Genomic DNA, 72,089 nt, shown 5'->3' on the forward strand with positions numbered 1-72,089 from the left:
CCATCTAGGGGGAAGGTGAAGGAAGAATAAGAAGAAGGGGGGCTCTCTCCCCCTCTCTCCCGGTGGCGCCGGAACGCCGCTGGGGCCATCATCATAACCACAATCTACACCAACAACTTCACCACCATCATCACCAACTCTTCTACCCTCTATGCAGTGGTGTAACCCCTCTTTTACCCATTGTAATCTATACTTAAACATAGTGCTCAATGCTATATATTATTTTCCAATGATGTATGGCTATCCTATGATGTTTGAGTAGATCCGTTTTGTCCTATAGGTTAATTGATGATCATGATTGGTTTGAGTTGCATGTTTTATTATTGGTGTTGTCCTATGGTGCTCTCCATGTCACGTAAGTGTGAGGGATCCCTGCTGTAGGGTTTGCAATATGTTCATGATTTTCTTATGGTGGGTGGCGTGAGTGATAGAAACACAGACCCGAGTAAGTAGGTTGTTTGCGTATGGGAATAAAGAGGACTTGATGCCTTATAATGCTATTGTTGGGTTTTACCTTAATGATATTTAGTAGTTGCGGATGCTTGATAGAGTTCCAATCATAAGTGCATATGATACAAGAAGAGAAAGTATGTTAGCTTACGCCTCTCCCTCAAATAAAATTGCAATAATGATTACTGGTCTAGTTATCGATTGCCTAGGGATAAATAATTTTCTCGTGACAACAAGCTCTCCACTAAAACTAACTTAGTTGTGTCTTCATGTAAACAACCCCTACTTTTTATTTACGTGCTCTTTATTATCTTGCAAACCTATCCAACAACACCTACAAAGTATTCCTAGTTTCATACTTGTTCTAGGTAAAGCGAACGTTAAGCGTGCGTAGAGTTGTATCGGCGGTCGATAGAACTTGAGGGAATATTTGTTCTACCTTTAGCTCCTCGTTGGGTTCGACACTCTTACTTACAGAAAGAGGCTACAATTGATCCCCTGTACTTGTGGGTTATCAAGGCTGCTACCGCCGTGCATGAGGACTCGCGTGAGGTGGAATCCATCAATAATTGGGTCAAGGACCAGTGTGGCTGAACCGCCATGACGGATACTGGTCAGATGATCCCTGCGATCGAAGGTGATCGGATAGGACGACCATGGGTTGAATTTTGGGGCGACTGGCTCTATTGCATAGACGTCCCTGAGCGCACATTTGCGCTCCCTTTTGGGTATATGAGTAGCGTATATCATGCTCATCGTTTTAACCTGGGGGGAAACTTCTTCTGTCCCCCTATGTTCGGCGGACGGGGCTCGTCGTTGTCATTCTCGCTTTGCAATCCCTTCTCCTTGTCTTCGACATTCAACTTGCCAGCCTATTTGAAGACCCAACAACTCCGGTGGGTATGATTGGCTGGTTTATCAGGGGTGCCGTGGATCTGACATGGATGATCGAGTATGCGGTCCAGGCTGGAAGAGCCCGAATTGTTTCTTTTACATGGCTTCTTCCGCTAACCGGACTTGGAGCCAGTAAATCCGGCGTTGATCGCTGTGTCATCAGTATTTTCACCATTGTTTTGACGCTTATGCCTGTTGCGTCGGGGCTTGCCGTTGCTATTCTTGGCTACGGAGGTGCTAGGTTCGCTTGCATTATGATTGCTACGGGCTAGCCAACTATCTTCGCCCGCACAAAAGCAGGTCATAAGTGCCGTGGGGGCCGCCATGGACTTCGGATTTTCTTGGCCGAGGTGTCGGGTAAGCCATTCATCACGGATGCTGTGCTTAAAGGCCGCTAGGGCTTCAGCATCCGGGTAGTCAACAATCCGGTTCTTTTTAGTTAAGAACCTTGTCCAGAATTTCCTGGCTGACTCTCCGGGCTATTGAACCATGTGACATAAGTCGTCGGCATCCAAGGGTCGGACATATGTGCCTTGGAAGTTGTCGCGGAAGGCGTCTTCCAAGTCCTCCCAACTGCCAATGGAGTTTTCGGGCACACAGTTCAACCAGTGCCGAGCTGGTCCCTTGAGTTTTAGCGGGAGGTATTTGATGGCATGAAGATCATCACCGCGGGCCATATGAATATGGAGAAGAAAGTCCTCAATCCATACTGCGGGATCTGTTGTTCCATCATATGATTCAATATTATTGGGTTTAAACCCTTCTGGGAATTCATGCTCCATTACTTCATCAGTGAAGCATAGGGGGTGTGTGGCGCCTCTATATCGGGCCAGGTCGCGACGTAGTTCGGATGGAGTCCGCCTGCGGCTTTCGGCCCGGGCATAATTATGCTTGTCATGTTTGGCTTGATAGTCATCGTCGCACGTCGAGGCACACCCACACGATCTGTAGATCGACCTGGACGGACCTGCTTTATTCTTTAGGTCCTGCCGTAGTTCATATGTGTGTCCCCGAGCCGTTGTGTGTCTACCTTTACGGCGAGATAGTATAGGCCGGTGATCGGCTTGAGTCGCCGTTTTGTCCCGGCCACGTGGTGGTCGGTCAGCCGCATTACGTGTTGCTGGTACAGTCTCAAGTGCCTCGTCGTCGAATTGAGATAGCAGTTTACGCTTCTGGTAACTTTTGGTTGGGCGCACGAGGCCGTATTACTCGGTTGACAGGACATTAGTCCATCCGTCGTTGAGTAGATCTTGATCAGCTTGAAGTTGCTGCTGTTTCTTTTTCAGACTCCTTGCAGTGGCTATTATCCATTGCTCAAAGCGCTCCTTCTCAAGAGGTTCCTCTGGCATGATAAAGTCTTCTTCGCCAAGGCTCACCTCATCCTCAGAGAGAGGAAGATAATTGCTGTCCTCCGAGTCTTCGTTTTTAGCCTGTTCATCAGGGCTAACTTGCCAATCTTCTCGGTCATCCTGTTCAGAGGTCGGCTCAACGAGGTTTTCTTGGTCTTCGGCATCGTCCGGAGTATTGTTGTCTCTCGTGCCGGTATTGCTGTCTTTGCTGCGGCGCGATTTAGAGCGGCGCCATCGTTGTTTTGGTTGTATCTCGGGAGGTTTATCCTCTACTGGATGTTTCTCGTTATCGCCGTCACCCTCCTTGGGTGTATCCATCATGTACATGTCATAAGAAGAGGTGGCCGTCCAGCGTCCGGTAAACGGTGGGTTTTGGACCTGCTCTTCTAAAGCATCATCGTCCATACTGTCGATGTCTTTGGAGCCGTAATCGAGCATGTCAGTTAAGTCCTCGACAGTGGCTATGAAGTGGGTGGTGGGTGGGACGTAAAATTCCCTGCTCTCAGCCCCTAGTCTGGGCTAGGCGTAGTTCGGACATTGCTCCTCTGTAATGATGAGGGATCGCATCAAGTCCAGTGCCTCACTTAAAGGCGCGATTTGGCCAGGGAGAAGAGAATCCGTGGAGTACGGCGGGAAGGGTATTCCTCGGCCGAGCCCACACGATGCTGACTCCGAGAGTTCGGGGCCAGTGTCCAAGGAAGAGTCCGGCTTTGTGATGGTTGCCAGAGACACGGCTTCCTTCGGCTCTCCGTACTGGGCCTAGTGGCCATAGACAGTCCGGCGGGTTTAGAAACCCCGTCTTCGGACCTGGCAACGGGCTCAGGCTCTAATGCCAGAGCGGAGGTTGGGGTCGTTAATCCTTGGAAGATCAAGTCTCCTCGGATTTCAGGGACATAATCCAGGTTTCCAAAACTAATCTGGTGACCTGGGGGTAGCTGTCGATCTGCTCTAGATGGCCAAGCGAGTTGGCCCGCGGTGCGAAGCCGCCAAACACAAAGATCTGACCAGGGAGGAAAACCTCCCCCAGGGAAGCATTATGGTAGATGATTGATGGAGCCATCGAACCTTCTGGTGACGACGCAGCGAAACTCTCAATGAAAGACCAATGTCGGTGTCAAAACTGGCGGATCTCGGGTAGGGGGTCCCGAACTGTGTGTCTAGGATCGGGTAGGGGGTCCCGAACCAATGTCGGTGTTAAAACCTGAGTAAACATCGTGTCTCCTGCCTCCTATTACCATCGATCCTAGAGGCACAGTTCGGGACCCCCTACCCGAGATCCGCCGGTTTTAACACCGACATTGGTGCTTTCATTGAGAGTTTCGTTGTGTGATCAGCAAAAGGATCAATGGCTCACCCGCAGGTCGACTGCGACGCCGGCATCTTCGTCGCCGGCTCGACTTGTCACCTTGGCTCGACCGAGGACCGCGCTCTATCTCCGATCGTCATGTTCGGATGGGGTCCTTCAACATCAATTCCGATCTCTATCATGATCATAGAGGAGTCATCCATGGAGCTCGAGGGCTCAACGTCAACATTGCCCTCGGGCGGCCGTGCTGTTTTTATGGACAGCGAACTTGTATTCGCCGTCACCACCTCCTCCAGCGTCGGTTTGACGATTGCTTTGGAGGAATAGTGTGGAATTACGTCTACAACAGCCATGCAAAATTTCGTCGAGTTCCGATGGAGAAATCTCCGACAATCTATGATATACCGGAGCCCTGTCAAATCTGGACGGGAATCTGGACGAGTTTAGGGTGTGGTCTCCAGAGCCCAGCTCGGAGGTCCTTTGGAAGATCCAACTGTTCATCTACTACGGAATTCCCATATCTACCACCCCTCCAATTTTAGCTCGATCCAACGGTTCAAACTTCGGGAACCTTCCAATGAGTGGACCAATTTTTGGATCTGTTTTTTGCGCGAATACGGATCCGACCCGAATTCATGTTTCTTTATGAACGTGATATTGGACAACCTTTTTAGAGGAATTCTCTTCTAGGGTATTGTGCGTCGTTTTTAAACATGTGCCCGTAAATTTTTAAGCCTCCCCTGAGGTCATCTTCATCATCATGCTGGTGTCAAACCAGTCCGGAAATATTGCTCCAAGGCTGTCGACCTGCGCTAGACACGTCATCACTTTGTTGAGCCGAGCTCAACTTCTTCGGATCATCATCTTGGCAAGCCGAACAAGAGTCCGGCATCATGAAGGATAAATCATCACCAACATCGCCGCCCCACGGATTACACGGAGCGGGCATACCGGCATCGCCGCAGGGTCACTTCATCAAGCCGGCATCGACCACATCACAACCTGCATCGGCAGGGCCGCACTATTGCTTCTTCAAGCTTGTGTCCATCACGCCGACCTACTTTGACTCATCGGCTGACATCGAGGCTTCGCCATCTCTTCATGAACCTACTCCGGAGACTTCGGCGTCACTAGCCGACCAACTCCGTCACGTTAGCTGGACCGAGGGCTTTGCCTCGGCGAGCCAACCTTTGCCAGCATCGCCATACCGTCGCTTTATCGCCCATCAGGCAATGGATGTGCGGATCGAGTCCCAATTTTCGGAATCACCTTTATTCGGATTGCTATAACAAATAAACCAGGTGTTATTAATCCTAGTATTTTTTGCTTGTTCGGGTTCATTTTTCCCAAGGAATTATTACTCTGGTTTGTTCATCATATGTACACAGGTCTATCAAATGATGGCCGCATTAACGAGGGTCGCATGGTGGTTCAGTCAGTTTTCATACATGGTCCGGCGAACGCCGCATCCGGAACTCGGACCGACCTATGAATTCAGGCTTTGCCACGCCTTTACCGCATCACGCCGACGCCCGGCATCGACATTGACTTCGACGCCCGCATCACGCCGATTTTTTTAATTATTATTATTACTATTATCTCTGGTTTGCACTATTTTTTGTGCACATGAAAATGATCTGGGTTGGGCAGTATCATCAACTCGGCGTACTGACATACCACGTCACCTCGGCTGGACGGGGGGCTTTGTCAACACTTCATTACCCCATGCCAGGGACTTCGGCATCACTCTGCCGGCCCGCATTGACCGTGCTATGTCACCACTTCGGAGTGCCGAGCTCTTTGCTCCGCCACCTTGGGACCGGCTTGGGGGATGGAACCTTGTCCCGCATTAAGCTCGGGTCGCGTCATCAATACCGAACACATTAACCAGCTAAGTTGCCTTCATGCTCAAAGTTTTAAAATTTTAACTTGTGTTCGGTTCGACCAAGCATTATACCTTTTTGAAAAAAAAGTTTCTTGTAGAGAATCTCCTTGTCAAAACTTTGTTTGTGACACACAAATTCAAATACCCTATTTACTTGGGGGCTCCCTTGATGGAGCTTTTCCTTTTGCATATGATTATACTTGTACGGCTTCGTTCCTTGTTCGTGTATTATGCCACAATATGCACCATATTGACCTAAGCGATTTGCAAGTTGGGTTGCCTGGCTCCTGTGCTTACCCCTACGTTCCCGATTGTTCGGCTAGGGAGTAAAGGGAGCACCTCTGCGATTGTCATGACCGGTTCATCCGAGCTCTGACCTCAGACTGGGTGAAGCCGAAAGCTAGCGCTCTTATTATTTTCAATCATGGTCGGCACACAACGGAACTCATGAGTACAAAAACTCTATTACACAAGTCTCATAGTAATAATGAGCACCGAAGAAAGGTATCGACGGGGGTACTATTTTCTTTGAAGATGCTTCTTACACTTCGTTAGTAATATAGCATAAGTTCCCTGAGCGCGCTTTGTCTGTTACAACCTTATGGCCTGATTGCCTGGTCATCGGAAACACCGTCGATACTCTCGACAGGCAGAGTACATGACACTCTTCGGCCCTTGGCCGAAGAGGGAGAAGCCAACGGTCGTTTAAGATGCGTTTTAAGTTTGGGTGGACACAAATATGATATAAGTACTTCGGTACATACAATCATTATACATAAAATTCTTACCCAAGTCACTTGGGGGCTCTTAAAATTTATATATGAGCTGTAAATGTGTTTTCTTCTTAGTCGTTGTCAAAACACGACAGAAGCACAATTTTTTCTTTCTCTTCCAATTTTCGGATTGGCACCGAACACTTGATCTTGTTCGGACATCATGTTTTTACTGACGTTTTTTTGTTTTCCAAGCTTTTTGGCACTTTTAAACTATTTGTGTGTTTCCAGCACAAGTCTCACAGTGCAATGCCGGACACCTTTATAGATTCGGCAAAAACATTCTCGGATCACACTATATATGCATTGGTTTCGAATTGTGTCTTTGGTCAATAGTTGGGTTGCCCGGCTACTGTGCTTGCCTCCTTCGTTCCGCTTTGTTCGGCTAGGTGTGCAAAGGGAGAACCACTGCGATTGTGCTTCCAGCTCACATGGTTAAGCACCTCAGTGGAGAAAGCCGAAAACTGACTGTCACAATAAGCATAAAATGGTCAGCCATCTGATGACGGTGTTAAATGACGGACCATCCATAACAATGGCCGAAGTGTTTACGGCTTGACCTCTACTGTCGCCGAACACTACTGGGGGCTATTAACTGGCCTCCCAAACTAAATCCTCGATATTTTGCTCTTACATTAGAGCTGAGGTTTCATGATCATGCTTAGCATGACAACCCAAAGAAAGGAATCGATAGCGGGACTATTTTCTTTGGAAGACATTTCTTATGTTAAACAATAATATAACATATCTCTCTGCGTACCTTCGCTTATAAAATTGTATGGCCAGATTGCCTTGTTTGTCGTAAATCTTTGCCCTCATAAAGGCTTTATCAAGTAGGATAAACACTCCTCGGCTACTAGCCGAGGAGGTGGAAGCCGATGGTTGGTCAACAAAGTTTTGTACAATGCGGATTCGAGCATTAAGGATGTAAAGTACTTGGATACATAGAGTCATTACACATAATTTGTGAATTTACTATGGATATCGATCCTTAATTCGGCCACCCGTGCCCGCATTAAGGCTCGGGGGCTACTGGGCTTCGGGCTTATTATTTACAAATATTAAAGGGGCACATCGATCCCCTGATCTGGTGTTGCCACCCGACCAGTGTCTCGGGGGCTACTGCATTGCCTGTCCAATGCAGAAAATTTTAAGTGCAATACAGTTTCCGAGGAGATTATGATCCTCACGTTGGTCGGCCGCACCTAACCTGAGTCTCGAGGACTAAGCACTCCGCTTTTTGTATCCCGAAGTATTCTGCCGAGCTAGGAATTGATCCTCAGGCCGACTTTGCAAATCAACCTGAGTCTCAGCAGCTACTGGGATCAGTGGTCTTACATCATCCTTCAAGTGCATCTTGGGTTTTAAACCGATACACACGTTGAGGGTTACTGGCTATATATCTCGGCAGAAAATAAATTGCACCAATCAAAAATATTGACAAAAAATTGGCCCATAGTCGGGGTGGTGCACCACCTCAGAAGCAGTCCGGCATAAAGCTCGGGCGCTAGTGGCTGGCTCCATAGAGGGCATTTCCAGCATTAAGCTCGGCTAAACTCCTTTAACTTTTTTGGACCAAGATGATCTATGACAACTTGGATATAGTCCAGCGTTGGAGCTTGGACACAGTCCGGCATTGGAGCTCGGAAGCAGTCCGACATTGGTGATCGACTGCAAAAGATGCCTCGAATGCAGTCCGGCATTAGAGCTCGGACGCAAGAGGACACTGCCTCCCAGGAACAACTTCAAAGCCGAGGTGTGGCATAAAAATAACAAGGCATTGATTAAGGCCGGAAACTTAAAGGGGATCCTCGGATACCGACGTGTAAACTCGTCGAATGCATTTCGGCGATCCTCAAGATCGAAGATGAGAAGATTTGTTGAACCAGTTTTCATGACCGACAATCGAAGATGAAGAACAATTCGGAAGAATCGAGGAGCGTCCCTAACTTGAAGACCGGTTCAGGGGGCTACTAACGGTGTCCTGGACTAGGGGGTACTCACCACGACGTCTCCCGATCTGTTAGATTGGGCCGAGGACCCCCATGGCCGTATACTCATGGGCCAGTTCAGACAACTGCTGCATACATGGAAGATTCCACAAGACTTGTTGATCAAGACAAGGACTCCTCCCCATCGGCGTATTCGGTTAGGACTCTTGTTATCCTAGGCCTCTGGTGCATTATATAAACCGAGGCCAGGCTAGTCGATAGATCATATACAACAATCATACCATAGGCTAGCTTCTAGGGTTTTAGCCTCTACGATCTCGTGGTAGATCAACTCTTGTAATACTCATATCATCAATTCAATCAAGCAGGACGTAGGGTATTACCTCCATCAAGAGGGCCCGAACCTGGGTAAACATCGTGTCTCCTGCCTCCTGTTACCATCGATCCTAGACGCACACTTCGGGACCCCCTACCCGAGATCCGCCGATTTTGACACCGACACCTAGGGTTGTACAGAGTCGGTTTACAAAGGAAGGAATCTACATATCCGAACGCCAAGCTTGCCATCCACGCAAAGGCACTACAAAAAAGACACATCCGTGACATTTTGGGCCGAACGAAAATCTTTTCTGTCATACTTATGACACTTCTATGACGTTAATTGTGAGAAAACCCGATATCATCATAGATGTGGTGGGGTCCTACTTCTATGACAAAAAATCATGACAGAAAATGGGCTTTTCGTCCTGGGCAGGCCGGAGACGCAGCTGCATGACATTCTTTGGGTCGTCCATGACGGAAAAAACCGTGGTAGAAGCGAGGGCGAGGAAAATATCGGGGTGTTCCCGGTTAAGGTGGGTGGTCGGGGCCGAGCAATGCACATTTCCCTCGTACACGCACGCGCGTGGGTGCGAGGCATTGGGCTCTAACTGAACCTGAGTGATGCGTTGGGCTCTAACTGAACCCGAGCAATTGCACTGCAGGCTACGCGTTACTGAACCCAAGCGATCGATCCATGGCTGTTAACTGAACCCGATCGAGCGATTCCTTCGCTACTGCTGCTAACTGAAGCCGATCGATGCTGCCTCTGGATGAACAATGAGCATTGCTAGGGGGTCTGGATGAACAGTTCCCAGCGGGGGTGGATGAACAGGACCCCGTGGTGTTGCCTCTGGATGAACGGGACCCCGAGCGATCGAGCCTGTTGGGGCTGGATGAACAGGACCCCGTGGAGGGCAGGATGAATAGGACCACCCCGTGGAGGGTTGGATGAACAGTAGATGGTGGAGGGTTGGATTAACAGTAGCCCGTGGAGGGGTGTTTGAACAGGAGCCCATGGAGAGGGCTGGTTGAACAGTAGCCGGTGGAGTAGCGTGCGGTGGAGGCTGGATGAATAGTCACAGGTGGAGGCTGGAGGAGGTCGACGTTGGATGAACAGTAGCCCGTGGAGGCTGGAGGGGGTCAACGGTGGAGATGAACAGTATCCCATGGACACCCATTTTGCGGTATGCCACACCCCTCCCGATGAACAGGACCCCCGTTTCGACCGTAGCGCTCCAACACAAGTCTGTTTCCTCCGTTTTGCGGTACGCCACACCCCTCCCGATCTACAGGACCCCCAATTTCGAGTGTAGGAGATATGTTTCCTCCGTTTTGCGGTACACCAGACCCCTCCCGAAGAACAAGATCCCGTTTCGAACGTGGCCGGTCAAACACAAGGCCATTTCCTCCGTTCTGCGGTACGCCAGGCCTCGTTTCCATTGACTGTTCCATCCAAGCCCTCTCGATGAACACGATGACACATTCTGTTCTGACCCAGCCGGTTGGCTCCCCATGAACACGATGACAATGATGTTTCTCCATTCCGACCCAGCCATGTACACGATCCCTGGCCGTACGTATGCGCGAGTAGGCATTCGAGACCCTGCCCGTATGTACCTACATGGCCGTATTTTCTTTCTTGCACACTGGCCGTTGTACGTACGTGTACATGCTACGTGCGCGCCTCTACATCGACCAGTATGTACGTACACGTTCGCGACAAGAATGACAACGCTACGTACGCTTCGACCAGGTGGGTCCCGACTGTCAGGCACTTCCTTGCATGCGAAGATGTAGCTGGTGGGTCCCAACAGTGAGGGGCGAATTGGTTTTTTTTCCCAGATGCACTTCCTTGCGTGCAAAGATGTAGCTGGTGGGTCCCCGCGGTCAGGGGGAAACATTTTTTTGTGAAATATGGTGGCCCGTCCGGTGGGCCCCCGCTGTTAAGTGGAGAATAATTATTTTGCGCGTAATAAGGAGACACTTCCTTGCTGCAGCCATGGACCCAGCTGTTAGCCTCTCTAGGTATAGTCCATGTCCGATGGAAGCCATTCCTTGACCACGCTGCACCGAGAGCACCAGGGCAGTGGACGACGGCGAGGCCTAGGAAGGGGACAGCGCGAAGCTGGGGAAGACGCAGCAGTGGATGCCCATGCGTAGAGGAGTAGAAGGGTTCACTGGTTCGCTGCGGTGTGAGGCTGCCGTCGCTGCAGAATAACAGGGGTGTGGGTGATAGAGGGATGGCCTGGCCAATGGTGGGAATAGTAGGGGCGGTGAGTCCTCGGCGGCAGCACAGCCGTCCACGGGATGCAGGAGCATGTGGCACGACCGACGCTGCTTTGGGAGGCTCGAGCAACAAGACCAGAGGTTGAAGAAGCACTACGGCCGTTGGATGGACATCGTACAGTCACTGGAGCTAGAATCGTTCATATTGACTAAGTTGGCAAAGTACTCTATCCCCGTCAACTTAGTAGGCCCACAAGTCAGGCTCCCACCAAGGTGGGTTCCAACTAGCAGGGGGAGTATTCATTTTTTTGTGCGTAATAAGGAGGCACTTCCTTGCGTGCGAAGATATAGCTGGTGGGTCTGACCTGTCAGTGGTGGGAATGTTTTTTTGTGAAATACAGAGGCCCTTACGGTGGGTCCCACCTGTCAGGTGGAGGAATCACTATTTTGCGCATAATAAGGAGGCATTTCCTTGCGTGTGGCCGTGGACCCAGTGAAGGAAATATGCCCTAGAGGCAATAATAAAGTTATTATTTATTTCCTTATAATCATGATAAATGTTTATTATTCATGCTAGAATTGTATTAACCGGAAACATAATACATGTGTGAATACATAGACAAACAAAGTGTCACTAGTATGCCTCTACTTGACTAGCTTGTTAATCAAAGATGGTTATGTTTCCTAACCATGAACAATGAGTTGTTATTTGATTAATGAGGTCACATCATTAGTTGAATGATCTGATTGACATGACCCATTCCATTAGCTTAGCACCCGATCGTTTAATATGTTGCTATTGCTATCTTCATGACTTATACATGTTCCTATGACTATGAGATTATGCAACTCCCGTTTACCGGAGGAACACTTTGGGTGCTACCAAACGTCACAATGTAACTGGGTGATTATAAAGGAGCATTACAGGTGTCTCCAAAGGTAGATGTTGGGTTGGCGTATTTCGAGATTAGGATTTGTCACTCCGATTGTCGGAGAGGTATCTCTGGGCCCTCTCGGTAATACACATCACATAAGCCTTGCAAGCATTACAACTAATATGTTAGTTGTGAGATGATGTATTACGGAACGAGTAAAGAGACTTGCCGGTAACGAGATTGAACTAGGTACTGGATACCGACGATCGAATCTCGGGCAAGTAACATACCGATGACAAAGGGAACAACGTATGTTGTTATGCGGTCTGACCGATAAAGATCTTCGTAGAATATGTAGGAGCCAATATGGGCATCCAGGTCCCGCTATTGGTTATTGACCACAGACGTGTCTCGGTCATGTCTACATTGTTCTCGAACCCGTAGGGTCCGCACGCTTAAGGTTATGATGACAGTTTCATTATGAGTTTATGCATTTTGATGTACCGAAGGTTGTTCGGAGTCCCGGATGTGATCAAGGACATGACGAGGAGTCTCGAAATGGTCGAGACGTAAAGATTGATATATTGGAAGCCTATGTTTGGACATCGGAAGTGTTCCGGGTGAAATCGGGATTTTACCGGGTTACCGGGAGGTTACCGGAACCCCCCGGGAGCCATATGGGCCTTCATGGGCCTTAGTGGAAAGGTGAAAGGGCTGCCCACAAGGGCTGCGCGCCTCCCCCCTTCCCCTAGTCCTATTAGGACTAGGAGAGGTGGCCGGCCACCCTTCTCCCTCTTTCCCCCTCGGGGAATCCTAGTTGGAATAGGATTGGGGGGAGTCCTACTCCCGGAAGGAGTAGGACTCCTCCTGCGCCTCTCTCCCTGGCCGGCGCCCCTCTCCCCCCTTGGCTCCTTTATATACTGAGGTAGAGGCACCCTAGAACACACAAGTTGATCCACGTGATCTATTCCTTAGCCGTGTGCGGTGCCCCCTGCCACCATATACCTCGATAATACTGTAGCGGAGTTTAGGTGAAGCCCTGCTGCTGTAGTTCATCAAGATCGTCACCACGCCGTCGTGCTGACGGAACTCTTCCCCGACACTCTGCTGGATCGGAGTCCGGGGATCGTCATCGAGCTGAACGTGTGATCGAACTCGGAGGTGCCGTAGTTTCGGTGCTTGATCGGTTGGATCGTGAAGACGTACGACTACTTCCTCTACGTCGTGTCATCGCTTCTGCAGTCGGTCTGCGTTGGGTACGTAGACAACACTCTCCCCTCGTTTCTATGCATCACATGATCTTGCGTGAGCGTAGGAAATTTTTTGAAATTACTACGAAACCCAACAGTGGTATCCGAGCCTAGGTTATTTATGTTGATGTTATATGCACGAGTAGAACACAAGTGAGTTGTGGACGATACAAGTCATACTGCCTACCAGCATGTCATACTTTGATTCGGCGGTATTGTTGGACAAGACGACCCAGACCAACCTTACGCGTACGCTTACGCGAGACCGGTTCCCTCGACGTGCTTTGCACATAGATGGCCTGCGGGCGACTGTCTCTCCAACTTTAGTTGAACCAAGTATGGCTACGCCCGGTCCTTGCGAAGGTTAAAACGGAGTCTATTTGACAAACTATCGTTGTGGTTTTGATGCGTAGGTGAGATTGGTTCTTACTTAAGCCCGTAGCAGCCACGTAAAACATGCAACAACAAAGTAGAGGACGTCTAACTTGTTTTTGCAAGGCATGTTGTGATGTGATATGGTCAAGGCATGATGCTGAATTTTATTGTATGAGATGATCATGTTTTGTAACCGAGTTAGCGGCAACTGGAAGGAGCCATATGGTTGTCGCTTTATTGTATGCAATGCAATCGCGATGTAATGCTTTACTTTATTACTAAACGGTAGTGATAGTCGTGGAAGCATAATATTGGTGAGACAACAACGATGCTACGATGGAGATCAAGGTGTCGCGCCGGTGGCGATGGTGATCATGACGGTGCTTCGGAGATGGAGATCACAAGCACAAGATGATGATGGCCATATCATATCACTTATATTGATTGCATGTGATGTTTATCTTTTTATGCATCTTATCTTTCTTTGATTGACGGTAGCATTATAAGATGATCTCTCACTAAATTATCAAGAAGTGTTCTCCCTGAGTATGCACCGTTGCCAAAGTTCGTCGTGCCCAGACACCACACGATGATCGGGTGTGATAAGCTCTACGTCCATCTACAACGGGTGCAAGCCAGTTTTGCACACGCAGAATACTCAGGTTAAACTTGACGAGCCTAGCATATGCAGATATGGCCTCGGAACACGGAGACCGAAAGGTCGAGCGTGAATCATATAGTAGATATGATCAACATAAACGATGTTCACCATTGAAAACTACTCCTTCTCACGTGATGATCGGTTATGGTTTAGTTGATTTGGATCACGTAATCACTTAGAAGATTAGAGGGATGTCTATCTAAGTGGGAGTTCTTAAGTAATATGATTAATTGAACTTAAATTTATCATGAACTTAGTACCTGATAGTATCTTGCTTGTTTATGTTGATTGTAGATAGATGGCTCGTGCTATTGTTCCATTGAATTTTAATGCGTTCCTTGAGAAAGCAAAGTTGAAAGATGATGGTAGCAATTACACGGACTGGGTCCGTAATTTGAGGATTATCCTCATTGCTGCACAGAAGAATTACGTCCTGGAAGCACCGCTGGGTGCCAGGCCTGCTGCTGGAGCAACACCAGACGTTATGAACGTCTGGCAGAGCAAAGCTGATGACTACTCGATAGTTCAGTGTGCCATGCTTTACGGCTTAGAATCGGGACTTCAACGACGTTTTGAACGTCATGGAGCATATGAGATGTTCCAAGAGTTGAAGTTAATATTTCAAGCAAATGCCCGGATTGAGAGATATGAAGTCTCCAATAAGTTCTATAGCTGCAAGATGGAGGAGAACAGTTCTGTCAGTGAGCATATACTCAAAATGTCTGGGTATAATAATCACTTGATTCAATTGGGAGTTAATCTTCCGGATGATTTCGTCATTGACAGAATTCTCCAATCACTGCCACCAAGCTACAAGAGCTTCGTGATGAACTATAATATGCAAGGGATGAACAAGTCTATTCCCGAGCTCTTCGCAATGCTGAAAGCTATGGAGGTAGTAATCAAAAAGGAGCATCAAGTGTTGATGGTTAACAAAACCACTAGTTTCAAGAAAAAGGGCAAAGGGAAGAAGAAGGGGAACTTCAAGAAGAACGGCAAACAAGTTGCTGCTCAGGAGAAGAAACCCAAGTCTGGACCTAAGCCTGAAACTGAGTGCTTCTACTGCAAGCAGACTGGTCACTGGAAGCGGAACTGCCCCAAGTATTTGGCGGATAAGAAGGATGGCAAGGTGAACAAAGGTATATGTGATATACATGTTATTGATGTGTACCTTACTAGAGCTCGTAGTAGCACCTGGGTATTTGATACTGGTTCTGTTGCTAATATTTGCAACTCGAAACAGGGACTACGGAATAAGCGGGCACTGGCAAAGGACGAGGTGACGATGCGCGTGGGAAACGGTTCCAAAGTCGATGTGATCGCGGTCGGCACGCCACCTCTACATCTACCTTCGGGATTAATATTAGACCTAAATAATTGTTATTTGGTGCCAGCGTTGAGCATGAACATTATATCTGGATCTTGTTTAATGCGAGACGGTTATTCATTTAAATCAGAGAATAATGGTTGTTCTATTTATATGAGTAATATCTTTTATGGTCATGCACCCTTGAAGAGTGGTCTATTCTTATTGAATCTCGATAGTAGTAATACACATATTCATAATGTTGAAGCCAAAAGATGCAGAGTTGATAATGAAAGTGCAACTTATTTGTGGCACTGTCGTTTAGGTCATATCGGTATAAAGCGCATGAAGAAACTCCATACTGATGGACTTTTGGAACCACTTGATTATGAATCACTTGGTACTTGCGAACCATGCCTCATGGGCAAGATGACTAAAACACCGTTCTCCGGTACTATGGAGAGAGAAACAGATTTGTTGGAAATCATACATACCGATGTATGTGGTCCGATGAATATTGAGGCTCGTGGCGGATATCGTTATTTTCTCACCTTCACAGATGATTTAAGCAGATATGGGTATATCTACTTAATGAAACATAAATCTGAAACATTTGAAAAGTTCAAAGAATTTCAGAGTGAAGTTGAAAATCATCGTAACAAGAAAATAAAATTTCTACGATCTGATCGTGGAGGAGAATATTTGAGTTACGAGTTTGGTGTACATTTGAAAAATTGTGGAATAGTTTCGCAACTCACGCCACCCGGAACACCACAGCGTAATGGTGTGTCCGAACGTCGTAATCGTACTTTACTAGATATGGTGCGATCTATGATGTCTCTTACTGATTTACCGCTATCGTTTTGGGGTTATGCTTTAGAGACGGCCGCATTCACGTTAAATAGGGCACCATCAAAATCCGTTGAGACGACGCCTTATGAACTGTGGTTTGGCAAGAAACCAAAGTTGTCGTTTCTTAAAGTTTGGGGCTGCGATGCTTATGTGAAAAAGCTTCAACCTGATAAGCTCGAACCCAAATCGGAGAAATGTGTCTTCATAGGATACCCAAAGGAAACTGTTGGGTACACCTTCTATCACAGATCCGAAGGTAAGACATTCGTTGCTAAGAATGGATCCTTTCTAGAGAAGGAGTTTCTCTCGAAAGAAGTGAGTGGGAGGAAAGTAGAACTTAACGAGGTAACTATACCTCCTCCCTTACTGGAAAGTAGTTCATCACAGAAAACTATTTCAGTGACACCTACACCAGTTAGTGAGGAAGCCAATGATAATGATCATGAAACTTCAGATCAAGATACTATTGAACCTCGTAGATCAACCAGAGTAAGATCCGCACCAGAGTGGTACGGTAATCCTGTTCTGGAAGTCATGATACTAGATCATGATGAACCTACGAACTATGAAGAAGCGATGGTGAGCCCAGATTCCGCAAAGTGGCTTGAAGCCATGAAATCTGAGATGGGATCCATGTATGAGAACAAAGTATGGACTTTGGTTGACTTGCCCGATGATCGGCAAGCAATTGAAAATAAATGGATCTTTAAGAAGAAGACTGATGCTGATGGTAATGTTACTGTCTACAAAGCTCAACTTGTCGCAAAAGGTTTTTGGCAAGTTCAAGGGATTGACTACGATGAGACCTTCTCACCTGTAGGGATGCTTAAGTCCGTCCGAATCTTGTTAGCGATTGCCGCATTTTATGATTATGAAATTTGGCAGATGGATGTCAAAACTGCATTCCTGAATGGATTTCTGGAAGAAGAGTTGTATATGATACAACCGGAAGGTTTTGTCGATCCAAAGGGAGCTAACAAAGTGTGCAAGCTCCAGCGATCCATTTATGGACTGGTGCAAGCCTCTCGGAGTTGGAATAAACGTTTTGATAGTGTGATCAAAGCATTTGGTTTTATACAGACTTTCGGAGAAGCCTGTATTTACAAGAAAGTGAGTGGGAGCTCTGTAGCATTTCTGATATTATATGTGGATGACATATTGCTAATTGGAAATGATATAGAATTTCTGGATAGCATAAAGGGATACTTGAATAAAAGTTTTTCAATGAAAGACCTCGGTGAAGCTGCTTACATATTAGGCATTAAGATCTATAGAGATAGATCAAGACGCTTAATTGGACTTTCACAAAGCACATACCTTGACAAAATTTTGAAGAAGTTCAAAATGGATCAAGCAAAGAAATGGTTCTTGCCTGTGTTACAAGGTGTGAAGTTGAGTAAGACTCAATGCCCGACCACTGCAGAAGGTAGAGAGAATATGAAAGATGTTCCCTATGCATCAGCCATAGGATCTATCATGTATGCAATGCTGTGTACCAGACCTGATGTGTGCCTTGCTATAAGTTTAGCAGGGAGGTACCAAAGTAATCCAGGAGTGGATCACTGGACAGCGGTCAAGAACATCCTGAAATACCTGAAAAGGACTAAGGATATGTTTCTCGTATATGGAGGTGACAAAGAGCTCACCGTAAAAGGTTACGTTGATGCAAGCTTTGACACTGATCCGGACGATTCTAAATCGCAAACCGGATACGTGTTTACATTAAACGGTGGAGCTGTCAGTTGGTGCAGTTCTAAACAAAGCGTCGTAGCGGGATCTACATGTGAAGCGGAGTACATAGCTGCTTTGGAAGCAGCAAACAAAGGAGTCTGGATGAAGGAGTTCATATCCGATCTAGGTGTCATACCTAATGCATCGGGTCCAATGAAAATCTTTTGTGACAATACTGGTGCAATTGCCTTGGCAAAGGGATCCAGATTTCACAAAAGGACCAAACACATCAAGAGACGCTTCAATTCCATCCGGGATCTAGTCAAGGTGGGAGACATAGAGATTTGCAAGATACATACGGATCTGAATGTTGCAGACCCGTTGACTAAGCCTCTTCCACGAGCAAAACATGATCAACACCAAAGCTCCATGGGTGTTAGAATCATTACAGTGTAATCTAGATTATTGACTCTAGTGCAAGTGGGAGACTGAAGGAAATATGCCCTAGAGGCAATAATAAAGTTATTATTTATTTCCTTATAATCATGATAAATGTTTATTATTCATGCTAGAATTGTATTAACCGGAAACATAATACATGTGTGAATACATAGACAAACAAAGTGTCACTAGTATGCCTCTACTTGACTAGCTTGTTAATCAAAGATGGTTATGTTTCCTAACCATGAACAATGAGTTGTTATTTGATTAACGATGTCACATCATTAGTTGAATGATCTGATTGACATGACCCATTCCATTAGCTTAGCACCCGATCGTTTAGTATGTTGCTATTGCTTTCTTCATGACTTATACATGTTCCTATGACTATGAGATTATGCAACTCCCGTTTACCGGAGGAACACTTTGGGTGCTACCAAACGTCACAACGTAACTGGGTGATTATAAAGGAGCATTACAGGTGTCTCCAAAGGTAGATGTTGGGTTGGCGTATTTCGAGATTAGGATTTGTCACTCCGATTGTCGGAGAGGTATCTCTGGGCCCTCTCGGTAATACACATCACATAAGCCTTGCAAGCATTACAACTAATATGTTAGTTGTGAGATGATGTATTACGGAACGAGTAAAGAGACTTGCCGGTAACGAGATTGAACTAGGTATTGGATACCGACGATCGAATCTCGGGCAAGTAACGTACCGATGACAAAGGGAACAACGTATGTTGTTATGCGGTCTGACCGATAAAGATCTTCGTAGAATATGTAGGAGCCAATATGGGCATCCAGGGCCCGCTATTGGTTATTGACCAGAGACGTGTCTCGGTCATGTCTACATTGTTCTCGAACCCGTAGGGTCCGCACGCTTAAGGTTACGATGACAGTTTCATTATGAGTTTATGCATTTTGATGTACCGAAGGTTGTTCGGAGTCCCGGATGTGATCACGGACATGAAGAGGGTCGAGACGCAAAGATTTATATATTGGAAGCCTATGTTTGGACATCTGAAGTGTTCCGGGTGAAATCGGGATTTTACCGGGTTACCGGGAGGTTACCGGAACCCCCCGGGAGCCATATGGGCCTTCATGGGCCTTAGTGGAAAGGTGAAAGGGCTGCCCACAAGGGCTGCGTGCCTCCCCCCTTCCCCTAGTCCTATTAGGACTAGGAGAGGTGGCCGGCCACCCTTCTCCCTCTTTCCCCCTCGGGGAATCCTAGTTGGAATAGGATTGGGGGGGAGTCCTACTCCCAGAAGGAGTAGGACTCCTCCTGCGCCTCTCTCCCTGGCCGGCGCCCCTCTCCCCTCTTGGCTCCTTTATATACTGAGGTAGAGGCACCCTAGAACACACAAGTTGATCCACGTGATCTATTCCTTAGCCATGTGCGATGCCCCCTGCCACCATATACCTCGATAATACTGTAGCGGAGTTTAGGCGAAGCCCTGCTGCTGTAGTTCATCAAGATCGTCACCACGCCGTCGTGCTGACGGAACTCTTCCCCGACACTCTGCTGGATCGGAGTCCGGGGATCGTCATCGAGCTGAACGTGTGCTCGAACTCTGAGGTGCCATAGTTTCGGTGCTTGATCGGTTGGATCGTGAAGACGTACGACTACTTCCTCTACGTCGTGTCATCGCTTCCACAGTCGGTCTGCGTTGGGTACGTAGAAAACACTCTCCCCTCGTTGCTATGCATCACATGATCTTGCGTGAGCGTAGGAAATTTTTTGAAATTACTACGAAACCCAACACCCAGCTGTAAGCCTTTCCACGCACAGTCTACTTCTGATGGTGTCGTTCGTTGACCATGTTGACCACTCCGTGCCGAGCGCATCCAAGGTGGTGGACGATGGCGAGGCCCAGACGGCAACGAGCCGGAGAAGGGAAGACGCTGGAGTAGAGTCGTAGATGCAGAGGTGTATGAGGGTTAACTAGTTCTGGTGCGGTGTGGTTCGGCAGTCGGTGGAGAAGAACAGGAGGTGTGGAGGGGTGGAGGGATGGCCTGGCCAACAGTGGAGTAGCGCTTCACAGCAAAGCATGCTAAGCAGAGCTGCTAGGAGCAGGAGGCGGGAGCAAGTGGTCCCGGTGGCGCTGGAGGAAGAAGACGAGAGATTGAAGATGGTTGTCAGTCGTTCGATGTAAATCCAACGGCTAATGATGTCAGAATCATTTGTTGACTAAGTTGACAATGACTTGCATTGGCTTCGGCCTATTGGCGCACATTTCAGCCTCCAAAAATGTGGCACGCATTCAACCCATTTTTTCAGAATTTACAGTCTTTTTTTTGCGGGGTAGAATTTAGAGTCCATTTGATCTCTCTTTTTTTTGAATTACAGTCCATTAGCTGGGCTGGGTGAAAAAATAATGTAGCGTCCATGCGGCCCATTTATGTTTTTCCTCAAAAATTACAGGCCATTTGCACTTTTCGAAATACACGATTTTGCTGGGCTGATTCTAATGATAATGTTGGGGTGGGCGCAACAATGTTATCAGAAAATAAATAGGGGCTGAGCATTTTGTTATATATACATTTATATATTTAAATAATAAGTGATCTATTATTACATTGGTCCTTAAATCTTACCAAGCTTTTGTACACAATCACTAGGATTTTCGTTGCCAAAAAAATCCAGGATTTTATTGTTAAGATATTATTTTTGTAAGTTAACAAGATGTGGGATATTGTTTTCTTACATATGTAAGTATATGTTAAATATATGATGACAATAACAATACTATATAATAACATATAAAATAATTTAAATATATATAATATAGTTAGAAGGGAAACATAAGTTGGACCAGGCATTCCTATTCTCATATAGAAAAATAGAACAGACCTTTGCGTTTTCTTCAAAAAAACATAAATTGGGAGGTCCATAGGCCGGTCGACACATGACGGCCCTTAAGAAAATACAAACAGCCTTATGGACCTCCCATCCAAGGTCGTGGGCTACGCATGTTAAAAAAGAAAGCCTAGACGGGGCAGCCCAAAAACCAGCTGATACTTGCTACCCTAGTGATAATAAATGATACCCGCCAGCTCCCCGGCTTCGTTGTGGATTTATCTCCTATAGTAACTACGTTGAAGCACCTAAAAAAATGTAACTATGTTGACAAACCCGTGGGCCCCACGTCAGTATAGCAATAGGAGGAAGTATTTTTTCGATGAGGCACTTGCTTGCGTATGGCCATAGACCTGGTGGGTCCCGATTGTCCGACTCTCCACGTACAGTCCTCTCCATATTCCTCTCGTTTGTTCAGCATGTTCACAATGGCAGACAGCAGCGTCGCGGCGAGCGCACAAAGGCGTAGGAGGAGATCCGACAACCTGAGGAAGTGCCTTATTAGTAACGAAACAACTGAACTAGCCCAATGGCCGAGTGACACTACCCGACAGTTGTTCCGCCCGGGTTCGATTCCACCTGTGCAGAGAAAATATCTCCAAAAATTTTGCCTCTGCCTTTATTGACATGTGGGTCCCAATTGTCATCTACGCACACCACGTCCTACACTTGCCAAAACTTCGTCCCTCGTTTTCTCTGTTTTTCGCACACTCGACATTGTGTGGGCATTTTGAAAATAGCATATCTTTTTGACTGTGCATCATATGAAGATGTGCTATGCATGAATGTTGATCAGCATGATGTTAACTGGCTGGTAGTTCCAGTTTCGACCATGAATAAAACTTCCAGCATGATGTTAACACTGTTTGAAAAGGCCGTGTTAATATAAATGCGCTTCCTCTAAAAGTTGCAGTTTCTTATCTGAAACTGAACTTGGAGTTTCTTATCTGAAACTGAAACTTGCAGTTTCTTCTCTGAGAATCACATTGTCTGCAGTTTTATACTCCTATGAAACTTCATTTTTTAAGTGCTAAAAATAGATCTCTAGAATTCATAAAATACTTCATATGCTCAATACTGCAAATCTGAAATTCAAAAGACATTCATATCTGAAAGTACTCTCAAAATACACAACACAAAACACAATTCACAACCTACAAATACTAACAACCCTAAGCTCTTCCTGACAATTCACAACATGCCTGACTGTTGGTCGGGGGGGAAATCCCTCCTATTCCTTGGCGGCAGACAGCCGCCCCGTGAGACGATGTGAACGGTGAGGGAGAGGATGGCGGGGAAGCGTCGTCGGGCCAACTGTTTTTCTCCTCTTGCAGTTGGGTTCGGTCGACGAAGACTCCACCGGCTCGCTCTGGAACGTCACCCTCACAAACGGTACCCTGTAGATGCTCGATCCTTCAATCTCTAGTGGATGCTCCATCAGGGATCGATACTCCCACCACCGCTCCCTCACGACCAGATTCGGTGAATCTGTTTGCTCCATGGCCCAAAGGAGCAGCTCTATGTACTCCCACGCGACTCCCTCCGGGAGTATCGCCGCCTTTTTGCTCTATTGCAGATATTTGGCCATGGGTGTCGCTGTCGCCGCTAGTTGGTCCTTGTTGTCAAACCAAGACTGTATCTCCAACATCCTAGCTAGCTTCACAGGGTCGCCGTCTGTGATCCTCACGTATCGGTTGTACTCCTCCATCGATCTACTTCTCCACAGCACCTTCACTCGCCAGCGGTGGTTTTTGAATGGAAGAGGAGAGGAGCAGCGCTGGTTTTGGTTTAGAACGGGAGAGGAGTGACGCTGGTTTTGGATTGGAACAGGAGAGGAGGGGCCATGGTTTTGAAATGGAAGAGGAGAGGAGCGGCGCTGGATTTAGGTTGGAACAGGAGAGGAGCGGCGGTGGTTTAAGAGGAGAAGAGCGGAAGAGCGGCGCTGGTCTTGGAAGTATTTTTTTGTTTTGCGTATTTTCGGTCAAAGTTTGACCACGTACTGTATTTGACAAGAAAAATGTGAATGCATGTCACCAAAAATTGTATCGTTTGGTTCGTATCTGAATGTACTTTCAAATTATAATATTTTTGCAACGTATAACATATATTTTATTTGCAAAAATCATGGTCAATTATGACCCAGAATAAAAGGGAGACTAGTTAATGTGGGGCCACTTTGTTAATTGAAGGGTAAATTGATTTTGATTTTGATCCAGTCAAAGCGCGTCGGCCCTCTCATCCAATCCTAAATCGCTGCCGCATGCCCTTCTCCCTCTTCTGCATTGCAAAACCACCTCCTCGCCTTTCCATCATCTCCATTCCAAAACCACCATCTCGCCTCTCCCTCTTATCCATTGCAAAACCACCTCCTCTGTCCTCGGACGAGGATCCCATGATGTAGCCCATCCTGCCATTGAGACACTAACACATGGGTCCCACCAAGCGCCCGGCCCACCTTTCAGCGACCGAAAGGCAGGGGAACCTCTCCTCTCCATCATCTCCATTCCAAAACCACCGTCTTGCCTCTCCCTCTTCTCTATTGCAAGACCGCCGTCTCTCCTCCCATCTTCCAAAGCTAGCACCGGACCACTCAGAAGGACATCTATGGAGGGGATGCAGCAGCGAATCTGGCAGATCACCGGCGGTGACCAGGCAAAGTTAGCCAGGTTGAAGGAGATCCTTACTTGGTTTGACAATGAGTGGGAGATTTCGAGGACGGTGAGGGCCATGTGGCAATGTATGCGAAAGAGCGAGACGACGACGATGAGGGCAGCGATGTACTCCTTGGCGGCAGTCACGCCGTAGTCCTTCGAGTTCATCAAGTATCTCCTCTGGGCGATGGAGTAGACAGATTCGCCCGAGGCAAAAGTCAGGCGGAGGTGGTGGGTATACAGGTCGAAGGTCGAGCACCTAGAGGATAACGAATTGATCGAGTACAGTGTGCCGTTCGTGAGGGTGCAGAGCCAACTGGAGCCACATGAGTATTCATTCTCCCACTGCAAGAGGAGGCCGTATGGCGCGACATCGCTTCCCCGCCGTTCTCCACTCGCCTCGTTTCAACAGTGTCGGTAGGGTTTAGGGTAAGCTTTGCACTAACCTAATCTTCCATCTGCTCATGCTTACAATCAGTGTGACAACTAATAAAAATCATGCTTACAATCAGTCTCCGAGTACTACGCCAATCACCCTAAAATAGCTCTGGACCTTTGGGTCAAAGTTGTGACACTATGTACAAATAAAGAAAAATAGATTGGTGCTTCTTTCAAAAAAGAGTACACCCCTAGAAAACTGCCAATATAAGCTACTAGTATTTTTTAAGTCTAAGCTACTAGTATTTGGTTAGAGGATTTGCTGCCGAGAAAGATCCGTCCACAATGAGCACCACACGTCCCACTGATGGTGGTTGATGCCAATGCTTAGATGGAGTAGGGTTGGTGTCGGTAAATTTTACTTGGCACCTCGCACTCTGCATATATGCCGGTTCCATCCGTACATTGTGCAGTTCCACCAAAATGCAGCTGAATAACCCTGTTTGCACAGATAATGAAAAGGTGTGATTAGATTATAGTGGCACTAGTTGATGAAACATACACCAATAAATAGAAGAAAATATTACATCATACTGGAAATCGACCCAAGTCTCCCCGATACACCTTCTGCCAGTGATGAACATTAGTGTACAGCGGTAGTACAAGGAGAGGCCTTAAGACATTCAAATCTCTATTTTTCTGTAGATCAACTAAAATTAAGCACCCCAGTTTGCAGAAATGCTTAAACATTAACAATGGGACTAGTTGATGAAACATACATTAACAAAGAGAAGCACTTTCTTTATTTACATGGAAATGAAATGATAGAGAGGACGCTCGCTCTATTTTAACTGTATTATCACTTCATTTTATCAGTGACACTAGGGTCGAGCAGGTGACAAACGAGGTGTACCGTGCGTCGCAAGGATGAAGGCCCGGGTGCTTAGACTGGGATGCTGAAGCTGGCTCTTTCAGTCCCTATCTTCCCCCTGATGTTTCTATGGTAGCATTTGGGTTGTAATCCAAACTTGGTCGAGCTGGTGCTGCGTTCCCCTACCTGCCTAGCTTATGTGGCGAACTTGTCTCCTTCTAGTACTTAGTCCCTTCTAGTAGTAGTTGCATAACTGCCCGTTTACACTGAGATGTTGTCGGATAATGGTTCTCTATGGTTGGATTTCTTTAATGAAATCGGAGGGAACCCCCTCTTTCGATATATAAAAAACTGTGGCACTAGCGGTGCCAAAACATTGCCTCAAATTAATAGTGCCATTAGATTAAGGTGCAAAATAATAACATTACTGCTTTATCATGGCAGTGCCAAAATAGTAGCACAAGAGCAGGATCAACATGCAGGATCTTTGGCAAACGGTTAGACCAAAAAGGAACATACCTCATGATGGGAACCATATCTGCAGTCAACGCCATCGTAGAAGGGATGACACCAGTCACCAACATGGATGATTCAATTCATGGGACCTTTTCGTGCAGTTCACCTAAAATGAAGCAATGTCCCATGAGCTAGCTTCTTCTTCTTCTTCTTTTTTTAAGAAAATGTCTCCAGCCCCGGTTCCATTTCCATCAGAAAACGAAACCCACAGAGCTTCTTCATTAGTTGCAATAAAATTGAGCAACATTAAGGTTTGTCATGAAGCTCCTGGAGAGTAGGCGGACCAGGACAGTTGCATCTCTAATGAAAATAAGCAACTTATCTTAATGGGAAATTTAGCATGACATGAAAAAAGTGCCATTGATTCATATTACTGGAGGCATTACGTTGAAAACAACATTTTTTAATGTGTCCTTACTTTTAATAGTGCGAATGCTACATTTTACCAGTGGCATTATATAAGATCGGCTCAGGGCAACAAACACCAGAAGAGGATATCTGGGTTCGTCCCATTTTTGTTCGGTATATAGCCACCTTATACTGTGTGAGGCTAGCAAATCTAGTGCTGGACTTACTCTGTTGACTTGTCCCCCAGTACCAACTTTCTTTCCTTTTTCAACCAATAGACCGGGTTTATATTGAGTTTGTACTGCATTCCCTTTATTTCCCTATTAGACCTAGAGACCGGTTGGATAGCCAGTCTCTGCTACTTTTCGCCCCCATTATTTCCTCTTTCGACCAAGTCCTAGATTCAGGTAACAAATCTTCCCCCACCCCACCCCCTTTCTTCCTTGTTTGAACCAAGTACTACTAGATTCGAGTGCATGAACTAGTTTTACCTCTTGACAGTAAAAAATTAGGTGGTTTTCGAACAATCGATTGATCCTATCTACACGAGGGGGTCTGAGAAATAGTAAAAGATACAAATGCAGCGACGTCAGGAGCTCGGGAAGTAGAGCAAGGCTGGTTTCGAAGGAAGTTATACCTGAGGGTTGCCGGGATGACGCTAGGTGGGCGGCGGGAGGCCGGATCTGCCCACACTACATCAACGAGGAAGAAGGGGTGGGAGGCCATCCCTCGCCAGCGATGCTTGGGAGAGAACGACAAGGCACGCTGATCGGGACGCGCCGGCAGTGGGTAAGAGCCGTTGCCGAGGACGACCGCGTGAACGTTAAACCTTCTCACCTTCCTTGGCAGAGAGGATCCGGCTAGATCTGTGACCAGCGGTGAGTAGAGAGAGAGAGAGAGTGGCCACCGCTGTCGTGTTTAGATCTGGAGAGGACGAGACAGTGTGAAGAGAGCAACACTAGCAAGCAAGCGCAGAGGCTCCTTCCTATATAGTGGAGTACTAGTTTTCTTTTGTCTACCGGCCGCAGCCGGCTTAACCTCGGCAATGACTGTGGAGAAGTCTTCATGCACGTGCCCCGGAGCCGCAGTTGTCGTCATTTTGATCCGAAGCACCGGATTATAACATATAACACGAAAAAATGCCACATGACAAGAAATCATAATCTCACTCCCCAAAGGAGACAAGATGAATCCTGACGGACAAAGTAGACGAGGATCAAAGCTTAAATTAAAGATAAACTCATAGAAAAAGGGTTCGTCGATAGATGTCCTAATTAACATAGCCGGCTTGACCTAGATGGCAGTCGAGTAGTCTTCGTGCATGTGCCCCCAATGACTAGCCCAACTCAGTTGTCGCTGTTTAACCCTCACAGTGATCCAAAGCACATGACACCTAATTTTGCGAGATGACAAGAAACCTTTTTTTTAGATTTCTCACCAGAACTACAACCATGTACAACACAGCCTGCACGATATGTAGACGATAGCCAATCCAGGTGTGTCTGCTAGAGTCTGGTCACATGCATGGATGAACTGATCTTCCGTGTCTTGCAGGGATCGTCCAGGTACCAAGGTGGAGTATGTGCTTCTATTAACTCAACCGACTTGCGGGGCCGGGGAGTGTGCCTATGGTCGGTTCTCAATTGCAGTCCCACGTGTGTGTGCAAATGCAATATGACACACGTTTCATTCAGATAGCGGCGTGCCAGACCGACTGACCGTCTGGGGTGCGACACGAACGCGATGGGCGCATTGTGTACTCCGTACATGTGTACCGCCGTTTTCTTGAGGCTTTGCTCCATGGCACAATCCATGGATACGAAATTAATATACTATATACTATTTAGAAGTCGAGGGTGGGGCTTTTCCCGCGTGGTAGGCGGGGTAGTTCCGCCTAGTCGGTTCGACAGAGACGCGAGAAGATGAGGGAGTAGGCTGCCGCAAACATAGGGCTGTGTGATTTGACAGTGATTTACTGCTGGACAGGTGGGCCCTGGTGATTTGACTTGCCATTATCATTTTAACTGCGCCACTACGACCGGCTTGAGTCTCCCAATTCTTGACCACCTCCATACAGGTGCCTCTCCCGATGCTCCACCATGTAGAGGCTTACTCTTGCTTGAGAGCCCACTCCTCCACTTTTCCTTGCCTCTTTCCCCCACATATGCAAAAATTCCATGTAAAGCGGGCTTATAGCCCACTATTGTACTTGATCCTATAGGTTCTAAGCCTGCCATATAGGCATAAAGTCTGATGTGGCAAGTTAATTAAGAAGAGAGAGACTAGTTTGGTGACCCCAGGAAGAAATGGTGCTAAGTGCGTGTACCTAGATGAAGCAAACTTACCAATAAAAAACTAAGCACCTATGCATTGGGGACTTGAGTTGCTAAGCCATTTAATGCCCATAGCACCTCATCTAAGCACCATTTCATTGGAAGAGGTCACTACTTGGCAAATGCAATAAATACTACAAAGAAAGAGATAGAGAGAAGTAAACAAAAAATACTCTTATAGCCAACCTTATAGATAACCTTGTTGTATGAGTGACTAAGTGATGACTATGTATGACATGCCAACATCAGATAGCCTAACGCACCGTGCTAAATCTCCAAGGGCGTGACCGCACGAGCGAGGCAACAGTCGTGGTAGGCGCGACCATGATACGGGCTGCTGGCAGCCCTTGGATCTAAGATCGAATGGTCGCATGCTAAGTTGCCGAAAATTTGCAGAATAACCCTCCAGGATAGGATATTCACCCATAGGTCTAGAATCACGCCATGCAACCGTTCGATCACAGATCCAAGGGCTCTCTGAAGCCCGTATCATGGGAGAATGGAAAGCTTCGTATCACCTGTAATTTTCCTGACGCTTGACATGACATCGAAAGCCATTTAATTGGGCGTCGAGTAGACATGACATATAATTGGGCCCCCATAGTACTGTGCATGAATCCATTTATCCACCAGGCAAGCCACTACCCTGCCATTCGCACGCCCCCCCCCCACTTGACATTTTTACAATTGATAAACCGCTCCTAGTCATCCCGTCCTTTCACATTACGGCAGTTCCACTAATCCTAACCCTCCTCCCAAATCCATGGCGTCCCAAATCTCCATGATCGACGGTGAGTACAAGGTTAGAACCATCACCGGTGATGAGGTCGACGTCATCTACACCCGTTCTTCTGCAACGGTGAAACAATGCCTTGCTCGCTTCAAAGGCATGTTCAAAAACTCAAATAATCAGTGGGTCGCTGGGCTAGATGTTGAGTACACCACAGTCCTGGGAAGCGAGAATAAACTAAAGGAGGCAGAGAAGAAGAAGCCCGCCGTGAGCCAGGTTTGCATGCATGACTTATGCTTGGTCTACCACATATGCCATGCCGACGTTGAGTGCAAGGAATTTAAGAAGATCCTCAAGGGCGGTCGAGTCAAATTCTTTACTGTAGACTTTAGGAACTACAAGGAAATCCTAGGTCGGATAGGCCTCGTTGTAGGCGACCTCTTTGACCTCCAGAAGGAAGGGCTGGTGCCCTCCCTTGATCAGCCTTCAATGTTGACCCTGGCAGGAGCCATGGTTCATCCTTCGTACGGTAAACTAGAGAAACCTCCGTACACATTTCATCGCCATGGATGGCAGTGGAATGTACTAGATATGGACCACATCCACTACGCTGCAGTGGATGGCTACCTTTGTTTTAATATCTACAAGGGTTGGATGAAGAGCAAGAGCCAAGTGTGCGGTTCAAGCAAAGAAGTATCGCCCAAGAGGAAGAGGGACAAGGACGAAGTCGAGGACGTGGATGAGGTCTCCGAGTAAGGTGGCAGTGTCGTTGCTCATGGTGGTTCTAATGCAGTGTCTACTGGATTAGTTGCTTAGTTTTATTTCTGGTGTGCTTAGTTTTATTTGAGGGGTGTGTTGTGCTGAGCCACCAGTAGAACTATGTTATGTTTCTTCTCTTTATATTTCGTACATTTCATCTTTTAGTTGGTATAGTACTACTAGTCGTTTCTTGACATTATATACGTACAATATATATGGCCAACAGTTTAGTTGTCAAAGAATTTCAGGGTGCTTAGTTTTGTCAAAGAATTCCATGGTGCTTAGTTTTATTTGAGGGGTGTGTTGTGCTGGACACCATTAACTTATCATTGTGAGAATCGGCTTATTTTTGACATGTAACATGGTCAACGGGGTTTCACGTGAAAATAACAATGTCTAATGGCATTTCTGAGCAAACATCTAACTTAATGATGGCATTTTTTAGATATCTAATTGGATTTGAGCAGGCATCTCATGGATCCATGGCATTTTTTGACTAGTTGTAACTTCTAATGGCAAAACTGAGTAGTGATACACAACTAGTGGCATAAATAATAAGAACCCAAGAATTAAATAGGGCTAATTTCTTTATTTCTTTATACCTTTGTGTGCGAAACAATATACGCTGCCTACCACCAGATTTTCTTTACAGAGGCAACATAGAACTATATGAGTGCCCTGTTAAATTTTGGAATTATTCCGGGTTCGTTTGGCCTTCTTTATACATTAATTGAGTTTCTGGTCATTTAATGTGCATAATTCAAATTTCAACTACAAGCACATGCTCCTGTGCACCAAAGTTGATTGAAAAATCACATGTGTGTCCTCGGGTGAATTTCTAGGTCCCATGCAAGAAATGGGAATGAAATTCAAACATCTGGGCATCGTGGTTTGGCCGGGAACATTGAGAATCTTGGTTTTAAAATTCTTGTAAATCCAAAACACGCCTGAAAATCATGAAACTTGGCATGGTGTCATGTCATGGTACTACCATGCTGTGGTAAAAAATGCAAAATAGGAACAAGTTTTGGTATAAGTTTCTTGCAAACCGGAGCTTCTCTCAAGAAGGCTCGTGGTTTTGAGGGGGAACGTGTCTCCTTTGTGTGCATAATTAAAATTTTAAATACAAGCACGTGCTCCAATGCACCAAAGCTGGTTCAAAAATCACATGTGTGTCCTCAGGTAAATTTCTAGGTCCCATGCCAGAAATGGGAATGAAATTCAAACATCTGGGTGTCATGGCTCGGCGGGAAACATTGAGAAACTTGGTTTTTTAATTCCGGTAAATCCGAAACACGCATGAAAATCATGAAACTTGGCTTGGTGCCATGACATGGCACCAACATGCTGTGGTAATTTTGCTGTCCGATTTGCGAAGGCGCACACATTAACAATCAACAAAGTCATTATGGAACAAGTGTTATCACGCTACAATCGGAAACACAAGTATTATTGAAACTGTGGGCGTTCTATTTACCATTTACGTGCCGCCACGCATCCCCTTTTTTATTAGCTAGGAGGCGCCGTGCAGGGTAGCTATTTGAGTACGGGAGGCGTGAGATCAGACCCCTGCGCGTGCTTATCGGGAGGAGATCCCTTTGACCTCCATCTGCCGTCCACCTCTCTCCCAAGGTACCATTCATGGCGCCCGAGCCTCTATTTAATGGCATGGCAATGTCTCACTGGACTGAAATTTAAGAGAGAAAAAAGAAAATCTGAAAAGAAAATTTTTCACAGATCTTGATGTAAGATCCGACGGACCTATATAGCATGTACTGCGACTTATAGCAAGACTGATGAATATATATAATGACGACGAGAGTGGATAATAATTGTCTTACATAATTAGGAAGATAATTAAAAAAGCCACATGCGGCTATGCCCGAAATACACAAGGGCAAAAGAAGAAGGAAGACGCATACAACGATCTGGCTCGCTGATCTCTACTTTCTTTATGCGTTGCAGGTCGCGGAGACTAGTTCTCGCGGCGGGCGATGATCTCTTTCATCAGTTTCATGTCCTTAATACGCTGCTTGGCAGCATCCATGGATTCCTCCACCAGCCTGTTGCGCTCGATTGGGAGCATGGCATTCTCATCCATAAGTTTCTTGATGATGACGCCCGTCCTCTGCAACACGGCAGCGGTCTCCTCCTCTAGCTTCGCCCTTCCGGTGATCTTCGCCCTCAGCAGGTCACACTCGCCCCGGAGCTTCGCATTGCCCTCCCCGAGTTGCCGGATGATGCCGGTAGCCTCATCCTGCATCCTCGCCCAGGCGGAGATCTGATCCATCTAGCTATGGACTATCGCATGCATGCGCCTATAAGAGTCCTCGCCTGCCCACGAGAAATTTTCCCAGGCCGCCGCAGCATGGCGGGACCTCCCTGCTGCTTCGGTGGCACGGCGGGACATCTCTGCTGCTTCCACGGCATGGCCGCACCAGTCTGCTACATCGACGGCGCGGCGAGACCTCCGTGGTGCTTCGACGGCGCGGCGGAACCTCTCTGCTGCTACTGCTGTGCGGCTGGACATGTTGGCTACTTTTGCGGCGAGGCGGGACATCTCTCGTGCTTCCTCTTCCATGCCCACCTCTCCCTGCTGGAAATCTCTCGACCCAGAACTCACGCTGGCTATGGCTTGATTGTTTCTTGTGGATGGGGAGTTGAGGAGGAATGTGCAATCATCTTAGCATAGTAGTATTTATAACCGCGTACTACTAATACACTCCTATGTGGGAAACCATTTAGGTTGTGATCGGTGTGAACAGGTTTGCAATTAAATATAGCGTGGTAGTAGTAGTAATTTGGAATGTGATGAGACACGCTCAAGATTTATTGACGGTTCTAGTTACGAAGTGCGGCACTATTCCTGGATGACGTAACGTCGGCACGTTTTCTCGGCCGTGGTGTAGCATATGCCATGGTACTACTAGTTCTTTTTCTACTGCTGTGTATGTGCAAAAACTAGCACCGTCGGATACATATCTTACGCTTGGCGTTCGACAGGAATAGCCTCGTGGCGAGCTATAGACTAGTCTTTTTTCAGACGCATTACACCTATCTCTCGGCATTTCTCACACGCACCATCACTGCTCCCTAGGTCGATGCCACCCACATACAGTTATAGCCTGAGAAGAGGTGCACGCACGCACTCGTCCTCTCTCACACACGCATCTGTAGGTACGAATTGTAGTGTTCTCAACCATCCAATTGGCTCTATCATAGGTTTCACGTTGCTCCTTGGCCTTGAGATTGAGATGTTTTAAACGCGGGGGCTAAGATGGAGGCGCGAGGTTTTGGTTAATGTGCGGGCCGCACACGGCACCAACACGACACGAGCTTCGTCTGCCTGGTGCGCATGCAGTCAGGTGAGTTGTCCAAGTATAGACACAACCAGGCCCTTGTTGGTATATGCGCCTCGACTTTGGCTGGTCATAGTGGAGAGTAACATAGACTAGTTACTAGTCTATGTTACTAGTACCTTCATAGTGGGTAGTTTCATATAGTATATGCATAGTTTTGCTCCATGGCGCAATCCATCGATACTACTACTGTACAAATGTATACATTTTTTAAAAGGCTACAGGGTGGGGCAGTCTAGCCTGGTCCTTTTCATGAGAGGCGAGGGCCTTTGTGATTTGATGGCTCATTACTGCTGGAAAGCGGAGCCTTGTGATTTGACTCCTCATATAAATGTGCCGACGACCTGAGGAGGAGCAAAGAACCGTGCGGTATACTCAAGTTTCCCACTGGAGTACGACGGAGGAGCACGAAACATGGCAGCCCAGTGCCATATCCTCTACTCTCTACTCTTATTATATATTCCTAGCAAGAGGCATTGTTCTATTAGCGATAAAGAATGATCTAATTTGCTAGTCATCTCATTTTTAGCATTGTTCTATTAATGCCTCGTAGAGAAGGTGGCACGTGCGGTGAAACACCCGAAGCAAAATAAGAAACACAAGAGCAAAAGAAGAAGGAGGATTATCACCCCAAAAAAGGAAGGAAGACGCACACAAGTCTGGAGCGCTGCTCTCACTACATGAAGGGTTGCTGGCCGCGGAGTCGTAACTGCTTCTTCATCACCTCCACGACCTCCATCTCCTTGCGCGTCTCCTCCGCCATCTTCATCATTATGTCCATGATGCGGGATTTCTCGACGCGAGCCTTCATTATCTGTTCCATGGCCGCATTACGTACCTTGACAGTAGCCGGGTGCTCGATGCGGAGCTTCGCCAACTCCTCCTTCTATTCCATGATGAGGGCCTGCAACATCTTCATCGAGGAACTACTATTCTCATGCAGCTTCTTCTAGCCGGCGTTCTCCTCCTTTAGCAGGTCGAGCTCGTGGCAGAGCTTCGCGTTGTCCTCCTGAAGTTGCAGGATTTTGCCGGTCGCCTTCTTCTCCGAGGCAATGCTCTTCTTCAGCAGCATCACCAAGCCGGCGGTCAACTCCCCCTGCTCATTGAGCTTAGCGGGCATGTCATCGAGGCTCTCCTTCAGAAGCTCCACCAAGCCGTGGATGAACTCCTTCTACTTATTGAGGTGCTTATTGATCTGGTCGGGCATGCCGTCGAGGCATAACGACTCCAGCGCCGCCAACTTGGTATGTTCGCCTCCGTGTCTACGGTGCTCCTGGGAGCCATCGACTGCCCGTGAGAGATCTTTCGAGGTCTCTGTGTGGCGGCGAGCCCTCTTTTTTTCCGCAGCCTTGGTTGCTGCTCCCTTGTTACGAGTAGTTCTCGACCTAGAGCTCCGCACACCGGCCATGGCAAGGACGGACGAAGATGCAGGACTTATGAGGAGGAAGGTAGAGTAATTTTCGGTTAGGTAGTTCCCCTTTTTATAACCTAAGTACTAGAACTAGTACTAAAACCTGCATAGTGGGAACATGTTCAGGTTTGGTACGTACTGGTAGGTGTGAGCAGGCTTGCACTTAATTGTAGCACTAGTACTTTCGAATGTGATGGGAACAAGGTAAAGATTAATTGATGGCTTTTGGTTTCGAGGCCCGAAACGACTCCCTATGAGTTTAGTGGAACATAAATTTCAAGTAGACTGCACTGCTCAGATGCGTAAATATTATGTTACTGTCAAAAATTGGCACAAAATATGCAGGAGACCAATGGAAGTACTACTAGCAACCCATGATTTAACTACTCGCATGCGCGCAGTGGGGTAGTAATGTCTTTCTTCTGCCCTCACGTCCACTCAATTGCATGCGTTGTATTAATTGACCATCAATGAAGTGAAGGACTTTACACGCGTTAAATTATCACATGGGGTGGATCTTGGTACAAAATTGCGTCCGCCCATGTACCCGCATGTGCGTGCGAGGGAATGAGTGCGTGTGTGGCGTGCGTGCACATCTTCACTTCGTGCATGTACCGCTAATGCGGCTCAGGGAGGACGAGTACATTCTTCTGGAACCAGCAGCACGTCATTGTGATCAATCCACACAAGGATGTCGTGACAACGCCTCCACATGTGCCACGTGCCCATGTGGCTTCATGAACTGTAAGAGAGACACTGTGTAGCGTGCCATTGTGTTTTGCACATACTCGAAGTACTAGTAAGGTACACGTGCATTGCACGCGTCAGATTTTGCACGAAATTACGAATAAATACCACACTGTAGAATGTAAGCTCCGAGTCATATATGCCTGGTGTAGACCTTCGTTTAGTTCTTATAGTTCATCTCATTCAAAATCAATTGGTTTTTATAAAAAAACCTAGGGCCTCTTTGATTCGTAGGATTTCCAAAACGCGGGAATAGGAAGAACATGGGATTAGAGGGGAATGTCGTCTTGAATCCTACAGGATGGTACGAGTATTCGATTGTGCATAGAAAAAACGCAGAATTCTTTCAAAGAGGTTTGAGCGGATAGGATGTTTCCTATGAAATCTAGTGCAAATGAATCATATGGAAAAATTCCTATGGTTTACAATCCTACGAATCAAACAACCAAGATAGGAAAAATTCCTAAGGATTAGAATCCTCCAAAATTCCTTCGATAATCCTTTGAATCAAAGAAGCCCTTAATCTATTTTATGATTCATGGAATTGTGCGTTGTAAAGCATAAAGTACAAACAAAGAATGGCAATTCAACTAGAAAAAAAGTTTGGGCAGTTACAATATGGAAGATTCCAGAACAAAGGAGAACCACTGTTGTTTTGAGATTTTTGCATTATGCTTAAGTTCAACCATGGAGTCTGCTAGATTGTACATGTGCAAAATCCGGTGGGGGCTAGAATATGGTGCGAGGGGCCGAGTGGAGGGAGACTATGAAGGAGTGCACAACTGCGAGATCGGTATTTAGAGAGCGGGGGCGAGAACGTGCGCTGTTGCGCGTGGTGGCGGAGCCATGAAAAATGTCCCATCAGCTAGGGGGGCAAGCATTGCTAATCCTTTACAAGGAGGGCCAATTCATCAACTTAAACCAGTTTTACTAGCAATTGTTTAATGATCACATTCATATTAGCATCGATATATAGTGATGTTAGGGGGGCAGGGCCCTTGCTGCCCCCTGTCTTGGCCATTGTGGGCGCGTCTGAGAGATGAAGTGGAACGCATGGATGATGAGAGGGGGCGTTGGATATATAATTAATGTGGGTGTATTAGCTATATATGTAATCATATATAGAGAGGTGTAGATTGATCGATGTGGACGTGGGAAAGAGGGTGAGACCTCACTAGATATATAGATTGATCGGTTTATGTGGAAAACTATGAAAGACCTAGCTATATACACACACACATGAAGGAACATTGATCGTTGCGCATGCACGTCAGAGATAAAGAATGCCCGATATGATGGAGAGGGGGATGTGTGTGTGTGTGCCTTCATGGGAGACCGACCTGAAGAAAAAGATTGCATGTGTGCGATGGATAATGCCGACTGGTAGTGTGTGTTCATGCATGCACGAGAGAAAGTTAGTGGTACAATTATAAAGAGAAGACCAATGTGTGGGTGTAAAAGACTAGGTGAGGTCATAATCAATGTAAAGTTGAATTCAAATATTTGAATAAGAGATCATGATGTTTGAAACCCATGCATGCATGAATATAACGGAGATCTGCGCGGTGTGGTTTGGAAACGAGCATGTTGCAATGTATACACATTGAACAAGGTCAGATTGGTTTGAATTTGAGATACCAATGGCAGACATCGTTTGGCCACATTGCATCCGTGAATGGACAAACTATTCTAATTGGAGATGATGGGTGGCTTTCGCATCACATATCTATATCTATACCCCTATATATATATATATATTATATTTTATATCTTTTATATAGTGTGTGGATAACTTTAACTTTGAAAGATGGTCATTGGATGAGGCCAATCCGATGGTGCAGAGCTGGCAAATTTGAGCACTACTGGCCGTTGGATATCACCTAGATTCCACCAGATTTTGCCACATGTACAATCTAGAAGACTCTATGGTTGAACTTAAGCATAATGCACAAACCTCAAAACACAAGCACTTCGTCTTTGTTCTAGAATCTTCCGTATCATAATTTCCCAAATGTTTTTCTACATGATTTGTTTTTACTTTATGCCTTACAATGCATAACTCCATGAATCTTAAAATAGATTAGCTTTCTTATAAAAACTAGATGATTTTGAATGAACTGAACTATAAGAATTAAACGAACATCTACATCATGCATATATGACTCAATGCTTACATGCTATAATGTGGTATTTATTCATAATTTGGTTGCCAAATCGCATGCGTGCAATGCACGCGTACCTTACTAGTCTAAATGGTGTCTGTGTGTTGTGCATGTTAAACACATTGTACATAGTATATCATAGTAGCCTAAATTGTCTTTTTTGGGTACATGTTAAGCTTGTTCTCCCGAAATTTCAAGTCGTGCCTTGTTAGGCAAAAATTTCAAGCTAGCGTCTCTGTCTATCGTGCTGCGAAACTCCCGCCTCTTCAACCCGCGCCTTGTTATCCCGAAATATTTAAGATATACCTTTGTCTCGCTGTGCTCCGACAACTCCCTCCATCTCAACCCGCGCCTTGCTATTCCAAAATTACAACGCGCGCGAAAACTCCCACCTCCTGTGAAATCCCGACACGCAAAATGCCCGTGATACCCCTGAACCGAAAGAACCGCCTCAAATTGGTGGGGGTACTTTCATAACTTACCCCACATTTTGGACAAGTGCGTCCCTAAGCCATGATTCCCCACTCCCATCCCATCTGCCCACCCATTCGTACACCGAGGCCGGCAAAACCCGTGACGCCCCACACCCTCCTCCGTCTGCCACCCAACCGGAGCCTCTTTCCCGACGACGTCGTCTACAGCAACACCTCGACGTCCCTCATCCACCGTATCGGATGAGGATCCGTCGTCATTCTGGTCGTCTCGCCAATTCAGCCACCCCGTCCTCCTCTTCCAAGGAGCTGCCCCGATGTTCCCCTCGTCTTTTGCGCCACCTCCATTCCCACACTGTCGTCTTCACCTGCACCACCGGAAGAGCATCATCATCACCGTTTCCTTGGATGAAGCTGCGGCCTAATCGGTGCCACTAAAGAGGTTGTACACGAATTGCCGCATTTTCTTCTTGATTCGATCTCACGGTGCTGCCGGCGCTCGGTCCTAAACCGACACGGCGCGGCTCCATCCACGCTGGCGTTGCCAGCCACGTCTTCAACGGCGTCACTCCCTCGGTGGCGACGTCCACATTAGTAGGAGTTGCTGCTGCTTTAGCTCTCGCTCGCGCTGCTGCTGTGCTCTTGCTCTCGGTCCCCTACCTGGTCTGCTCTTGCTCTTGCTCGCACTGCTGCTCTCGCTCTTGCTCTTGCTAGCAGTGCTGCTCTTGCTTGCGATGCTGATCCAATTTAGCTACACTTCAGTCGAATGAATCGACTTTTGGGTCAGTCGACTTTCAGGGGGTGGGGGGCTCGCCGGAGTTAATGAAGAACCAGCCGCAGCGGGGAGGAGGGCTTGCTGGAGAGGTACCCCACTACCTATCTTAGGGTTCAGGGTGGGGGCGGTGGTCGCCGGCGGTGGTGTGGGGATCGCCGAAGAAAAAGCTCGGCACGGGGGGGCCTACAGGGATGGCCGGGGCGGCGGCGGACCGGTGGTGGGGATTGTTTTTGGGGCGGGCGGGGCGGCAGACCACAAGCCGCGGGCGGCGGGGGGCGGTTGTTTAGCTGGTTGTGGCTGGCAGCTCAGGGGGGTGGAGGTTGAAGATGAACTGCAGGCCCTTGATTTCGTATCCAACGGCTGCAAAATCGACTGACCATAGATGAAAAAGTCAGTCCACTGACTTGTAGCCTCACCTGTAGTGCGTTCAGTTTCGACAGTAAAATTCAGTTTCGACAGCAAAATTCAGTTTCGACAGTTAAGTTCAGTTTTGACAGTTAAATTCAGTTTCAACAGTTAAGTTCAGAGATGAGCGCCTGATGTATACATCTAGCACTTTGTGGTTATGTATTTTATGTCATCTATTGGAGATGCTATTAGAATTCCACTCAGGTTAACGTTGTCTCTCTTGTCCTGCTTCAGCCTCGGCGTCGTACAACTCACCGGAGCTGCTCCAACGATGAAACCCTCCATCACAGTAGAGCAGTACCTCGGGCTCCATCTCTAGACGCTTAAGATCTTCTTCCCCTCCTTCGACAGCCAAGTATGGCAGAGCATCCTCACCGGCCAACCCAATCACGCTGAGATCGACATGGCTTCACCAAAGAGGTTGTACACTTCTTGTGGTTTGACATAATCTCAACATGCTTCTTTGCATCCTGTGATCTTCCAATTCTTGTGAACCAAACACCCAGATTGGCAGAAATCCTGTGTTTTAAAATTCTTTGTTTTGCACATGCATTCCTATCCTATTCCTGTCTATTTCCTATCCCTGCATTGTTAGAATCCTCAGATTCAAACAAACCCTTACACAATTACTTCTGTTATAGATATGTGTCAAAGAAAACCTTGTGTGGTTTGTCCTGCTCCTGCGGTGCTGTGTTCCACCCCAGCTCAGCTGCTCCAACGACGGAAGGGTTCACCACAGCAGGATCTGCTCTCCAGACTGTCTTTCGCCGCCTCAGATCTTCTTCCCCACTGCCAGCAGCCATGACAACTGCATTACCATCATCAACTGAGCAGATGACCTTGAGGACTACACAGGTCCGCAAGAGAGGTCGCACTCTTTCGTGTCTGCTTATGTTATGCATGGCTTAATATGATGACATGCTACTTTATCATCGTGTTCACCTATTAGACTCCGACTTAGGTCCAAACTTATGCTGAAACTTGAGTTTCTAAATGGTTGTGGGGTATATATTGGGGCAGCAATCAGTACTATTTGTCTACTATCTAGTTAATCTTGGGTGTCTACTACGAGTTTCATGTTGGGTGCAAACAAACATTAAAGGAGCCATTATCTGTATTTTTTAACTAAAGCTATTATCTTCCTGCTATCATTTGTTTTGGGTCTATCCATAGTTTTCTACCATCACTCTGGATTTGTGCATGCACACCTTACATAATCTCACTATGTTTTATTCCTATGCATGTCAGTTATTGTACACAATGGAACTAAGCATGTAGAGCAAAAGAGACGAGCCTTGCATGGCAATAAAATTTCATGTAGACGTCGCTTCGTGGTGGGCGCAAAGGCAGCCCCCCTCCACCCATTTTGGATCATAATCAAGAGAAAGATAACTGTTCTGAGGGGGATTCAGAAGCAGAAGACCACTCCTATTTACCCCATGAGGTCTTCGCTCTAACTTGGCATGCTGATGTTGGTAAAATCATGCATATGGTGCCTTGCATACCTTACTGCATACATCAAAGATGTCATCTGCTTAGTTTAGACATGCTTTGTGTCAATGCCATCTGTTTAGTTTCTTTATCGTATATGTGAATCATGCAATGCCACCTTGTTTAGCCAGGCATCATATATGTGAATTTTGTAATGCCACCCTGGTTAGCCAGTCATCTTATTTGTGAATTATATCATGACATCATTTTTTATTACGTGTTAAATTTGTCAACAATTTTAGTACATTCAATTACTCTTCCTGTGCATCAGCCATTCGACACGGTCATGGAAAAATCTGGAGTGGAAACAAGGTCTTCAGAGCAGACATTGCTATCTGACAAAGCGCATGTCTTGCTGGTTACAGATAGCTCCTCAGAGGAGGATTCAGAGACAGATGACCAGTCCTATCCCCCCCCCCGAGGTGCATGCTCTAACTTGGCTGGGTTATGATGCTCATATCGTGTGTATGGTATCTTGCATTGCTATGTCATTTTCTTAGTTTAGACATGCTTTTTGTGAATGCCACTTGTTTAGTGTCTAATTACCGTATATGTGAATTATGCAATGCCATCTTGTTGCAAGACATTATATATGTGAATTATGCAATGCTATCTTGTTGCAAGGCATTATATATGTGAATTATGCAATGCCATGTTGTTTAGCCAAGCGTCATATATGTGAATTATATCATGCCATCCTTTTTTTGTATTTCTCATTGCTTTTGTCGACAATGTTTGTATATTCAACTGCTCTTCCTGTGCATCAGCCATTTGAATTGGCGATGGAGAAATCTGGAGTGAAAACAATGTCTTCAGAGCAGACAATGCTACGTGGTGAAGCAGATATCTTGTTGGTTACAGATAGCTCTTCAGAGGAGGATTCAGAGGCAGATGACCAGTCCTATTATCCCCCTGAGGTGTATGCTCAAACTTGGCAGGGTTATATTACTCATATCATGCATATGTTGTATTGCAATGCTTAGTTTTTACATCATATAGACGATATTGAATGCCATCTCCTTAGTTGACACATCATATATGCAATTGCCCTCTGCTCACTTCCTTAGTATATAAATCATATATTTGAATTATATCATGCCATGATGTTTACATAGACAACATGTATCTGAATTATGGCATGCCAACCCATTTTCTAAAGACATAATATAGTTATATCATCACATCCTTTTCACATAGTCATCATATTTTGAATTATGTCATTCTATCCGTGAATTATATCATGCCATCATGTTTCCATCGGCGACATGTTTGTGATTTATGGCATGCCAACCACTTTAATAGACACATCGTATAGTTATATCATGTCATCTTGTTTGCATAGTCATCATATTCTGATGTATGTCATTCTATCATGTTTAGTTAGTCATCATACATGTGAAATTGTGTCATGCTATCCTGTTTAATCAGCCATCATATATGTGAAATTATGTCATGCTATTCTGTTTGGTTACACAACATAAATGTGAATTATTTCATGCCATGTTTTCTTCCCTACTATCCATTGCACCTGTCTATCTTACAATGTCTGTACATTCGATTACTTTTCTTGTTTATCAGCCATTTTAATTGGAGGGGGTGATGGCAGTATCTGTGGGAGTAAAAACATGGTCTTCAGAAAAGATCGTGCTACCTATCGATGGAGATAGAACCATGGTTGTACTTGCCCAAGAACCAACCCCACCACACATAACCCATACTCACGCAGATTGTACCCCTACCCAATTGGACAGAGAACCAGCTACACCCCTTCTAACCCCAACCCCAGCAGATAGTAACCCAGTTCCCGCTGACACAGCACCGTCTCCACCACAGAGCACCCAAACACGAGCAGTTAGTAAGGCAACTGCAGTGCCCAAAGCACGAGGGCCACCACTCCGAACCCCAAGTCAATGCTTAAAGCAGAAGAAGAAATGTTCTCAAGTCAGGTTCCGTAGCTATGGTTCATACTACTTTACTCTTGCATCACTGTATTTACTCATACCAACTAATTTCAAATTTGAAGGATGCAATTGAAACTCCAATGGCGCAACAGGTATGTTTTAAACATGTTTCTTTAATGTGTTTGCTATTGTAACTTGCTCTATGTTGATTTCAGTTTCAATTGAATAAACAGTTATATTCTCATGCCATGCACCTTACAAGTGTTGTTATTGCTGTGTAGTATCCCACACTTATATTCTGTCTAAGCTGCTTTGTCTTAAATAGATATGATTCGAACTGTATCTATCTTGATTTGGCAACATAAACTAGAATGATATAGACCATACAGTGACCATGCTACATAGATATATGTTTGTTTCATGCTGTTATCCTGTCCACCTTACTACTGAACTAGTTTACCAAAACGAGATTCATATACTACATTGTAAACCTGTGATGTGTTTGTTTGTTTCTCTTTTAGAATGCGGATAAAATATTGGAGAAGAGTACCCTGTTATGCAATGGTACAAGAAGTAATGTAGATAAGGTTCAAGATAGTGAGACATCCCTATTGATCTCCAAGAAAGCTGATAAAAACTATATTGAAGACACTGAGACAACCCCAAAGTCCTGTCTTGATGTAGTGTTCGAGTTATTGGCTACTACTGCTGGCACCAGCTCTTCGAACTCGCTGCCTGAATCAGTTCGGCTTCTGGAGTCTCAACATCAAGTTGAAAGACATCGATCAGATGTTATGCGACAGGAAGTCGAAGGACTAAGGAAGTCCCCCCAGAATTCATATGCATACTCTCTGGTGCAACAGCAAGTGCTGGAGGATTTAAGCGCCAAACAAGAGAAAGTTAATAAGCTTGCTAAGCATCTTGCCAGCATTATGGGTATCCAGGATATTGTTTCTTGAGCTCTTCTGAAGTGGTTTCAGTTCTGGACTTGTTTTGCTGCGGCGATTATATGATGCTTTGTTCCCTATATTTGCACTGGTGTCGAACTTTGATGCCCAGTGGATGTAATATGTGTAATAGCCGTGATAGCCTAGCGTAAGTTGCTTGCCTATTTATTTCCTTATTGTCTTGTTTATTTGTTTTCTTGTAATCAGTGCAGTTCTTTTTCCGCGGTTTGCTAGTGGTCGCAATAGCCTGTTTTTTAAAACTAGGCCACATTAACCTTGGGCTACATATTTACTGTAGTTAACATGGGCCTCTAAGGGCCGTAGAAACAATGGGCCTTCTAAGGGCCATAGAAACAATGGGCCTTCTATGGGGCATAGAAACAATGGGCCTTATACGGGCCGTAGACACAATGGGCCTTCTACGGGCCATATGATCGGTTGGCCAAACATGGGCCAATAATAGACCACATTATGGCCGTAAATGGGCTACAGTTGAAATCGTCGTTCATGGGACAACCATAATGGGCCGTTGTTAATCCGCCGTATCTGATGACACTATGAAAACATCCCAACAAATTAACGGGCCACAAATGGGCCCACTGTAACCACGAGCTAAATTTGGCCCACAAGCAGAAAATGACAGTAACGGGCCGAAAGTAAACGAATGCTGGAAATGAGCCCACGAATAAATGGGCCCTGAGAAGGCCGAAAAATAACATGGGCTAGAAACGGACCAACGGTATAATGGGCCGTTAATGGGTATAAAGTTATACATTGTTCACTACGGGCCAGTTTTACCATGGGCCGTTAATGGGCCGAGGGTTACTAAGGGCCTCATGTGGGCCAAAAGACGTCATGGGCCATACATGGGCTGGAAGTTAAAAACAGGCTATAATTATATTGGTTGGCCCAGATGACGCTACTGGGCCTAATTCGGATAGGCCATAAACGGGCCCTGGGTTAGTGGGCTGTAAATGGGCTATATGCGAACATGCCGTTAATTGGCTTGCCGTGGGCCGGCCCGCCACCTTTTGACCAAGTCAAATGGGCCGGCCTTTTCACAGGAATGGGCCCCTGTTGTGTCGTGCCACGTGTCGACGTATCATAGGCGCTTTGGGTCCAATGAGTGGATAACATCTGTCCCAGTGGCGAGCCGACACGTGTTCCCTCCACCCAATGATGATTTTACACGTGGAAAATCCCCATTGGTCGGGGCTGTTAACGGGTTATCGGATCCAAAGCCGGACCCGATAGCTTAATGGCGTTCCATTACGGTGGATGCCACGTGTCGGTCACCCTTGACGAAAGCACTTCTGTGACACGCGATTTATCATCATGGAAGTGGACACTTCCGTGATGATAATTTTGGTAATGTCATGGAACACTTCTACGACAACACATGTATGACTATCTTGATTCTATCATAAATTTGTCATGGATGTAAATGCATGATAGAAAACGTGACCTACTGTGACAAACACGTATCATCACGGAAGTGTATTTTTTTGTAGTGAGGAGAGTGCCATCCGGACACGGGAGGAAGTCTTCTGTCTTGTATCTTCATAGCCCATAAGTCTGGCCCATGTTACATAGCCCGGACACCCGAGGACCCCTTAATCTAGGACACCCTCACCAGGTCTATGCGTAGATGTTATATGCACGAGTAGAACACAAAGAGTTGTGGGCGATAATACTCATACTGCTTACCACCAATGTCTTACTTTGATTCGGCGGCATTGTTGGATGAAGCGGCCCGGACCGACATTACATGACCGCGTTCATGAGACTGGTTCTACTGACGTGCTTCACACACAAGTGGCTAGAGGGTGTCTGTTTCTCCAACTTTAGTTGGATCGAGTTTGACTACGACCGGTCCTTGTTGAACGTTAAAACAACACACTTGATGAAAAATCGGTGTGGTTTTGATGCTTAGGTAAGAACGGTTCTTGCTAGAAGCCCATAGGAGCCACGTAAAACTTGCAACAACAAAGTAGAGGACGTCTAACTTGTTTTGCCGGGCATGTTGTGATGTGATATGGTCAATACGTGATGAGATATAAATTGTTGTATGAGATGATCATGTTTTGTAGAAGTTATCTGCAACTGGCAGGAGCCTTATGGTTGTCGCTTTATTGTATGAAATGCAACAGCCATGTAATTGCTTTACATTATCACTAAGCGGTAGCGATAGTTGTAGAAGCAATAGTTGGCGAGACGACAACGATGCTACGATGGAGATCAAGCTGTCAAGCCGGTGACAATGGAGATCATGACGGTGCTTTCGAGATGGAGATCAAAGGCACAAGATGATGATGGCCATATCATGTCACATATTTTGATTGCATGTGATGTTTATTCTTTATGCATCTTATTTTGCTTAGTTAGGTGGCATCATTATACGATGAACGACGAGATGTGAAGGAGGGAATCCGGGGCCAGATCATGGAAATCCAGCCCATAATAGAACATGAGCCCCCTAACAAAGGGATCCAGAGCGAGGCCTAGTCCTCGGAGGAAGTGAGAGATGAACACAACACTCTCGTTGAGTTCGAGAGTGGGGATGACCTGCCCGCGGGCGGGCAGCCTGTGTGAAATTTTGGCGGTCAAATATCTGGCCTCTCTCAGCTTCTTAATGTCCTCCTGTATGACAGAGGAAGGCATCCACCAACCTTGGAGGTTGGATCCGGACATGGTTGAAGGTCCAAAGCGCCTGACCTGAGCCTGGGGTGTTGGAACTCGAGGCAGGGGAAGGATTCGATTGAGCACGAGAGGAAAAAAGTACAGGTCTTGCCCTCTTTATAAAGAGGGTGAATGTCAAGCGTCCTCCTCGCGGCCGTTTTGGACTCACCTAAAATCGAGGAGTCATACCAACGGGCACGAGTGGGTTACCCATGTCCGTACTGATGAGAATCCCGTAATAAGGGGGACACGATCTCTGCTTCGACAAGACGTGTTAAGAAAACCGCCTCGCAATATGTGCAGTGCTGGTTGGGAAAAACGGTTCGGACAATGACCGGGCCATGACATAACGTCGTGCTGTCAAAACACGTCAGCAGATTAGATTTGTGGAAATATTATTCTCTCTATGGTGGTATGTGGAAATTGTTTTGCAGAGATGGACACTATCCCTGGGTTCAAAATCTTCTGTGGAGTATTCGGAGGAGGAACCCTCCATGCAATGCCGAAGACAATAATGCACGCCGGACTCATCATCATTGAAGCCTGGTTCAGGGGCTACTGAGGGAGTCCTGGATTAGGGGGTCTCCGGATAGCCAGACTATATCCTTTGGCCAGACTGTTGGACTATGAAGATACAAGATTGAAGACTTCCTCCCATGTCCGGATGGGACTCTCCTTGGCGTGGTAGGCAAGCTAGGCAATACGGATATGTAGATCTCCTCCCTTGTAACCGACTCTGTGTAACCCTAGCCCCCTCAAGTGTCTATATAAACCAGAGGTTTTAGTCCGTAGGACAACATACAATCATACCATAGGCTAGCTTCTAGGGTTTAGCCTCTACGATCTCATGGTAGATCAACTCTTGTAATACTCATATGATCAAGAACAATCAAGCAGGACGTAGGGTATTACCTCCATCAAGAGAGCCCGAACCTGGGTAAACATCGTGTCCCCTGCCTCCTGTTACCATCCGCCTTAGACGCACAGTTCGGGACCCCCTACCTGAGATCCGCCGGTTTTGACACTGACACTAGCATATGCAGATATGGCCTCGGAACACTGAGACCGAAAGGTCGAACGTGAATCATATAGTAGATATGATCAACATAGTGATGTTCACCGTTGAAAACTACTCCCTCTCACATGATGATCAGACATGGTTTAGTTGATATGGATCACGTGATCATTTAGATGTCTAGAGGGATGTCTATCTAAGTGGGAGTTCTTAAGTAATATGATTAATTGAACTTTAATTTATCATGAACTTAGTACCTGATAGTTTTGCATGTCTATGTTGTTGTAGATCAATGGCCCGTGCTACCGTTCCTTTGAATTTTAATGCGTTCCTAGAGAAAGCTAAGTTGAAAGATGATGGTAGCAATTACACGGACTGGGTCCATAACTTGAGGATTATCCTCATTGCTGCACAGAAGCATTACGTCCTGGAAGCACCGCTAGGTGCAAGACCCACTGTAGGAGCAACTCTGGACGTTATGAATGTCTGGCAGACCAATGCTGATGACTACTCGATAGCTCAGTGTGCCATGGTTTACGGCTTAGAATCGGGACTTCAAAGACATTTTGAACGTCATGGAGCATATGAGATGTTCCAGGAGTTGAAGTTAATATTTCAAGCAAATGCCCGAATTGAGAGATATGAAGTCTCCAATAAGTTCTATAGCAGCAAGATGAAGGAGAATAGTTATGTCAGTGAACACATACTCAGAATGTATGGGCACCACAACCACTTGACTCAACTGGGAGTTAATCTTCCTGATGATAGTGTCATTAACAGAGTTTTTCAATCACTGCCACCAAGCTACAAAAGCTTCATGATGAACTATAATATGCAAGGGATGGATAAGACAATTCCCGAGCTCTTCACAATGCTAAAGGCTGTGGTGGTAGAAATCAAGAAGGAGCATCAAGTGTTGATGGTTAACAAGACCACTAGTTTCATGAAAAAGGGCAAAGGGAAGAAGGGGAACTTCAAGAATGACAAGAAAGTTGCTGCTCAAGTGAAGAATCCCAAGTCTGGACCTAAGCCTGAGACTGAGTGCTTCTACTGCAGAGGGACTGGTCACTTGAAGCGGAACTGCCCCAAGTATTTGGCGGATAAGAAGGATGGCAAAGTGAAAGGTATATTTGATATACATGTTATTGATGTGTACCTTACTAATGCTCATAGTAGCGCCTGGGTATTTGATACTGGTTCTATTGCTCATATTTGCAACTCGAAACAGGGGCTACGGATTAAATGAAGATTGGCTAAGGACGAGGTGACGATGCGCATGGGAAATGGTTCCAAAGTCGATGTGATCGCCGTCGGCACGCTACCTCTACATCTACCATCGGGATTAGTTTTAGACCTAAATAATTGTTATTTTGTGCCAGCGTTGAGCATGGACATTATATCCGGATCTTGTTTAATGTGAGAGGTTATTCATTTAAATTAGAAAATAATGGTTGTTCTATTTATATGAGTAATATCTTTTATGGTCGTGCACCCTTGATGAGTGTTCTATTTTTGTTGAATCTCGATTGTAGTGATACACAAATTCATAATATTTAAGCCAAAAGATGCAAAGTTAATAATGATAGTGCAACTTATTTGTGGCACTACCGTTTAGGTCATATTGGTGTAAAGCACATGAAGAAACTCCATGTTGATGGGCTTTTGAAATCACTTGATTATGAATCACTTGATGCTTGCAAACCATGCCTCATGGGCAAGATGACTAAGACTCCGTTCTCCAGAACAATGGAGTGAGCAACTGACTTGTTGGAAATAATACATACTGATGTATGCGGTCCGATGAGTGTTGAGGCTCGCGGCAGGTATCGCTATTTTCTAACCTTCACGGATGATTTGAGAAGATATGGGTATATCTACTTGATGAAACATAAGTCTGAAACATTTGAAAAGTGCAAAGAATTTCAGAGTGAAGTGGAAAATCATCATAACAAGAAAATAAAGTTTCTACGATCTAATCATGGATGTGAATATTTGAGTTATGAGTTTTGTCTTCATTTGAAACAATGTGGAATAGTTTCGCAGCTCACGCCGCCTAGAACACCACAGCATAATTGTGTGTCCGAACGTCATAATCGTACTTTATTGGATATGGTGCGATCTATGGTGTCTCTTACTGATTTACTGCTATCATTTCGGGGTTATGCTTTAGAGACAGCTAGATTCACGTTAAATATGGCACCATCTAAATCCGTTGAGACAACACCATATGAACTGTGGTTTGGCAAGAAACTGGAGTTCTCGTTGCTTAAAGTTTGGGGCTGCGATGCTTATGTGAAAAAGCTTCAACCTGATAAGCTCGAACCCAAATAGGACAAATGTGTCTTCATAGGATACCCAAAAGATACTGTTGGTGTCTCTTACAGATCTGAAGGAAAGATATTCGTTGCTAAGAATGGATCCTTTCTAGAGAACGAGTTTCTCTCGAAAGAAGTGAGTGGGAGGAAAGTAGAACTTGATGAGGTAATTGTACCTTCTCCCGAATTGGAAAGTAGTTCATCACAGAAATCAGTTCCAGTGATCCCTACACCAATTAGTGAGGATGCTAATGATGATGATCATGAAACTTCAGTTCAAGTTACTACCGAACCTTGTAGGTCAACAAGAGTACGATCTGCACTAGAGTGGTATGGTAATCCTGTTCTGGAAGTCATGTTACTTGACCATGACGAACCTACGAATGATGAGGAAGCGATGATGAGCCCAGATTCCTCGAAATGGCTTGAGGCCATGAAATCTGAGATGGGATCCATGTATGAGAACAAAGTGTGGACTTTGGTTGACTTGCCCGATGATAGGCAAGCCATAGAGAATAAATGGATCTTCAGGAAGAAGACTGGCGCTGACAGTAATGTTACTGTCTACAAAGCTCGACTTTTTGTGAAAGGTTTTCGACAAGTTCAAGGAGTTGACTACGATGAGACCTTCTCACCCATAGCGATGCTTAAGTCTGTCCGAAGCAAGTTAGCAATTGCCGCATTTTGTGATTATGAAATTTGGCAAATGGATGTCAAAACTGCATTCCTTAATGGATATCTTAAAGAAGAGTTGTATATGATGCAACCAGAAGGTTTTGTTGATCGAAAAGGTGCTAACAAAGTGTGCAAGCTCTAGCGATCCATTTATGGACTGGTGCAAGCCTCTCGGAGTTGGAATATGCGCTATGATAGTGTGATCAAAGCATATGGTTTTATACAGACTATTGGAGAAGCCTGTATTTACAAGAAAGTGAGTGGGAGCTCTGTAGCATTTCTAATATTATATGTGGATGACATACTGTTGATTGGAAATAATACATAATTTCTGGATAGCATAAAAGGATACTTGAATAAGAATGTTTCAATGAAAGACCTCGGTGAAGCTGCTTATATATTGGGCATCAAGATCTATAGGGATAGATCAAGACGCTTAATTGGACTTTCACAAAGCACATACCTTGATAAAGTTTTTAAGAACTTCAAAATGGATCAGTCAAAGAAAGCGTTCTTGCCTGTGTTACAAGGTGTGAAGTTGAGTCAGACTCAATGCCCGACCACTGCAGAAGATAGAGAGAAAATGAAAGTCATTCCCTATGCCTCAGCCATAGGTTCTATCATGTATGCAATGTTGTGTACCAGACCTGATGTGTGCCTTGCTATAAGTTTACCAGGGAGGTACCAAAGTAATCCAGGAGTGGATCACTGGACAGCGGTCAAGAACATCCTAAAATACCTGAAAAGGACTAAGGATATATTTCTCGTTTATGGAGGTGACAAAGAGCTCATCATAAATGGTTATGTCGATGCAAGCTTTGACACTGATCCAGATGACTCTAAGTCACAAACGGGATATGTATTTATATTGAATGGTGGAGTTGTCAGTTGGTGCATTTCCAAGCAGAGCGTCGTGGCGGGATCTACGTGTGAAGCGGAGTACATAGCTGCTTCGGAAGCAACAAATGAAGGAGTCTGGATGAAGGAGTTCATATCCGATCTAGGTGTAATACCTAGTGCATCGGGTCCAATGAAAATCTTTTGTGACAATACTGGAGCAATAGCCTTGGCGAAGGAATCCATATTTTACAAGAGAACCAAACACATCAAGAGACGCTTCAATTCCATCCGCGATCAAGTCAAGGAGGGGGACATAGAGATTTGGAAAATACACACGGATCTGAGTGTTGCAGACCTGTTCACTAAGCCTCTCTCATGAGCAAAACATGATCAGCACCAAGACTTGATGGGTGTTAGAATCATTACTATGTAATCTAGATTATTGATTCTAGTGCAACTGGGAGACTGAAGGAAATATGCCCTAAAGGAAATAATAAAGTTGTTATTTATATTTCCTTATATCATGATAAATGATTATTATTCATGCTAGAATTGTATTAACCGGAAACTTAGAACATGTGTGAATACATAGACAAACAGAGTGTCCCTAGTATGCCTCTACTAGGCTAGCTCGTTAATCAAAGATGGTTCAAGTTTCCTGACCATAGACATGTGTTGTCATTTGATGAATGAGATCACATCATTAAAGAATGATGTGATGGACATGACCCATCCATTAGCTTTGCATAATGATCATTTAGTTTTACTGCTATTGCTTTCATCATGACTTATACATGTTCCTCTGACTATGAGATTATGCAACTCCCGAATATCGCAGGAACACCTTGTGTGCTATCAAACATCACAACATAACTGGGTGATTATAAAGATGCTCTACAAGTGTCTCCGATGGTGTTTGTTGAGTTGGCATAGATCGAGATTAGGATTTGTCACTCCGTGTATCGGAGAGGTATCTCTGGGCCCTCTCGGTAATGCACATCACTATAAGCCTTGCAAGCAATGTGACTAATGAGTTAGTTACGGGATGATGCATTACAGAACGAGTAAAGAGACTTGCCGGTAACGAGATTGAACTAGGTATGATGATACCGACGATCGAATCTCGGGCAAGTAACATACCTATGACAAAGGGAATAACGTATGTTGTTATGCGGTTTGACCGATAAAGGCCTGCGTAGAATATGTAGGAACCAATATGAGCATCCAGGTTCTGCTATTGGTTATTGACCGGAGATATGTCTCGAACCCGTAGGGTCCGCACGATTAACGTTCAATGACGATTTGTATTATGAGTTATGTGATTTGATGACCGAAGTTTGTTCGGAGTCGCGGATGAGATCACGGACATACGAGGAGTCTCGAAATTGTCAAGAGGTAAAGATTGATATATTGGAAGGTTATATTCGGACACCAGAATGGTTCTGAAGTGTTTCAGGTATTTTGTGGAGTACCGGGAGCTTACCGGAACCCCCCGGGGAAGTAGTGGGCCTTAATGGGCTTCAGGGGAAAGGAGAGAAGGGCCTCAAGGGGTGGCTGTACCCCCCGCCCCCCATGGTTGGTCCGAATTGGACTAGGAGGGGGTGGCGCCCTCCTCTTTCCTTCTCCCCTCTTCATCCTTTCCTCCTTCTCCTAGTTGGAATAGGAAAGGGGGGTGGGGGCGAATCCTACTTGCACTGGGAGTCCAAGTAGGACTCCCCCCTTTGGCATGCCCCCCCTTGTGCCGACCACCACTTCACCCCTCCTTTATATACGTGGGAGGGGGCACACCAAAGGCACACCAAGTCTTCTCTTAGCCGTGTGCGGTGCCCCCCTCCACAATTACACACCTCAGTCATATTGTCGTAGTGCTTAGGCGAAGCCCTGCGCCGGTAACTTCATCATCATCGTCGCCACGCCATCATGCTAACGGAACTCTCCCTCCTCCTCAACTAGATCAAGAGCTCGAGGGACGTCATCGAGCTGAACATGTGCTGAATACGGAGGTGCCATACGTTCGGTGCTAGGATCGGTTGGATCGCGAAGATGTTCGACTACATCAACCGCGTTACTAAACACTTCCGCTTTCGGTCTACGAGGGTATGTGCACACACTCTTCCCGCTCGTTGCTATGCTTCTCCTAGATAGATGCTGCGTGATCGTATGATTTTTTTGAAATATTGCGTTCCCCAACAGGGAGCGCCGACGCCTCTGACCCACGGCCAGCGCCACAGACTCGACCGGCGAGCATTGCTCGCTTGGTCAGGGCCCAAGGCTCCGCCTTGCGGAGGGGTCGGGCTCGACGCCGCCGGTCCTGGGGCGTAGCCGGCTGGTCTGAGCTGGGCTCTGCCCGCTTGACCTGGCGTGGATCGCCGTCTGTGCTTTGTTCACTCTCCCCGACCTCTCGGACGCCGGCCATCATTAGCATTGGTGCCCCGGCTCCCATCCTCCGCGGGTCTCCGTTCCGGCCGTTTATCGTGGCTTTCGGCTCGTCGGCTCTTCAATTCCAGGCTTCCTCCCCCCAAGCAGCTCTGGACGGCCCTGCATCGCACTCGTGCTCCGGCGACGGTGGTGGCGGTGGCTCGTCGAGGGGAAACCCTCCGGGCTTGCGCCTCCCCCCGTTCGCAGGCCCCTGCGCTAGCAGGCCAGGGCATCCTGGGCCATGGCCTGTCTCCCTCCTTCCCCGCCCCTCTGCTAGGCCGGACCGGGTGGGCCGGCCCCCCTCTCCAGGCCTTTCCGCGTGCCTTAGGCCCACCTCGCGGACACAATTGATTTGTCCACCAGTGGCTTCCCTGTGCCCCCATCTCCCCCCGCAGCCGCCGCTTCACCCTCGTCGCCCCGCCCTCTCTCGACGACTCCCCCTCTCGCCGCCACCCCACCTCCTCCTCCCGACCTCCCCCACCCTCCCTTCTCCGGCCATGACCCGGGAGTGGGAGGACGGTGAGGCCCACCGCAAACGCCGCTGCGAGGACCGGCTTGATCCCCCGCCCCTCCCGCGATGTGCTCCATCGCGAGGATGACCTCCAGCAGGAGCTGCGCGACCGGGAGGAGCGGCGGTCATCACTAGGCGCTCCGAGCATCGCGGGTCGTCCCGCTCCCTGCTACCTCTTGAGCATGCGTTGGTTTTCTCTTGAAGAGGATAGGGTGATGCACCAAAGTAGCGTAAGTATTTCCCTCAGTTTTTGAGAACCAAGTTATCAACCCAGTAGGAGACAACGCACAAGTCACCTAGTACCTGCACAAACAATCAAGAACCTTGCAACCAACGCGATAAAGGGGTTGTCAATCCCTTCACAGTCACTCGCAAAAGTGAGATCTGATAGAGATAGTAAAGTAAATAATTTTGGTATTTTTGTTGTATAGATTGGAAAGTAAAGATTTCAAAATAGTAAACAAGATGAGATGTAAATAAAAGAGATGCAATATAATAAGAAAGAGACCCAGGGCCATAGGTTTCACTAGTGGCTTCTCTCAAGATAGCATGTATTATGGTGGGTGAACAAATTTCTGCCGAGCAATGGATAGAAAAGCGCATAGTTATGAGAATATCTAAGGAAATGATCAGGAATATAGGCATCACGTCCATGTCAAGTAGACCGAAACGATTCTCCATATACTACTATTACTCCACACATCGACCGCTATCCAGAATGCATCTAGAGTATTAAGTTCATAAGAACAGAGTAACGCATTAAGCAAGATGACATGATGTAGAGGGATAAACTCAAGCAATATGATATAAACCCCATCTTTTTATCCTCGATGGCAACAATACAATACGTGCCTTGCTGCCCCTACTGTCACTGGGAAAGGACACCGCAAGATTGAACACAAATCTAAGCACTTCTCCCATTGCAAGAAAGATCAATCTAGTAGGCCAAACTAAACCGATAATTTGAAGAGACTTGCAAAGATATCAAATCATGCATATAAGAATTCAGAGAGAGAACTTTGTATTGAGAATAAAAGAGAGAGAAGAATCCATCTACCTAATAACTATGGACCCGAAGGTCTGTGGTAAACTACTCACGCTTCATCGAAGAGGCAATGGCATTGATGTCGATGCCCTCCGTGATCGATTCCCCCTCCGGCAGATTGCCGGAAAAGGCCCCAAGATGGGATCTCACGGGTACAGAAGGTTGCGGCGGTGTAAAAGTGGTTTCGTGGCTCTCCCTGATTGATCTAGGGTATAAGAGTATATATAGGCGAAAGAAGTACGTCGGTGGAGCTACATGGAGCCCACGAGGGTGGGGGTGCGCCCTCCTACCTCGTGGGCGCCTCGCGGAGTTCCAGACTTCAACTCCAAGTCTTCTGGATTGCTTTCGGTCCAAGAAAGATCATCGCGAAGGTTTCATTCCGTTTGGACTCTGTTTGGTATTCCTTTTCTGCGAAACTCTAAAATAGGCAAAAAAAAACAGAAACTAGCAATAGGCCTCCGGTTAATAGGTTAGTCCCAAAAATAATGTAAAAGAGCATATTAAAGCCCATTAAACATCCAACAGATAATATAATAGCATGGAACAATCAAAAATTGTAGATACGTTGGAGACGCATCAAGCATCCCCAAGCTTAATTCCTGCTCGGCCTCAAGTAGGTAAATGATAAAAACAGAATTTTTGATGTGGAATGCTACCTAACATAATTGTCAATGTAATTTTCTTTATTGTGGCATGAATGTTCAGATCTGAAACATTCAAGAAAAAAGTTTAATATTGACATAAAAATAATAATACTTCAAGCATACTAACAAAGTAATCTTGTGTTCTCAAAGTAACATGGCCAAAGAAAGTTCATCCCTACAAAATCATATAGTTTGGCTATGCTCCATCTTCGTCACACAAAATATTCAAATCATGCACAACCCCGATGAGAGGCCAAGCAAATGTTTCATACTTTAGTATTCTCAAACCTTTTCAACTTTCACGCAATACATGAGCGTGATCCATGGACATAGCACTATAGGTGGAATAGAATGGTGGTTGTGGAGAAGACAAAAAGGAGGAAGATGGTATCACATCAACTAGGCATATTAATGGGCTATGCAGATGCCCATCAATAGATATCAATGTGAGTGAGTAGGGATTGCCATGCAATGGATGCACTACAGCTATAAATATATGAAAGCTCAACAACAGAAACTAAGTGGGTGTGCATCCAACTTGCTTGCTCACGAAGACCTGGGGCATTTTGAGGAAGCCCATTGTTGGAATATACAAGCCAAGTTATACAATGAAAATTCCCACTAGTATATGAAAGTGACAAAATAAGAGACTCTCTATCATGAAGATCATGGTGCTACTTTGAAGCACAAGTGTAGAAAAAGGATAGTAGCATTGTCCCTTCTCTCTTTTCTCTCTCTCTCTTTTCTCTTTTTTTCTTTTTTTGTTTGGCTTCTTTGGCCTCTCTTTTTTTCCTCACACGGGACAATGCTCTAATAATGATGATCACACTTCTATTTATTTACAACTCAAGGATTACAACTCAATACTTAGAACAAAATATGACTCTACATGAGTGCCCCCGGCGGTGTATTGAGATGTGCAGTGAATCAAGAGTGACATGTATGAAAAAATTATATATGGTGGCTTTGCCACAAATATGATGCCAACTACATGATCATGCAAGGCAATATGACAATGATGAAGCGTGTCATAATAAACAGAACGGTGGAAAGTTGCATGGCAATATATCTCGGAATGACTATGGAAATGCCATATAGGTAGGTGTGGTGTCTGTTTTGAGGAAGGTAAATGGTGGGTTTATGGTACCGGCGAAAGTTGCGTGGTACTAGAGAGGCTAGCAACGGTGGAAGGGTGAGAGTGCCTATAATCCATAGACTCAACATTAGTCATGAAGAACTCACATACTTATTGCAAAAATATACAAGTCATCAAAACCAAGCACTAAGCGCATGCTCCTTGGGGATAGATTGGTAGAAAAGACCATTGCTCATCCCCGACTACCACTCATAAGGAAGAAAATCAAAGAAATACATCATGCTTCAAATTTGTTACACAACGGTTACCATACATGCATGCTACGGGACTTGCAAACCTCAACACAATTATTTCTCAAATTCACAACTACTCAACTAGCATGACTCTAATATCACCATCTTCATATCTCAAAACAATCACAAGGAATCAAACTTCTCATAGTATTCAACAAACTTTATATGAAAGTTTTTATTATACCCGTCTTGGATGCCCATCATATCAGGACTAGTTTTATAGCCAAAGCAAATTACCATGATGTTCTAAAAGACTCTCAAAATAATATAAGTGAAGCATGTGAAAGTGCAACTATCCCTGCAAACCTCAACACAATTATTTCTCAAATTCACAACTACTCAACTAGCATGACTCTAATATCACCATCTTCATATCTCAAAACAATCACAAGGAATCAAACTTCTCATAGTATTCAACAAACTTTATATGAAAGTTTTTATTATACCCGTCTTGGATGCCCATCATATCAGGACTAGTTTTATAGCCAAAGCAAATTACCATGATGTTCTAAAAGACTCTCAAAATAATATAAGTGAAGCATGTGAAAGTGCAACTATCCCTGCAAACCTCAACACAATTATTTCTCAAATTCACAACTACTCAACTAGCATGACTCTAATATCACCATCTTCATATCTCAAAACAATCACAAGGAATCAAACTTCTCATAGTATTCAACAAACTTTATATGAAAGTTTTTATTATACCCGTCTTGGATGCCCATCATATCAGGACTAGTTTTATAGCCAAAGCAAATTACCATGATGTTCTAAAAGACTCTCAAAATAATATAAGTGAAGCATGTGAAAGTGCAACTATTCCTGGGTGGTTTTGGTAATTCCTAACAACATATAGCTCATTGAGCTAATGCTATTCCAAGATGAATATTTCAGGAAAGCTCAATGGTTGGCATGGCATGGATAAGAAAGTGGGCCCTTCAAAATGCTAAGGATAAAAGATTGGCTCAAGCTCAAAGCACAAGACTCTACATTTTCTATTTTAGTGATCCAAGATCACATTGAGTCTATAGGAAAAGCCAATACTATTAAGAAGGGATGAGGTGTTGCTTAATGAAGTGCTTGATCAAAATGCTTAGTGATATGCTCCAAAACCCTCCACTACTTTCTCATATCCACATATGTCCCACACAAAATATCAAACTCGGCCCCACCGATTCTTTCTATCCGGCGCCACCGAGTTCAGTTGACATAGCCACTGCCAGAAACCCTAGTCTCCTTGGTCTCACTGATAGGGATCTCGGTCTCACCGAGATGGGATTGTAATCTCTCTGTTTCCTTTCGTAACACTTCGGTCCAACCGAGATGAGCGATCGGTTCCACCGAGATTGCAATCTAAACTCTCGGTTTCCCTTTCGTAACACTTCGGTCCAACCGAGATGAGCGAATCGGTCCCACCGAGTCTGCCTGACCAACTCTCTGTTAGTCCATTACCAAAATCGGTCTCATCGAGTTTGTGTAATCGGTCTCACCGAGATTACGTTATGCCCTAACCCTAACGAAATCGGTCCCACCTAGTTGACATGTCGGTCCCACTGAGAATCCTAACATTCACATTTTGAACTAAATCGGTCTGACCGAGTTTCATGATTCGGTCCCACCGAGTTTGGTGATTTGTTTGTAATGGTTAGATTTTGTGTGGAGGCTATAAATACCCCTCCACCCACTCTTCATTCATGGAGAGAGCCATCAGAACATGCCTACACTTCCAATACATATTTTCTAAGAGAGAACCACCTACACTTGTGTTGAGGTCAAGATATTCTATTTCAACCACATAAATCTTGATCTCTAGCCTTCCCCAAGTTGCTTTCCACTCAAATCTTCTTTCTACCAAATCCAATCCTATGAGAGAGAGTTGAGTGTTGGGGAGACTATCATTTGAAGCACAAGAGCAAGGAGTTCATCATCAACACACCATTTGTTACTTCTTGGAGAGTGGTGTCTCCTAGATAGGCTAGGTGTCACTTGAGAGCCTCCGACGAGATTGTGGAGTTGAACCAAGGAGTTTGTAAGGGCAAGGAGATCGCCTAATTCATGAAGATCTACCCTAGTGAGGCAAGTCTTTCGTGGGCGGCGGCCATGGTGGGATAGACAAGGTTGCTTCTTCGTGGACCCTTCGTGGGTGGAGCCCTCCGTGGACTCGCACAACTGTTACCCTTCGTGGGTTGAAGTCTCCATCAACGTGGATGTATGATAGCACCACCTATCGGAACCATGCCAAAAATCACCGTGTCAACATTGCGTTTGCTCCCTCAAACTCCTCCCTTTACCTTCATATGCAATTGTTTTACATTCCACTGCTATACTCTTAGAATTGCATGTGTAGGTTGATTACTTGTTTGTGCTAAGTTGCTAAAATCTGCCAAGAACTAAAATTGGGAAAAAGGCTAGATTTTTATTTGGTCAAGTAGTCTAATCACCCCCTCTAGAAATACTTTCAATCCTACATCATGAGAGATCAATAATTTCTATAAAATAAAACCATCATTGTGCTCTAAAAAGATAAAAATGAAGCACTAGAGCAAAATTATCTAGCTCAAAAGATATAAGTGAAGCACATAGAGTATTCTAATAAATTCCGATTCATGCGTGTCTCTACCAAAAGGTGTGTACAGAAAGGATGATTGTGGTAAACTAAAAAGCAAAGAATCAAATAATACAAGACGCTGCAATCAAAACACATATCATGTGGTGAATGAAAATATAGCGTCAAGTAAAGTTACTGATAGACGAAGACGAAAGAGGGGATGCCTTCCGGGGCATCCACAAGCTTAGGCTTTTGGTTCTCCTTGAATTTTACCTTGGGGTACCTTGGGAATCCCCAAGCTTAGGCTCTTGCCACTCCTTATTCCAAAATCCATCAAATCTTTACCCAAAAAACTTGAAAACTTCACAACACAAAACTTCAACAGAAAATCTCAGGAGCTACATTAGTATAAGAAAATAAGCCACCACCTTAAGGTACTGTAATGAACTCATTCTTTATTTATATTGGTGTTAAACCTACTTTATTCCAACTTCTCTATGGTTCATACCCCCCGATGCCACTCATAGATTCATCAAAATAAGCAAACAACACTCGAAAAACAAAATCTGTCAAAAACAGAACAGTATGTAGCAATCTGATTTGTTCAAATACTTATGTAACTCCAAAAATCCTTAGAAATTATGAAATCATATATGAAAAGTATATTGATCTACTGCAGTTGGAATTGGTATTTTATCTCTCTCTGGTAAAAAATGATAATTATTTTTGTGAGCGCAAACTTTCTGTTTTTCAGCAGGATCAAATCAACCATTACCATAAGCTATCCCAACGGTCTTACTTGGCAAAAACACTAACGAAAACATAAAAAACACAATAATAACAGAATCCAGATGAATTATTTATTACTAAAAAGGAACAAACAGCAAAGAACAAAAATAAAATTGGGTTGCCTCCCAACAAGCGCTATCGTTTAATGCCCCTAGCTAGGCATAAAAACAAGAATAGATCTAGGTATTGTCATCTTTGGTATGCAATCCATAAGTGGCTCTCATAATAGATTCATAAAGAAATTTAATTTTATTCCTAGGAAAGTGTTCCATGCCTTTCCTTAACGGAAATTGGAATCTAATATTTCCTTCTTTCATGTCGATAATTGCACCAATCGGTCTAAGGAAAGGTCTACCAAGAATACTAGGACATGTAGGATTGCAATCTATATCAAGAACAATGAAATCTATGGGCACATAATTCCTATTTGAAACAATAAGAACATCATTAATCCTTCCCATAGGTTTCTTAATAGTGGAATCCGCAAGATGCAAATTTGAAGAACAATCATCAAATTCACGGAAACCTAGCACATCACACAAAGTTTTTGGAATCGTGGAAACACTAGCACCCAAATCACACAAAGCATAGAATCCATAATCTTTAATCTTAATTTTAATAGTAGGTTCCCACTCATTATAAAGTTTTCTAGGGATAGAAACTTCTAGTTCAAGCTTTTCTTCATAGGATTCCATTAAAGCATCAACGATATGTTTAGTAAAAGCTTTATTTTGGCTATAAGCATTAGGAGAATTTAACACGGATTGCAACAAAGAAATACAATCTATCAAAGAGCAATTATCATAATTAAATTCCTTGAAATCCAAAATAGTGTGTTCATCGCTATGTAAAGTTTTGACCTCTTTAATCCCACTTTATCAATTTTTGCATCAAGATCTAAAAACTCCGAATTATTGGGACGCCTTTTAACTAAAGTTGACTCATCGCCAATCCCATCTTTATCAAGATTCATATTGGAAAACAAAGATTTAATAGGAGTCAAATCAATCACTTTTAGATCTTCATTATTATTATCATGAAAACTAGAAGAACACGCTTTCACAAAGCAATCTTTTTAGCACGCATCCTAGCGGTTCTTTCTTTGCACTCGTCAATGGAAATTCTCATGGCTTTGAGAGACTCATTGATGTCATGCTTAGGTGGAATAGATCTAAGTTTCAAAGAATCAACATCAAGAGAAATTATATCCACGTTCCTAGCCAACTCATCAATCTTAAGCAATTTTTCTTCAACCAAAGCATTGAAATTCTTCTGCGAACTCATAAATTCTTTAACACAAATCTCAAAATCAGAGGGCATCTTATTAAAATTTCCATAAGAGTTGTTGTAGGAATTACCATAATAATTAGAGGAATTATTAGGAAACGGCCTAGAATTAAAATTCCTCTATACGCGTTGTTACCAAAATTCTTCCTGCCAACAAAATTCACATCCATAGATTCATTATTATTCTCAATCAAAGTGGACAAATGCATATCATTAGGATCAGAAGAAACACTTTTATTAGCAAACAATTTCATAAGTTCATCCATCTTTCCGCTCAAAACATTAATCTCCTTCAATCGCATGAACTTTTTTACTAGTGGATCTTTCGGTGTGCCATTAAGAATAATTAACCATAATATTATCTAGGAGTTTAGTAGCTTCTCCTAAAGTGATTTCCATAAAAGTGCCTCCTACGGCCGAATCTAAAAGATTTCTAGAAGAAAAATTCAGTCCGGCATAAATTTTTTGTATAATCATCCATAAATTAAAACCATGTGTAGGGCAATTACGTATCATTAATTTCATCATCTCCCAAGCTTGTGCAACATGCTCATGACCAAGTTGCTTAAAATTCACAATATCATTTGATACGTCTCCAACGTATCACTAATTTTTGATTGCTCCATGCTATACTATCTACTGTTTTGGACATTATTGGGCTTTATTATCCACTTTTATATTATTTTTGGGACTAACCTATTAACCAGAGGCCCAGCCCAAAATTGCTGCTTTTTGCCTATTCTAGGGTTTCTAATAAAAGGAATATCAAACGGAATCCAAACGGAATGAAACCTTCGAGAACGTGATTTTCTCAACAAACAAGACCCGGGAGACTTGGACCCTACGTCCAGACACAAAAGAGGAGGCCACGAGGTAGGGGGGCGCACCCACCCCCACTAGGCGCACCCTCCACCTTCGTGGGCCCCCTGTTGCTCCACCGACGTACTCCTTCCTCCTATATATACCTACGTACCCCCGAACGATCAGATAGGGAGCCAAAAACCTAATTCCACCGCCGCAACTTTCTGTATCCACAAGATCCCATCTTGGGCCCTGTTTCGGAGCTCCGCCGGAGGGGGCATCGATCACGGAGGGCTTCTACATCATCACCATAGCCTCTCCGATGAAGTGTGAGTAGTTTACCTCAGACCTACGGGTCCATAGTTAGTAGCTAGATGGCTTCTTCTCTCTTTTTGGATCTCAATACAATGTTCTCCCCCTCTCTTGTGGAGAACTATTCAATGTAATCTTCTTTTTGTGGTGTGTTTGTTGAGATCGATGAATTGTGGGTTTATGATCAAGTCTATCTATGAACAATATTTGAATCTTCTCGGAATTCTTTTATGTATGATTGGTTATCTTTGCAAGTCTCTTCGATTTATCAGTTTGGTTTGGCCTACTAGATTGATCTTTCTTGCAATGGGAGAAGTGCTTAGCTTGGGTTCAATCTTGCGGTGTCCTTTCCCAGTGACACTAGGGGCAGCAAGGTACGTATTGTATTGTTGCCATCGAGGATAACAAGATGGGGTTTTAATCATATTGCACGAATCTATCCCTCTACATCATGTCATCTTGCTTAAGGTGTTACTCTGTTTTTAACTTAATACTCTAGATGCATGCTGGATAGTGGTCGATGAGTGGAGTAATATTAGTAGATGCAGGCAGGAGTCAGTCTACTTGTCTCGGACGTGATTCCTATATACATGATCATACCTAGATATTCTCATAAATATGCTCAATTCAGTCAATTGCTGAACAGTAATTTGCTCACCCACCGTAGAATACTTATGCTCTCGAGAGAAGCCACTAGTGAAACCTATGGCCCCCGGGTCTATCTTCATCATATTAATCTCCTACTACTTAGTTATTTCCTTTGCTTTTTACTTTTCCTTTATTTTACTTTGCATCTTTATCACAAAAATACCAAAAATATTGTCTTATCATATCTATCAGATCTCACTCTCGTAAGTGGCCGTGTAGGGATTGACAACCCCTATTTGCGTTGGTTGCGAGGATTTATTTGTTTTGTGCAGGTACGAGGGACTCGTGCGTAGAATCCTACTGGATTGATACCTTGGTTCTCAAAAAATGAGGGAAATACTTACGCTACTTTGCTGCATCATCCCTTCCTCTTCGGAGAAAACCAACGCAGTGCTCAAGAGGTAGCAAGAAGGATTTCTGGCACCGTTGCCGGGGTGGTCTACGCAAAAGTCAATATACCAAGTACCCATCACATACCCTTATCTCCCGCATTACATTATTTTCCATTTGCCTCTCGTTTTCCTCTCCCCCACTTCACCCTTGCCGTTTTATTCACCCTCTCTCTCTCTATCCTCCCTCTCTTTCTCAATTTGCCTCTTTTTGCCCGCTTGTTTTTTTTTGTTTGCTTGTGTGTTAGTTTGCTTGCTTTTCGCTATGGCTAGTCCCCTATCTTCTCCGTTGTCTCCCGAGAGTGAAATTCTAAATTTTAAGCAAAGGGAGGGAGAAAATATAAAAGATGCTTGGTATAGAATTTGCAATGCTCAAAATAGATCTACTAGGAAGCAATCTACTTCTGTTCTTCTTCGCAATTTTTATGTAGGCATTACTCCTTGGCACAGATATGTTATTGATATTATTACCGGAGGGAACTTCTTGGGTAGCCATACTTTTGATTCTTATAATGCTATGATAGATCTATAAGTATTCATCCCAATCTTTTTGCTATCATTAAGGAACCATTTATTACAAATGAATTTTTCGATATTGTGCCTAAAAGTTTGATAATTAATAAAAAGAAAGAAATTCCTAAAGATGGTAGATGCCACATTGAAGAATTACCTACCAAAGATGGCAATACCTAGATCTATCCTTGCTTGTTATGCCTAGCTAGGGGCGTTAAACGATAGCGCTTGTTGGGAGGAAATCCAATTTTATTTTTATTCCTTGATTTTTTTCTCCTATTTAGTAATAAATAATTTATCTAGCATCTGTTTTGGTTGTGTTTTTTGTGTTTATTAGTGTTTGTGCCAAGTAGAACCGTTGGGAAGACTTGGGGAAAGTCTTGTTACACTTGCTGTAAAAAAACAGAAACTTTAGTGCTCACGAGAACTACTGTCATTTTTATTTGGAAAGTTCTGTTTAGTTAATTCATTTTGAAGATGATTAATAGGTAAATTCCTCACGTCCAGAAATTTATTTTAGAATTTTTGGGGTTCCAGATCTTGCGATAGCTACAGATTACTACAGACTGTTCTGATTTTGACAGATTCTGTTTTCCGTGTGTTGTTTGCTTATTTTGATGAATCTATGTCTAGTAAAATAGTTTATAAACCATAGAGAAGTTGGAATACAGTATTTATAAAAAAATATAAATAAAGAATGAGTTCCTTACACTACCTTGAAGTGGTCTTTTGTTTTCTTTCGCTAACGGAGCTCACGAGATTTTCTACTTTAAGTTTTGTGTTGTGAAGTTTTCAAGTTTTGGGTAAAGATTTGATGGATTATGGAACAAGGAGTGGCACGAGCCTAAGCTCGGGGATTCCCATGGCACCCCCAAGATAATCTAAGGACACCTAAAAGCCAAATCTTGGGGATGCCCCGGAAGGCATCCCCTCTTTCGTCTACTTCTATCGGTAACTTTACTTGGAGCTATATTTTTATTCGCCACATGATATGTGTTTTGCTTGGAGCGTCTTGTATGATTTGAGTCTTTATTTGTTAGTTTACCACAATCATCCTTGCTGTACATGCCTTTTGAGAGAGCCATCCATGATTTCGAAATTGTTAGAATACTCTATGTGCTTCGCTTATATCTTTTGAGTTATGTAGTTTTGCTCTAGTACTTCACTTATATTTTTAGAGCATGGTGGTGGATTCGTTTTATAGAAACTATTGATCTCTCATGCTTCACTTAGATTATTTTGGGAGTCTTAAATAGCATGGTAATTTGCTTAAAATCCTAATATGCTTGGTATACAATATTAATAATAAAACTTTCTTATGACTGTGTTGAATACTATGAGAAGTTTGATGCTTGATAATTGTTTTGAGATATGAAGATGGTGATATTAAAGTTGTGCTAGTTGAGTAGTTGTGAATTTGAGAAATACTTGTGTTATGGTTTGTGATTCCCGTAGCATGCATGTATGGTGAACCATTATGTGATGAAGTCGGAGCATGATTTATTTTTTGATTGTCTTCCTTATGAGTGGCGGTCGGGGGCGAGCGATGGTCTTTTCCTACCAACCTATCCCCCTAGGAGCATGCGTGTAATACTTTGCTTTGATAACTTGTAAATTTTTGCAATAAGTATATGAGTTATTTATGACTAATGTTGAGTCCATGGATTATATGCACTCTCACCCTTCCACCTTTGCTAGCCTCTCTAATACTGCGCACCTTTCGCCGGTATCATACACCCACCATATACCTTCCTCAAAACAGCCACCATACCTACCTATTATGGCATTTCCATAGCCATTCCGAGATATATTTCCATGCAACTTTCCACCATGCCATTTATCATGACACACTCCGTCATTATCATATTGCTTAGCATGATCATGTAGTTGACATCGTATTTGTGGCAAAGCCACCATTCATAATTCTTTCATATGTGTCACTCATGCATCATTGCGTATCCCGGTACACCGCCGGAGGCATTCATATAGAGTCATATCTTGTTCTAAGTATCGAGTTGTAATTGTTGAGTTGTAAGAAAAATAAAAGTGTGATGATCATCATTATTAGAGCATTGTCCCAGTGAGGAAAGGATGATGGAGACTATGATTCCCCCACAAGTCGGGATGAGACTTCGGATGAAAAAAAAAAAAATAAAAAAAGAAAGAAAAGAGGCCATCAAAAAGGGAAAAGCCCAAATAAAAAAATGAGAGAAAAAGAGAGAAGGGACAATGTTACTATCCTTTTACCACATTTGTGCTTCAAAGTAGCACCATGATATTCATAGTAGAGAGTCTCTCATGTTATCACTTTCATATACTAGTGGGAATTTTTCATTATAGAACTTGTCTTGTATATTCCAATGATGGGCTTCCTCAAAATTCCCTAGGTCTTCATGAGCAAGCAAGTTGGATGCACACCCACTTAGTTTCTTTTTGAGCTTTCATATACTTATAGCTCTAGTGCATCCGTTGCATGGCAATCCCTACTCACTCACATTGATATCTATTGATGGGCATCCCCATAGCCCGTTGATACTCCTAGTTGATGTGAGAATATCTTCTCCCTTTTTTGTCTTCTCCACAACCACCATTATATTCCACCTATAGTGCTATGTCCATGGCTCACGCTCGTGTATTGCGTGAACATTGAAAAAGTTAGAGAACACCAAAAGTATGAAACAATTACTTGGCTTTTCATCGGGGTTGTGCATGATTTAAATATTTTGTGTGTTGAAGATGGAGCATAGCCAGACTATATCATTTTGTAGGGATAACTTTCTTTGGCCACGCTATTTTGAGAAGACATAATTGCTTTGTTAGTATGCTTGAAGTATTATTATTTTTATGTCAATATTAAATTTTTGTCTTGGATCTTTCAGATCTGAATATTCATACCACAATTAAGAAGAATTACATTAAAATTATGCCAAGTAGCACTCCACATCAAAAATTCTGTTTTTATCATTTACCTACTCGAGGACGAGCAGGAATTAAGCTTGGGGATGCTTGATACGTCTCCAACGTATCTATAATTTTTCATTGCTCCACGCTATATTATCTACTGTTTTGGACATTATTGGGCTTTACTATCCACTTTTATATTATTTTTGGGACTAACCTATTAACTGAAGGCCCAGCCTAGAATTGTTGTTTTTTGCCTGTTTTAGGGTTTCGAAGAAAAGGAATATCAAACGCAGTCCAAACGGAATGAAACCTTCGGGAACGTGATTTTCTCAACAAACAAGACCCGGGAGACTTGGACCCTATGTCAAGACACAAAAGAGGAGGCCACAAGGTAGGGGGCGCGCCCACCCCCACCAGGCGCGCCCTCCACCCTCGTGGGCCCCCTGTTGCTCCACCGACGTACTCCTTCCTGCTATATATACCTACGTACCCCCAAACAATCCGATACGGAGCCAAAAACCTAATTCCACCGCCGCAACTTTCTGTATCCACAAGATCCCATCTTGGGGCCTGTTCCGGAGCTCCGCCGGAGGGGGCATCGATCACGGAGGGCTTCTACATCAACACCATAGCCTCTCCGATGAAGTGTGAGTAATTTACCTCAGACCTACGGGTCCATAGTTAGTAGCTAGATGGCTTCTTCTCTCTTTTTGGATCTCAATACAATGTTCTCCCCCTCTCTTGTGGAGAACTATTTGATGTAATCTTCTTTTTGCGGTGTGTTTGTTGAGACTGATGAATTGTGGGTTTATGATCAAGTCTATCTATGAACAATATTTGAATCTTCTCTGAATTCTTTTATGTATGATTGGTTATCTTTGCAAGTCTCTTCGAATTATTAGTTTGGTTTGGCCTACTAGATTGATCTTTCTTTCAATGGGAGAAGTGCTTAGCTTTGGGTTCAATCCTGCGGTGTCCTTTCCCAGTGACAGTAGGGGCAACAAGGCACGTATTGTATTGTTGCCATCGAGGATAACAAGATGGGGTTTTAATCATATTGCATTAGTCTATCCCTCTACATCATGTCATCTTGCTTAAGGCATTACTCTGTTTTTAACTTAATAATCTAGATGCATGCTGGATAGCGGTCGATGACTGGAGTAATAGTAGTAGATGCAGGCAGGAGTCGGTGTACTTTTCTCGGACGTGATTCCTATATACATGGTGCTCTCGAGAGAAGCCACTAGTGAAACCTATGGCCCCCGGGTCTATCTTCATCATATTAATCTCCTACTACTTAGTTATTTCCTTTTCTTTTTTACTTCGCTTTTATTTTACTTTGCATCTTTATCACAAAAATACCAAAAATATTATCTTATCATATCTATCAGATCTCACTCTCGTAAGTGGCCGTGTAGGGATTGACAACCCCCATTCGCGTTGGTTGCGAGGATTTATTTGTTTTGTGCAGGTACGAGGGACTCGCGCGTAGCCTCCTACTGGATTGATACCTTGGTTCTCAAAAACTGAGGGAAATACTTATGCTACTTTGCTGCATCATCCCTTCCTCTTCGTTGAAAACCAACGCAGTGCTCAAGAGGTAGCATCGTTCCTAAGAGAGATGATCTTAGCGGGAGGAAAATACTTAGAGATAAAAGCATCTTTGCACTTATTCCATGAATCATACTATTTTTGGGCAAAGAAGAGAACCAAGTTTTGGCACGATCTCTAAGAAAAAATGGAAATAGCTTCAATTTAACAATATCATTATCCACATCTTTCTTCTTTTGCATATCACACAAATCAACAAAGTTGTTTAGATGGGTAGCGACATGTTCATTAGGAAGGCCAGAAAATTGATCTTTCATAACAAGATTCAATAAATTGGTATTAATTTCACAAGATTCAGCATCGGTAGTAGAAGCAATCGGAGTGCTAATAAAATCATTGTTGTTGGTATTGGAAAAGTCGCACAATTTAGTATTATCTTGAGCCATCGTGACAAACAATCAATCCAACACACAAGCACACATGAAGCAAGCGAAAAGAGATGAACGGAAAAGGGGGCGGAGAAAAGGCAAAGGTTTTCGAAAATCGTTTTAGAAGTGATGGAGAGGAAAAGGAGAGGCAAATGGCAAATAATGTAATGCAAGGGAGAAGAGTTTATGATGGGTACTTGGTATGTCTTGACTTGGCATAGATCTCCCTGGCAACGGCGCCAGAAATCCTTCTTCCTACCTCTTGAGCATGCGTTGGTTTTCCCTTAAAGTGAAAAGGGTGATGCAGCAAAGTAGCGTAAGTATTTCCCTCAGTTATTGAGAACCAAGGTATCAATCCAGTAGGAGACAACGCACAACTCACCTAGTACCTGCACAAACAATCAAGAACCTTGCAACCAACACGATAAAGGTGTTGTCAATCCCTTCGTGGTCACTCGCAAAAGTGAGATCTGATACAGATAGTAAAGTAAATATTTTTGGTATTTTTGTTGTATAGATTGGAAAGTAAAGATTGCAAAATAGTAAACGAGATGCAATGTAAATTAAAGAGATGCGATAATAAGAAAGAGACCCGGGGGCGATAGGTTTCACTAGTGGCTTCTCTCAAGATAGCATGTATTACGGTTGGTGAACAAATTACTGCCGAGCAATTGATAGAAAAGTGCATAGTTATGAGAATATTTAAGGCAATGATCATGAATATAGGCATCACATCTGTGTCAAGTAGACCAAAACGATTCTGCTTCTACTACTATTACTCCACACATCCGGCATGCAGCTAGAGTATTAAGTTCATAAGAACAGAGTAACGCATTAAGCAAGATGACATGATGTAGAGTGATAAAGTCAAGCAATATGATATAAACCCCATGTTTTTATCCTCGATGGCAACAATACAGTATGTGCCTTGCTGCCCCTACTGTCACTGGGAAAGGACACCACAAGATTGAACCCAAAGCTAAGCACTTCTCCCATTGCAAGAAAGATCAATGTAGTAGGCCAAACTAAACCGATAATTCGAAGAGACTTGCAAAGATATCAAATCATGCATATACGAATTCAGAGAAGAACCAAATAATATTCATAGATAATCTTGTTCATAAATCCACAATTCATCGGATCTCGGCAAACACACCGCAAAAGAGTATTACATCAAATTGATCTCCAAGAACATCGAGAAGAACTTTGTATTGAGAATCAAAGAGAGAGAAGAAGCCATCTAGCCAATCACTATGGACCCGAAGGTTTGTGGTAAACTAGTCACGCTTCATCGGAGAGGCAATGGTGTTGATGTAGATGCCCTCCGTGATCGATTCCCCCTCCGGCAGATCCCCGGAAAAGGCCCCAAGATGGGATCTCATGGGTACAGAAGGTTGCGCTCCCTGATCGATCTAGAGTATAAGAGTATATATAGGCGAAAGAAGTATGTCGGTGGAGCTATGCGGGGTCCACGAGGGTGAGGGGCGCGCCTACCCCCTGGGCGCGCCCTCCTACCTCGTGGCCGCCTCGCAGAGTTCCAGACTTCAACTCCAAGTCTTCTGGATTGCTTTCGGTCCAAGAAATATCATCACGAAGGTTTCATTCCGTTTGGACTCTGTTTGGTATTCCTTTTTTGCGAAACTCTAAAATAGGAAAAAAAAAACAGAAACTAGCACTAGGCCTCCGGTTAATAGGTTAGTCCAAAATAATGTAAAAGAGCATATTAAAGCCCATTAAACATCCAAAAGAGATAATATAATAGCATGGATCAATCAAAAATTATAGATACGTTGGAGACGTATCACTCCCCCCTCCCGCCGCCGGCGATTAGCGAACGGTCCGGCGCCACTCGCCTTCTCCTGTGCGCCACTGGGGCCGAAGCCCCTCTCTACCCTGTCCCTCCCGCGCCTCCCCTCCCTACCCCTTGGCCCCTTCGGCCACCGCGCCCACACGCAAGTATGTCCCTCCCCACGCCTCGTACCCTGCTCCTCAAGTCGGCTTGGCCGCTAGGGCCGGCCCAAACCGAGGCCGCCAGGCCCGGGTGCTGGCCTCCCAGGTCGTTGCGGCTGCGGGTTCCGTCGCGGCTTCGGGGCCTATCTCCATCCTCCCCTCGGCTCCATGCTTCAACTGTGGGGAGGTCGGCCATGTGCAAGTCAATTGCATCAACCCGCCATGGTGCTATATTTGCATGGACCCGGGACACGCTGCTCTGCTCTTCCCCGACATGCCCTTGACTGACAAGCTCCGGATGTACGGCCACAGGATCGAGGTGTTGGGCTTCTTCCATATTGAGCTCCCTGACCTCGCCCCACCCACTCCCTCCCTCTAGGTGATCGTGACGATGGTAGATTGTGTGGCCTCGCCCGAGATGATCGAGGCCGAGCTCAACCACCTGTACCGCCGTCAGTGGGACTGGCAGGTCACCCCGACATCCGGGACGATGTTCTTCGTGATCTTCCCCGACGCTCTCATCCACGACTATGCTACTCGAGTGATCAGATCACCCTCGCCCTCAACAAGATCGTCGTCGACATCTCCGAGCCTATTCTCGACCCTAAGGCGGTGGAGGTGCTGGACACAGCCTGGATCCTCATCGCTGGCCTCCCGAACATTGTGAGGTCCGAGCGCATCACTCACCAGATGTCTCGGATCCTTGGCAAGGTGGTCGTGGTGGACGAGCTCTCCCTCCTCAAGGAGGAGGAGGTCCGGGTCAAGGTCAAGTG

Source organism: Triticum urartu, chromosome 4 (genome assembly GCF_003073215.2).
Source record: "Triticum urartu cultivar G1812 chromosome 4, Tu2.1, whole genome shotgun sequence".
Classification (NCBI taxonomy): Eukaryota; Viridiplantae; Streptophyta; class Magnoliopsida; order Poales; family Poaceae; genus Triticum; species Triticum urartu.